Below are 57,392 nucleotides of genomic sequence, written 5' to 3' on the forward strand. Positions count from 1 at the left end.
CTTTTTAGTGAAAACATTTTTGTAAAATGATTTTTCTCGAAAGCTTCATGAGAAAAGGGGAAACCGCATTATTTGCTCGTTTTATTTGCAGAAAGATTGAATTATAATTAACAGGGAACGGACTTATATGTAAATACATATTTATGGCTGGAGCTGAAATAGGTTATATTTTGTATGCGCATCATGGTATGTAGACTCCAAAAATTCAGTTTTTATTTTCCATATTTGTACATTAGGTTTTGGCATATTTTACATATTTAACTTATTTTCACATATTATTTCCATATTTCAGAGCATTTCTCAACATATACTCCATATTCGCGCAATAACTACATGTCCCCGTGTGACCGAAAGAATTGGGTGAAGTTCTTGCGAATAACTGACAACGTCCGAAGCATAGGCGCCGACTCCATGGGGCTTGGGGGGACTCGAGCCCCCCCCCCGCCAATGTTAACGATGTGGGGGCAGAGCCCCCCAAATAATTTTGCTTAAGAGCATCTAATGTATTATTTTGCTTCTCTTGTAAAGTTTACTCTGAATTGTGCAACATGAACTTAACTTTAAATACAAATTTGAAATGTTCTAGACCATCAACTTTGGGGGGCTATGACCGGAGACAGCAAAACACATGACTTATTACTATATACTAAGTATATAATTATGAGTATTGTTAACTTTTTACTAAAAAGAGTTTCAAAAGAAGATGTGCATGAACTAGGAGAGTGGATGGGGCATTCGGGCTACAAATGGCTCTCACATGACATTCAGAACGAGTTCATTGATATATTAGGGAGATCTGTTTTGCGCTCCGTGGTAGCAGATATTAAAATTTGGGAATATTTTGCTATTATGGTTGACAAAACTTGTGACATATCCATCCGTGAACAATTGACATTTTGCACTCGAACTGTAAATGAAAATTTTAATATTTTGGAGGAATGCATGGACTTTTACGTGATTTCGAACACTGACTCCAAAACTTAGAAAAGAGAGGGAGTGAGTCATTCATTAATTTATTTCAGTGATCAGAGCCCCCCCCAATAATTTTGACAAGTCGGCGTCCGAAGTGACGTTAAAGTTTAGGGCCAATTGCGTTAATTGCAAGTTTTCTGTCATCCGAACAATAATGGTTTTCTCTTTCCTTCAATTTTACACCTTCCAACTGTTTGCTTTTGCTATTGTTGAAATTCCTGTATATTTACAATAGAGAATGAGGGCTCAAGTATCGGCTCCTGGTCGTTACAAACGTTATTTTGGCAACGTTGGAAGAGAGTCCCAAGTGGAGCAGCCCATTGCTAAACACACCCTCGTTACTAGTTGCAACCGACAACAGCGCCACGAGCAACGATTTTGTGGTACATGTACGGAATTCGCTTCTGGTTTCTCTTCAACAGTCATGCTAATATAGTTACAATGCTGAGACTGTATTTTATGTAGCGTATATTATTAAAACGGTAAATTTTTACAATTTTAAGTCCATATTTTGGTGAAAATAACTAAATATGTATTTACATATTTAGCACATAAAAAAGATTCGTTTACTTTCCAGAGTCGAGATAAGGTGGCCAACCTGAAGGTGGATCGAGACAAAGTCAGGGACGAAATCAGCAAACTGAGGGAAAAGGCAGGGCTCCTGACACACAAGCGCCTCCTCAGGGACTTCCAGGACAGCCTCGAGGAAGCCAATCTGCTGGAGAAGAAGCTGCGTCATTACAGGATGCTGTACGAGGACCAGAAGAAGACACTGAAATCTAAGAAAATTACCGCTAAAAGCCAGTGAAAGAAATTATCAGCGTTGAAACCACTTAAGAAAATATAAATATTTATATATATATATTTCGACGAACGAGATGAGACTTTTTATAACGTATGCAAATAATATGAAATTTATCATCGACATTTAAAATATGTTCTAATGTCTTTTTTTAATATCTTATTGTAAAGAATCTCAAGAAACTTTTTTCGTGCAAAGAAACTACATAATTTTGGTTTTATTTCAACATCTGGCGTATGCAGGGGGGATGAAGGGGCTACAGCCCCTCCCTAAATTTTGCGAAAATCAAAAATTTTCAAAATTAAACAGTAAAGATCCAAAGTGGTAAATGAAAACCCTCTTAAAATTACTTTCAATAACTTTTAAAACGAAGACTAAAAATAGTAACTACAAAATACTTTATTTTGTACCCCACCCCCCGCCTAGAGCACAGCTGTTTAATATCCACCTTTAGAATTTCAGCCCCTCCGAATAGGAATCCTGCATACGCCATGTTTGCAATATGAATTTTACTTCCTTAGTGGAAGTGGTAGTACATTTGACCTATAACAAGTGGTGGCTAATTTGGAATTTAGTTATATACAAAAGATGCTCATAAGTAATTGAAAATAAGATGCAATAACGATATGAAAGAAACAAACTATAAAATGTTAATAAGGGCTGAACTTACTAATTTGAATAAGGCAGTGGTCGAAGTGGAAATTGTTAGCTGTGGGATGCTTCTATGTATCAACAAGGGGACAATGGGTCTGCTGGGGGTTAACTTTCTTAGCTGGGGGATGCTACCCCCCCCCCCCTTCATCCACCTCGATCGCTGGAATAAGGGAATTTACAAGGTTCGATTCTCGGTGGAAGCACATTCTAGTGTTTCGGATCCCACTTTAAACTGTAGGTCGAATCCCGATTAGCCTACGCATAAAGTGAACTTACAGACTTTAACACCAATATACAGAGTGATCACAAAGTCCCATTACCCCCTATGTATTACATAGATGTTAGTGAGCACAGAAGGTTGCTGCCACACGTTACGAGACAGTTGACGAACTTAAGGATGCTGTTCGATGTGCATTTACTGCCATCACGCCAGCAATGTTGAGGAGAATTTCCCATTGTACATGGCGGACAATCATACCCTGTTATGAAAACGATGGTGTACACACAGACACACTGGACTAAATCATAACGAATAGTCACACTATCTCCGAGTTGTCCTCTGCCATGATCTCACATTAATACAATGCGACCATCTATGACGATGTGGACACGCGACAGGGGGTAATGGGACTTTGTGATCACTCTGTAGAGAAGGACAAGATAAAGACGCAGAGACGTAGCTGCTTATTAGAGATGAGTACTTGGATACACACTACATGAAGATAGCTAAACGTGTAGTAGGTACTGTATCTAAGGAGCTTTCAGCGGTAACTTTCATACAAGTTGTGGTGGTATCGGTGATGGTAATTAATTGCAGTGCATTTTGTTGGGAAGCGGTGGTGACGAAACAGGAGGGGCAGTGGTATATTGTCCCCTTTCTAACTAGCCAAAGAGGAAACAAGATACATTTTGTGTCATATATATATATATATATATATATATATATATATATGAATTGAAATGTATTTATTGAAGTGTTGTGAACAGATTTACATCTTTATACAACAACGTGTATTTAACAAACACGCACAAAACTATTTTACAGAGTAAGTTAGCTACAAAGAAGAGGCTTATAATAATATATATTCAATACATAAGTCATGAATTTTAAAGAAAAGTAGATTATAGTTCTTAAATTAGCCTACATTATTGTCGGATTTCATTCCTATACACCGGGACATTTACCTCCACTAGCGTTACCGATTTGTCCACCCAAGATTTAGATTTATAATTGTTACTTGCAATTACATTATGATGTTATATAAAATTTAAAAGTTTATGTTTTTGAGTCTTACCCTTGAAATTAATTCTCCTTCACTAACAAAACTCACACTGAAAATTTGGAAGAAAATTAATAATATCTAGGTTCCGCATTCATCAATACATCGCACAGAGTAATGGGCATCACATAAATCTCAGAAGAAGGACGACACACGACATGGATGAAGACTACGTACCTCTGTGTATGAGTCCAATCCTTGAACAACACTAACTACAGGGTCAGCCGATGTAGTCAATGTACAGAACTGGGCGGCATGTCACTGTCAGTTGGGTATTAGTGTACTATGATTCATTTGTTATCAAGGGAAGTATTAAGTACATTGAGTTTTAAATTTTTAATACGGGCATTAGCTAGTATGGCTATGCCAACAAGTAAAAAGAATGGTCAACCAATGTCAGCTGACGGGTAAGAAATTGCCCTCTCATGGTGATGTGTTGCATCGCCTCTTGTATCTTCATTTCATAGAAAATATATCCACTAGTGAAAGTAATACCTGTGGTAAGACTGCAGTTATCAGAGAAGTGTTACCTACCTGAGATAGAGATCGAATTCCAACAACTCAATACAATGATATCAGCAGATTAGACAAGCTTTTCAAGGTATGGTAGGGGCTGAAGAGAACATCTACAACACAACTGAAAAATGAACCTTAGTTCATTGCAACTCATGATCTATTTGACATTTCACATGCCCAAGAATTATACATGATACAACTTGAAGAAGATAAAGAAATCCTAAGAGCCCAAAGAAAGAAAGGTCATCGAGGTGTCATGGCAGGTGTTAACCGGCATGACACCATGTTAGCAGAAGAAACAAAACACGCAGGAAATGAATTAAAAAAGGGATCAAGATATCTAACTTCCCTCTGCAAGAGTATCTTCAAAGCGCAGTGAAGGTAATTCAAGCCAAGTTCCAGACACACCTGAGTCCAAAGACGACGATGTTTGGAATCTGCCCATCACACCATACCATCAGCTCACAAACAAAGAATGCTATGTCTCGTACTTAGTTCCGAATATACACACATAAGCTCTGGATCCAACTAAAACATCACATAGGCAGGCTACCTAAAATGAAAACAATTTTTATTTTCCCCCCATAAGTAAGGACCCCCCCCACACACACACACACACATATATATATATATATATATATATATATATATATATATATATATAGCATTGAGAATGAGTCAGATTTAAGAGGTGTTGCTTGAGTTTCTTAGTTTTTTTTTAAAGTCCACTCTATGCTGAGCGGAAATGGACCTACGATTTAATATGTGATTGATTGATCGCAAAGATGTGTATGAGTGATGTAAATTCATGAAGGGACACTCATAAGGAACACTCATGCCCACGCCGGTATTCGAACCTGGGACTCCTGGCGTCGTAGCGTGCTAATTACTCCGCCACAATTTGTCTCCACCGGGTATCGAACCTGGAACCCCTTGTTTACAAGGCGACGACATTATTATGATGTAGTGCGAATGCATGTTTACTACTTTCAACATCAAATATGAAGTTCAAATTTGTAACTGTTAAATTAATTTCAGTTATAACTGTTAGGTCAGGTTATATCAGTAGTTATTTTTGACGAATATGCTTACATTCAAGTATATGTTTCACAATTTCGTGACCCTTTCTAAAGACAATTTCTTCCCCACTAAATGTTCTTTGGAGACGAAAGCCAGAGCCTGAAACTCCCAACGCTTACCCTTATGCCCGGGTGCCTTGTCATATTATACCGCAAACAATAACTATACAAAATGCACGCAATTCACATTCACAGCAAAGTTTTCTTGCGGCTGTAATATGTTATTAGAGTAGTAATATTATTCAATTTAATTTATGCACACACACTGACTCTTAGAACAAAACGAGAAATACCCAGCCCTCGACAAGCATCTGAAACTTAAAAAATTAATATGATTCTGCAAGATTGCTTTGATAATTGGATATCGTTCATCTTTATCTTTTCTCACGTGTAAACACTGCTGTCAGTTTGAAGCGTCTCGATAAAAAATCTAGTGACAATTGTTAAAATTCGATATGCCTGAGATGTCACGTGACCAGTTTGGAATATTTGTGATATGGGAATATTATATGTACATAAAAGAGGCTGGGCACTCATTTCTGTAACTTATTTCTTGTTTTAAGTGCTCTATGAAGAAGAAGTTTTCGTTTTTCTCTAAAGTAACATGGACGACAAGAACTCTCAAGCCATTGCAGGTTGTGTCAGAAAAGGTTGGTCATTGGTGTCAAAAGAATTTTTATTGCACAAAAGCAAAGATGCAATTATGATCATAGATATAATTTAATACTTTGCGATTATCCACTATGTCGGAGAAGGTAAACGTGATAGCACAAAACTTTTGAACCATAACACATTAAATATTCGACCCACACTCTCGCCATCAAAATTTCTGGGTTCGACTTACGGCAAGAGTAGAATGAGTTACATTATTTTTCATTCATTTACTCATCTTCATCTTCGCAATTAACCCAAAAGGGAGTAGGGAAGCCTTACAACACAATACAATTACCCAAGAAAATAACATTATTTAAAACGTTGTAACCCCAACTGTTTTCAAGTTGTTTTTTTTGTATAGGAACGTGTAGTTTTGTGGGTATGCGTAATTTTGATACACTTGTTATACATTTTTACTTATTTAGGCCAGGCCCATAGCTAGAATTGATCTCCAGGGGGGGAGGGCTGACGGTTATCAGGGGAGCTTTGTAGATTTTGTAGTTTTGTAAATTACGTGTGTGTGTGTGTGTGTGTGGGGGGGGTCATCAAGTTAATGTAAAACATAAAATTTCGAAATACATGCAAATATTACAGTTTTTTTCTATATATTGAAGTGTTCTTGACTTCTACTGACATCATCCCTTACTTACTCCATGCTACTTTTGATGATACAGATATTTATATCATACAAGGAAAAATGCACAATATTCAATCATATTGCCTACAGCATTCCACCCTGCCCGAAGCAATAAAACTCCCCTTTGTTCCCAAAAATTGAGAGCTGTTGACCTTTGACGCAGATGTGGGAGGGGCAGCGAAGGTACAGATAAAGAAGTTCCCTTAAAAAATAACTTTTGAGTCTAGAGAATCTTCTACCTAGACTTCGGCTCATAAATAAGATGAATGAATAGCTGCTGTCTGCATTTTTACTTTTCACTGCAAACAAATTATATTAAAAATATTTTTAACTAATGACCTAATGTCAAGGGTCTGACGGCAGTTTCAGGAGAGACTGCCCCCTGCCTGGCTACGGGCCTCATTTAGGCAATATTGATATGAATTATTCAGTAAACAATGTAATATTAGATGAAGTCATGTTTAAAATTATCACGGGAAAGTAAAATTAATTAAAACTGTCTTAAAATGCTAAACCAACTGTTCTGCTACATCCAACCAAAAAACGACAACGTCTCTTATTCTTTCTTATTTTAACTGTCTCTCTTTTTCTTTCTGCCTTACTGCATTTCTCCGTTTCTCTCGTTATTCCTTTCTTTCTTCCCCTGTTTCCATATCTCTTCATATCACTTTCAACCACCACCGTATTTGAAGCCATGGCGCTAGTGTCGCTTTAACAGCGCAGGTGTAGCGCAGGGAAAACCTGTATTTCACCTATTTCCAGAGTTTTCTGATAAATTGATGGCGCTAGAGTGAGTCACAGCCGACACAGAAGCTTCCAGTTTTTAGAAAGTAGTTTTTAGAAGAAAGTTTTTGACAAACAATGCAAATAGTATCCGTGTACCCAAATGACAACGACAAGTTACAGAGCTTACAAGTTCATTTATTTCGCTATTCTGCCACTTTTGGCTAATCGCGAAGATGAAGATGAGTGATGACATGATGGAAATTGATAAAGGATACTGACTGAGCATCTCTGTGTATCCCAATCACATGCCTGGATTCTGACCCTTACCCCTGACGTCATAACGCGCTGTACCTACCACTCCATACCGAAGGTCGGCTATAAGCTCGTATACGAGAAATTATGATGCATATATTTTCTCTAATTTTCACTATTTTAGGATATCTATAATTTGATAAATATAATTGTATAACATAACACTTCTATGTATGTAGGTAAAAAAGTAGTTTTATTTCGCTGTAGAAAATAATAATAATAATAATTTGATATCCTGTATTAACTTTCCAAATTCTGTGTATATTCGTGTAACTCCATTTGCAACCACCACCTTCACCTGTCGCCATTCCCTCTGGTCAGCGTCTGCCTACAGTGGAGTCACCTTACTAACCTGAGTGCAATCACAGCGCAGAACGGTTAATTTGACAAAATCCTGTTTTCCGAATGGATGCTTTTGGGAGGAAGATTTTTAACGCTGTCAGTTCTTTCCCAAGCGGTGGGCGTAATTGGTTGTTTGACCACGAGTTCCTTCGCAGGTAAACGCGGCAACAGAGGGCCACTGCCATTAAGGCGGTTCCCGCGCTGGATATAAGAGCGGCAAGGCTATAGGCAGGGCCGTATTAAGGTGGATGCTATTGTTGCTGCAGCATTAGGCCCATTCCTGAAATAGGCCCAGATGAAAACAGACGAGAATTTTCCGAAAGCTGAACAGGTTTTTTTTTGCTATATAAACCTGAAAATAAATCTTAGAATGAAACTTGGATCCCCAATTTCGGACGCCTAGACACAGCGTTACTTATTATACAGTTACTTATTCTTTACGCTGTGACGTAACTATAACGTCGTTGTGTTTATTGTTCACCGAAGATTTCAAGCATCAGGCCCAATTTCGTCTTAATCCGGCCCTGACTATAGGTACGGCACTGTTCTGGGCTCTCTGACTCCTGGCTGGTTCCACTCGAATATGATACCGCTAGAGGCGCTGGTGTCGCTACAGCTCAGTGGCGAAGCGTGACATTTTTACGTAGTCATCGCAAGACTTGCCAAACGTCAGGGCCAATCTTTCAACCGTGGAGGGGGAGGCGGGGATTTCTACATTGATGATGATAACAGTGTTCGTACAGACGTGTGAAGTAGAGATGGCCAAATTAATTTTCTTCTACGTTGTATATGATCGTAAAATAAGGAAGACTAAACTTTCTTAAATTCTACCCGAAAAATGGAAAAATTGTTAAACGTCTCTATATAAAATCCAGGTAGTAAAATTTCCGAATCGAGATTTTAAATTTTCCGGAATCCTGATGTTCTTGACCATCCGTGGTGTGAAAGTAAGATATGTTAGGGAAAAGGTTCTGTCTAAGTGAGGATGTCTGTCACCTCGAGAAAAACATCTTGATCAGTATTGTCATTCGTAAGAATAGTAAGCACAAAACAACATTGAAGTACTTCGTGTTTTGTAAAGTAAGAACATTATTTTCAGAAAACGATATTTGAACCGCAGGATCAAAGGAAAGAAAAAAATTGAAAAGGAGAAATACTGTGAAGGAAATGCAATGGATCCAGAACTGCTTTCTCCCCCCCCCCCGCCCCCAGCTCTTTCTAGCACTAACCGTGGGGAAATTTATGCCTTTGCTCACTTGTGACGTCACTGAGAGCCTGCCGTGTTTGTAAACAAGGGGGCTGAAAAAAGGCGTCTTATGACCAGACCTTCAAGAGCGAGGGAAAAGCGGTCGAAGGACCTTGGATTCGCAAACCTGCTGCGATGAGTTGGCCCTTTCATATGCCGTATTCGCGTGCTACATGTTACTTCGGTCTGAAAGCTCCTTAAAGGAAGGGTGCTCAGACCGAAGCGACGCGCCACACGTGGAGTTCCCAACTAAGTGACAAGCGACGTGGTGCCTTCAGTCTATTAGCAAGCGTTTGCTGCTAATTATGCGAACAGCAGATCTAGGCGACACGATAAACCGCATGTTACAACAACAGATCTAGGCGACACGATAAGCCACACGTGTCGCTTTGTTGCTTGCGTGTCGCTCATACTGGGCCCTTTTCCTCAATAGCTTGAAACGTGTTGCCGTGATTTGTTGTTCGCGCATGCGCGATGCATTGATTGTCTTGCTTTATGGAGATTGCGCACCAAAGCGACAAGCGGCACGCGACACTTATCGTTTGAGGAACGAACGCTGGCCTGTGCTGCCTGTCATGCCGCTACGATGTGAAATGTTCCTCTTGATTGGCTCGTTTCCAAGCGACGCGTGTCGCTTCGGTATGAAAATGTCCTTGGACAGAATAACCCGTGTCTCTTTGGTGTGATATCCCCGTATCGCTTGTCGCGTGTCGCTTATATCTAAAATCTCCTTGAGGAAACGGTGCAGTCAGAGCTTGTGTCCCTACGGTTCGAAAGGCTGCATTAATTACCAACTGCTCGCTTCCAAGCGACACTTGTGGTTTGTCGCCTCGGTATGAAATATCTCTCAGGATACTATTTATATTCTAATAACATAGAAAAATTAACTCTAGTACGCAATCCAACACCTGAGTCCGAAATCACATTGCGATGTTTCTTCTTGTGTTACGCATGCTATAAATTTATTAATTTTGTTTTACTTTTCTTTCCAAATTAATGCCATTTCGTGACTGCAAATCACTCCACAAATATAACTGTTTCCATTAATTTACGTACCGCCTTTCAAGACAAACAAATCTACATAATATATTCCAAAAACTAATTAAGCCGCATTACTTTCATAAGAAAATCAGCAGCTGTGCTGAACGCACTGCCGTCTATGTTGTCATCCGTCTCGGGAACCTGTTCTTGGGTCGTTTTCCACACTACGTTATTGAAGGCGCTGTACTATAGGTATAGCGTTCTTACAAGCTCTTTAACTTTTCGAATTAAAAAGTTGCCTCATTCGTGGTCAGGACGATCAAGTGGATTTTACTTAGAACAGATTTCGTGATAGGCAACGAGATTGTTCATATGGTGAAACATGCTTTGCATAGCAACAGAGCTTCTTCGTATCTACCCTTTGATAGTCAAGGGTCGATGGAAGAGTGACATGTTCGTGACTAAAAAGAAAAGTGTCTCCGGTCTGAAGGAGGCTATTGTTAACATGGTGTATCAGATTATGAGGCCTCTGATGTGTTTATTTACGTCCAAGCTAGTGTTGAAGGAATCACGTGAGTAGGTCATTACTTAACGGAAAATTTTGTAACAGTTTCTAAGGCAAGCTTTACAAGTTGTTGTTACATTTTTCAAAGAATATTTACGAGGAGAAATGAAAGCAAATTGTAACAGACATGATAAAAGGAGATGAAGAAAGAGAAACTGAAGAGAGAGAGAGAGGAAAAGGAAGATATAAACAGATTTCTTCCCCCTTCTCTCGTTTTCTTTATCTGTCATTTTCTATTTCTTTAGTTATATTTTTGTCTTCTTTGTTGTTATATTCTCTAACTTTTTTCTTCGTTCTTTTTCTTTCTTTCTCCCCTCTTTCTTTCTGTTTAAACGTTTACATCATTTCGAGAAATATTATCTGCTGGGCCGTTGATAATGGTTTCTTATTTCTATCTTTCTCTCTTTTTCTGTTCCTCTTTCTATCTAGTTTTTGCTTTCTTTCTTCCTCTTTTTTGGTTTAATTGATCTCTCTTCTTCCTGCCTCTTATTCTCTATCTCTTCCTTTTTCTTCCTCCGTCTTTTTACTTTCCGTTTTTTCTATCGCATTGCTTTATCTTCAGTTTCTTTTTCTGTCTTTGTTTCTCTTACTTTTTCCTTGCTTCCTCTGGGTTTTCTGTTTTCCTTCTCTCTATCATATTGTTCTTTCGTTTCTCTATCTCTTTCTCATTTTTTCTATTCCAACCTTTCCTTCTCTCTTTCTTGCTTCCTCTGCTTTTCTTTTTCCCCCTTTCTTTCCATCCTATTATGTCTCTGTTCCTTCTTTTCTATCCTATTGTGTCATCTTCTCTCTCTGCATCTATTTATTTTCTTTTTCCTTGCTACCTCTGTTTTTGTCTCTTTATCACATTGTGCCTTCTTCATTTTCTCTATCTCTTTGCTTCTATTTCTGCCTTTGTTTTTTCTTCCCTTCTTTGCTCTGTTTTTGTTTTCCCTTCTCTCCATTCTCTCTTATCTTGTATATCTCTAAGCTTGCTGGTGCTCTATATATTTGATTCATTAAAAATCTGAACTTGCAAAGCAGTGGCGTGCCCAAATGGGAGTTAGTGGGGGTCTCTTTGGCCAAGTATTCCTTAAAAATAAAAAGTAGGAAAAGATGGCAAAATGAGGGCTGGTTAATGAAAAAAAAAAGTATACGTAACTCCAATGGCATGCCCAGGATTTTCGAAACCGAGAATGTTGGTTACATGTACTTTTTTTTTAATAGTTCATATTTTGCCAACTTTCCTGCATTTGACGTTCTTTTTGTTAGGAATACTGGGCCGCAAATTGTCCATTACCATGTGCATCCTCTTCAAGAATTGAAGCAAAACGTCAAGCACCAGCATAAGTAAAAATCCATTTAAAAACAGGTAGGGTGCAAGAGAAACATTAATGAAAATAGTCCTGGACATTTTGACTAGCAGTACTTGTGCATGAGCTTTTTAAGACCTTCCTCTTTTAATTTACGACGCAAATGATATGGTGGCATTACTTGACGGCACAAAGCACGACTCATAACAGTCCGAAAGTGATTAGAATACTGTCAGGCGCTTACTTTCTTGTAAGCTAAAAACCAGCAGTTAAAGAAGAAACCGATAGAGCGCGCAGCAGACGTAACAGCTGTTCGCACAAAGACCAGGACGTGGTGTGAGAAAGAAACAAAAAAAGTGATTCATTCAAAGTTCATCAGGTCTGCCTATCAACAGTCCTATCGTTTGTTGACTGCACGAAGGGCACGTTGTCCCCCCAGTGAACATCCCTCAATACTAATACGAAAAAGTCTACGAACATGCAACGTTTAAACAAGAGATGCAGTTAGTACACTTCAGTCTGAAGTAGTGGCTTGTTGGACCACTTTTGGTTCTTCATGGAAGAGAATACTAAAGCAACAGGTGAGAAAAACACAGAATATTGTTAATGTTTTAAATGCTTTTTTTCGGTTTGTGGATTATGATAAACGGTAGACAAAATAGCTATTTATGAGTGAAGAACAAAGACGGAGTTTACACATGTTTTTATTCAAAAATTTCCTGCATATTAGTTAACTTTAGGTTTAATGTTAAGTGAGCGTACAAATTTATGCAGAAAACCTCCAGTGGCAAAGCTAATGTGGGGTCAGGGAGTGCGGTCCCCCTAATTTTACATCGTTTTAAGAAAATATATGTTACCATACATCTATTCTGCGTTAACTTCTCGGAAAATTTTGTAATTAAACTTTAAAATGGTACCATAATGTTTCACAAGGATTTTTGTCGTAATTTTGAAGTTGTAGGTGTTGATCAATATTAATATTCTTATATGATTCAGACAATCCGTACTTTCGTTATTGTTATAGTATTATTAATGAAGAGCTATAATTTAACCAATTAAACGACTTTTTATCAAAAACATTAGTGAGTAGAGGTGACGAATCGTGACATTTGTAGGTCCAGTCCCGATAAGCCTTTCTGTGCATAAAGTGGACTTAAAACAACCATTCAAACAAATTTGTGTCATTTGTATTCCTACACATTTCTATATTTTTATTCAAATTAACTAACTCCAGGCTTATTGGACGAACCAGAAGAAAAAAGATATCCTTTTTACGCCCCGTCACAGATATTTTGTTCCTTATTTTATTTTTATTTATTTGTTTATTTAGGGATTACCGCCCTTTGCAGTTATTCCCATAGCTATTCTCTCTTCGCTTTCTTTCTTTTGTTTCTATTTTTGTGCAAATAGTAGCCAATTTAGTCAATTGTTTAAGCATTTCAAGTGTTTAACTGCTCATAATTGTTTTAGCAATAGATGGGGCCGTCAAACTAATAGCATATATGCATATTTTGCATTGAGGGACTCATTTTAAAGTTAAAACACATTTTAGTCGACGCCAGAATATTTTTTGATAGGGGAGGCGGGGGGCCACATATATAAAATCCCCTTGAAATAAATTAATTTATAACATTTATTAACTTTTCACTATGCACGCATATTGGTATGTGTGTGTGGGGGGCGGGTATGAGATTAAACACTCCTCACTTAAGATAAGAAAAATAGAAGTATCTATACATACGCTAACAATGTCATGATGCAGTACTTATACCCGGAACTGTGTCAAGCTTAACCTGTAAAATTCCTGAAAAATACTGATTAGATACAATCGTTAAAAACAAAATTTCACAAGAACCGTGATAACCAAATATTAATTTTCTAAACAAATTTTCATTTTTTTATATCATTTTTAAAATTATCTACAAATTATTATAATACTGCACTTCTGTTAGAAAAAGTTACTTGTTGATATGAAAAATTAATTACGTATGTATAATTTTCTGCACAATATCAGGGTGGCTACCCACTTGGAATTCCTTGAATTTCGGGAATTACACGTGAATTATTGGCTCCGGAAATCATGCGTGAATTCTTGGCCCTGGAAATTATTCATAAATTTTGGCAAAACATGAAAAAAGGTACAAGCGGATGTTTTCTCTATTGAAATTTTTTCTCCGTAGTCATGAAAAATAGCAACTTTTATTAATCCAAATCCCATTAAATTTATACATGTTTATAAATGCCCTGAGTCAAGTCTCTCTCAGTTTAGCTTTTGTTTTTGTAGGAAGAAAAAGGAAGCTACATGGAAAATAAAACAAAATTTTGTTAATCCGTTTACTTCGTTAGTGTCTTTTGCAGATCAATCTATCTGACAGACGAAACATTATTACAAAATAATATATCTTGAAGTTGGTTAGGTTAATTTTTTAGTACATTGGAATCATACAAACAAACCCCTTATATTTTTAATATTTTTGTGTATGGAAGGAGAGTCGGTAATAGGTAAGGTTGGAATGGAGAAAATATCTGCTTGTATCCTTGAGTTTTTGGAAAGTTCGCCTTGAAAACCAGGAATTATACTTGAATTTTATCATGGTCCTAGTGACAATCATGAATCTTTTTGCGTTTTCCACACTCAAACTCCACCTTTTGTCTGTGAGCATCATTTCATGTGCTGAAAATTATCTTTCAACAGAAACATAGTCAGTAGTCAGCTTAGCATTAAGAGTCTATAGTGCAGGGGTAAAAAGTAGAGGGAACTGTCCCCTTTCGCTGCCACTGTCAGACATTTTTTGTTTTGTTTAAAGCTTTGATAAACATCATATACTTGGAGGGAGGGAAATCGACAGAAAACATGTATCAAAACACGCCAGTCATTGAATTATTTCGCCACCAAACCTAGTAAATACCTCTGTGAGATATATAAATCCTGTAAAACCTAAAAAAATATAAAAACTTAATAGGGTCTAAGATGCAAAATAGGTTATTTTAGACACTATAAAACTTTGCCAGATGTTTCATTTTTTAATGAAACGCTGATATAACTTGTTATTTGTTATTTAGCTGCAATGGAAAAAATAGGTTAAAAACCTTAAATCCGAGGTCTAGTCATAACTATGATGATAAGAGACTGTTCCTCCTAGCTAGCTAAAAATTTGTGTAAATAAAGAGGAGTTATTATTTCAAACTAGGAAGTTTCGGTAGAAGGTAGAGTACAAAGTAAAGCATTTTCTAAGTCCATTTCATACAAGGCTAATCGGGAATGGGCCTACAGTTTACAGTGGGACCCGAACCACTATGTGCCTTTGCCGGGTGCGGGCTTTTTGTTTTAAAATAAAGTGTGATTTATTGTTGAAAAAAATTACCGTATTTTCCGGCGTGTAAGACGAACCTTGATCCTTTAAAAATACGTCAGAAAAACAGGTTGCGTCTTATTTGCCGATACTCAGGAAGAAGGAAGTTTGTGAATGGGTAAAAGCTTCATGGGATTCTGTGAAAACTAAGACAATGGTTAAATCATGAAGAGGTGTGGCATTAGTAATGCACTGGACGGTACAGAGGACAATTTGTTGTATCGAAGACTCAGATTCCGATTTGGAAGAGGTCTCAATCAACTCTTCACTTAGTTCTGGAGGAGAATGTCTGGGTTTTGACGAAGAAGATTAAAATGTATTCTTTCCTAGTTAGATTACGTAAGTTATTTGTTAAAAATAGACCTACATGTGACTTCATATTTGAAATACTGTAAATTAATTATAATATTCAGTGATAAACTTTTTCTTAAAAAATGTGTACAGCGTCTTATACGCCGGCAAATACGGTATTTAAAGTTACTACTGCATAACATGATAAGTATATTGTAAAACCATGTAACAATTTAAACTAAGAGATTACTGTTATTTTTTAGCCATCAAAACCGTAAATATATAACATATTTTTTATTGGAGGAGGGTGGAATGTAGGAGGAGAATCAGGATAAAAATACTGGGGGTGCCAAAAATCCACCTCGCCCGGGTGAATTTTGTCTTGAGCCACTCCGATTTCAAACCAAAAAAATGACATATGGCTTGAGGAACTGACATCACTGCTGCTTGAATTCACATTACAATTAAATAATAATAATAGCAGCTCTCGCTGGAATCGATTCCCCGTCCGTCCACATTGAGTTTAAGAGTGAAAGGACACACCCGCTAATGAGGACGTCACAGGAAGAAAGAAATAAAGAGGGAAAAATAGAGAACGCACGGAGACGAATAAAGTAACAACGAAATGGAAAGACAGAAACCGAGAGAAAGAGAGAGAAAGAAAAAAACAAGGACAAAGGGAAGAAAGAAGCGAGACAGGAAAGGAGAGAGAAAATAAAATTAAAATGAGAACAAAGACAGAACAACTACATGCAAAGGCAGAAGTCAAAATAAAGAAACGAAAATCAAGAGAAAGAGAGAGAGAAGACATTAAATAAAGACAAAGAGAAGTTAAGAATGAAAACGATAGAGCAACGAAATTGAAAAGGCAGAAATCGACAGACAGAGAGAGAGATTGGAATTAAAGAGTAAAAGGGTAGAAATGGTAGAAAGAAAAGATCGAAAGGAGAGACATAATGAAAGTGTAAATTCAACTTCAATGGAAAACTACAGCAAATAGTTATCTTCCGCAATCCTTATCGCTTCAGACATTGAATTCGTAGACGTTTCAAATAAATCTGTTGAACGTTGTACAAAGACACACTTTCCCAACATGGTGAAATTGACTTATCAATTTGTATTTGCTCTGTAGTGAGTAGTCTGTGAGATTTGTTCTCGAGAGAATCTTGTTGTGTACGTCGCGTCGCGGTCAGTCGCGTTGGACACTAATGAAGTGTTAATTAACTGTTAGTACGTGTTGTTACTCTTTGTAAAAACCAACTTCCGGAAATATCTGCGCTGAGGTTCAACAAAATCATTTCACTTTGTATTGTTTAAAATCTAATCTTTCCACGCGTCTTTTAATTATCATATGTATGGGGGTTATTCCTGAGTAAAGAAAAAAAATGATCGATCAGACAAATCGATTATTGATGGCGGGAAATGAACTTCCGGTTTGGCGAATTTTCCAATGTAAACAAGTGGAATACAGATCGTCACCGAGCTTGTTTTCTTATAAAAGATCGGAAACAAAATGGATCACTTGAAATTTTTGAGTGATGTAGAGAAACAAAGGTACCTAGAAAAGATTGGCAATTTCCAGGATCGTTTGGATGCAGGTATAAGGGACATTACTAATATTTTCCAAGGCAATGTTGATCTTCTACCATCAGTTTCGTTTTGGAAAATACTTCTCCATGTTGAAATGAAGCTTACATTAATTACAAACATTAAAATACTTCGTTCACAACAGTAAAGGAAATAATAGTAATTACTAATGTAAAATTATTGTTATACACTAATACCTAATTAAATACATTTTATTCGAATTTAATTATTATATTATTGATGTTGTTTGTTTATTATTATCATGCTATTCGATCCAGAGTGAATATCCAGCACAACTATTTTCCATTAATACTTTTACATTTCATAGTTACTGTACTGAAATAAACACATATTGTAGTTTGTTATTAACTTTTGCAAGTGTCGTTCAAGAAAGGCCTTTAGAAGTTTATATTGTGTGACCTTATCTAAAATTATAATTTTTCGAATTCTGAAAACTGTGGAATCATTTATTCTTTGAATTAAATGGTAGAATATAACAAATATCCTGGTTGCTGTATTTTTCACTTATTTTTTCGATCTAATGCATATTTTACATTGATTACTCTGTTCGAACGAATACTAACCAAGTTAACTTTATTTCTGTTATTAACATTAAAAATAACAAACTTCCTGCTTTTTTTGCAACTTAACGAACGATGCCAATTTGCAAGGGGGGGGGGGAAGGCGTCGACTGACCTACCGACGCCCGTGGAGAGAGCGCTTATCAACAACCGAAAGGCAAATGAATTATAATATGATTATAAATAGTTCCAACTTTTAAATTTAATCAACACATGTGAGTTAGACAATTGTAATTCTCGAAACATGTAAAATATTTTCATTTGATTTGATGAAGTGCCGACTGCAGAGACTACTCCCACGTGTTTGTGTCCAATCTTTTCGCCTTACTGTCTTAATCCACTGACCTTTCAATATCGGGTCTGTCTGAGAACGATGGATAGGTACCTGAGAACAATTGTTTGTTCCCTATCTCATGTTGAAACCAAATGCCACACAAATATTGTCGCCTTTTCCGAAGACACTGCCTTTACACCATTGAATTCAATCATGATTCAATGTTATTGTTTTCAAAACCGGAAGTGCAGTTCCCGCCAGCTCGAAGGAAGCACAGAAATGTAAACATCCAGTGAATAGCGCCCATATTGGTTGATAGATTGATTTGTTTTATTTTACTTCGCCTTTCTACCATTTTTAGCTAATTGCGAAGATGAGAATGAAAGGTGATAAGATTAAATAAATGAAGGGACAATAAGAGGCTCATAGGAACAGCACACACTACAAGTTCCATAAAGGATTATAGTGGCCATGGGTCCAGAAGCCAGAGTCTCGTTAGTCTTCAATATGCAGTCCAGGGTGCACTACGTGTAGGTGAGATTGACATTTGGGTGTCTTGAGAAAGGGTCAACCCTTACACACACACACACACATACACACACTTACAGTCCGGCCAAGGGAGACGAAACCCAAGGTACATAGAGATTGGGTAAAGCCACCCTAAGATTGTCGATCTTGCACGAACGCTTGACGTCACCGGAGAGGCAGCGAGCTCGCCTGAAGCAGACGGCCCCTAGCATTTATAAGGGAGACACAGAGCGAAAGTATATTATTACTTTTAGGAGGGGGAAATATTAATTGTCATCCTCCAAGATGGTATTGAGGCATCCTTTTAATTTATTTATTTATTTATTTAATTGTAGTTGTCTCCAACAGAGAAAGCTTCTCCAATTATGGGAGACTTGCATACAGTTTAAATAGACATACATAATTAATAATATATAAAACACACACACACACAAATAAAGAGATACTTCACACAAATAGATATTTACAAGACAAAACAATACAAAGCCATACTTACACTCTTAGTAAATGGTAACAATATACCTCACCCATGATATATATACATGTTTAGAAATCCCTAAATGTCTGCACTTACAAGACAATAATTTCTATAATTTCTTGCGCAAACCATAATGATTGAAATTTTGTCTTGCAAACATTCAGGGAATACAAAACAATACAAAGCCCTACATACACTCATAGTAAATGATAACAAAAAAATACCTCACCTATAACAAATATTTATATTCAGAAATCCCAAATATTTGCACTTATAAGACAATAATTTCTATAATTTCTTGTGTAAAACATAATGATTGCAACTTTGTTCTATAAATATTCAGGGAATACGAAAAGTCTAACTCATTATCTATCATTGATAACTTATTGTCCAAATCTAACATTTGCTGTAACGGAGAGTTTTGATACTTCTTAGTTTTAGCCATTTGACAATTCAGCAAGTTTCTATTTCGAAGATGACAACATGTAGTATTAAAAGATATTTTGCTTAAAATTTGAGCATTATCAATAAGGCCATTAATTATTTTATACAAAAATAGCTGTTGCATAAAAATTCTCCTTGACCTTAATGATGGCATGTCGATTTCTCGTTGAAGTGTATTGGTAGATAACATTTTAACATTACAATTCTTACCATGTTTTTTGGAATACAAATAACGTTGAAAGCGTTTTTGTATTTGTTCTATTTTTTCTATATATATTTTAGCTATTGGTGACCAGATTATAGATGCATATTCCAAGGTACTCCTAACTATTGCATTGTATAATAACGTGATTGCGTCCAAATCCTTTAAATATTTTGACATTCTAATTACAAAACCTAATTTTTTGTATGCAATATTTACCATTTGTATTATATGAGTTGAGTACGAGAGATCCTTGTCAATTATTATACCAAGATCCTTTATAGTATTGACTCTTTCCAATTTTTGGTTGTTTATGAAGTATTCACATTGCACGTTCGATTTATTTGCAGATAATACCATGTAATAACATTTTTTTATATTGAGATCAAGTTTATTTTGAATACTCCATTGATAAACACGCTTTAAATCTTCCTGCAATTGACAAGTATCTTGCAACTTTGTAATTTCTTTATATATTTTCATGTCATCTGCATACATTAGACAACTAGATTTATTAATACTTAATGGTAGGTCATTCACATACAGTACAAAAAAAAGAGGCCCTAAGTTTGATCCTTGCGGTACTCCAGAGTTTACATCATATTTAAAAGATTTTGTCAACCTAAAATCTACATATTGTCTTCTATCTTTCAAATATGATTCAATCAGTGATATCCAGTCATCTGATAATCCATACCATGTTAGTTTATGAAGCAGCACTTTATGATTGATTTTATCGAATGCTTTAGTAAAATCTAAATAAATAGTATGTACTGTGGATCTATTATGTAACATTAAATGAACTTCTTGTGTATAATTTAATAGATTCGTGATGGTCGATCTTTTTGCTGTAAAACCATGTTGACAATCTGTTATCCAACATTTGACATGATTATATATTCTAGTGTAAAGAATTTGCTCAAGTACCTTCACAGGGGAGCATAAAATTGAGATTGGTCTGTAATTTTCTATTTCGGATATTTTATTCGTTTTTGGTATAGGACACACCTTGGTTAGTTTCCAAATACTAGGAAATGTTTGCGTCTTCAATATTAAATTGTAAATTGTGCATAAAGGATATTCTAATATTTCCGAACACGCCTTAACGATATACGGCGGAATCCCATCTGGTCCACATGACTTCTTTGCTTTAAGATTCTTGACTGCATTATAATATTCGTCTTTATGAATTTTATTCAATGATAATGTTAGAACTGTATTAGCTTTTGTATTTACAACTACACTAGAATTATCTTCATTTTGTTCATTTTGTCTATATACAGTGCTAAAAAATTCGCAAATTCATCTGCGATACTTTTATTTGAATCTAATATATTCTTACCTGATTTCATTTTCTGATTATTAATTTTTTTAGTGTTCCTCTTACTTTTTGCAAATCGCCAAAAACCTTTCATGATTAGTAACATAATTGAAAACGCTCTACTTTTAAAATGGGGCAAAGTACATGTGAAAAAATGAATTTTGAAAATCCATATTCCTGAAATTTTCTGACCTATGCGCTACAAAGAAAGTTGCGTGTTCTCCTTTAGAATTTCATTTTACAAATATAATTTTAACAAAAACGTGGCATGCTAAAGAAGAATTGAAGAGTTTAAAAAAATAATTGATTAATACACTTACTTTATTTTACTTCGCTTATCTGTCACGTATGGCTAATCGCAAAGATGAGGATGCGTGATGATATGATGAAATTGATGAAAGGAAAGTAGACCCATGCCCGGGCGGGGATTCGAACCTGAGGGCCCTTGGCATCGTAAAGCGTTGTGCTAACCACTTCGCCACGGAGGTCAGCATTACAAGGAAATAAACAGAAAATGACAATCATATGGCATCTACGAGAGCCACTATTTATATTTTGAGTCTTGACAACACTGATTGAAGTTAGGCGCGATTTGACGTTTGCACGGAATCGTCTGGCATTATTGACCATAACGTACTTCAAATGTTTTGTCAATAGCTTCATTTGTGTTGTTTATGTTGCCTTGGAGATTGCGCGACAACAATAAAATGGAATTAGCTCGTGAACATTTTCGTGCGATGATTTTTTACGATTTTTGACGTGGATTATCAAGACAAGAGTGCATCGATCAACTTACTTCCACATTTGGTGATGAAGCCCCATCCTTTGCCACTGTGAAACGCTGGTATAACGAATTTAATCGTGGCCGCCATTCGCTCACCGACGAGATTCGCGAAGGTCGTCCAAAATCAGTTGTTGTTCAAGAAAACATTGATGCTGTGCAAAACCTAATACTGCAAGATCGTCATGTGACATACTGTGAGATTGAGGCAACCATAGGCATTAGTTCCACCAGCATATATAAAATATTACATGATCATTTAGCTGTGAGAAAGGTATGTTCTCGTTGGATCCCACACAATTTGACAAAAACTCAAAATGACGCTCGCGTCAATTGGTGCAAACAAATGCTCAATAAATACAATCGTTGTGCTTCAAAAGACGTATATAAGATTGTAACAGGTGACGAATCATGGATATATGCATATGAGCCGGAACGTAAACAGCAGTCGACTGTATGGGTGTTTCAAGATGAACCCAATCCAACAAACGTTGTTCGAGCTCGAAGCACATCGAAACAAATGGTCGCCTGTTTATTCGGGAAAACTGGTCATGTGGCAACTGTGCCTTTAGAGGAACGTAGAACGGTCAACTCTGAATGGTACACAACAATTTGTTTGCCAGAGGTTTTCGGTCAAATACGGAAAACAAACAAACGCCGTCGGATCATTCTTCATCAAGACAATGCCAGCTGTCACACATCTCGTCTAACAACCGACTTTACGAACAGTCAAAAAATCGAATTGATGGGTCATCCGCCGTACAGTCCTGATTTGGCACCCAATGACTTCTTCTTGTTCCCGAATGTCAAGAATAAATTGCGTGGACAACGATTTTCGTCGGCGGAAGACGCCGTTGATGCGTTCAAAAACCATATTATGGAGGTGTCTCAAGAAGATTGGAAAAACTGCTTTGATAAATGGTTCGAACGAATGCAAAAGTGTATTGACCATAAAGGAGAATACTTCGAAAAACAATAAAGCAGTTTTCAATGCCAAATTCCTGTTTTTTCATTGTTAGGCTCAAAATATAAATAGTGACCCTCGTATGTTTTAATATGCGAGAAACATTTGCGAGGAGGTTATTGAAGTAAGAAATAATTATTACAAGACGTTGTGATGAAATTTATTAATATATCTGAAATATCGAGAGTTGACCTTGCAGTCTCTAAATGTACTTTTAGGGTTACGCAAATCCTTTACTCAAAATTGCTGGTGTAAATTTATAAGCTATTAAAATTTAAAACTTATTCCTGTTCGAAAAAAGAAACTGCCAAGTCAAATTAATATTTCGTATAAATACATATATTTTTCTTTCATGAGGCCAAGAGAGTATTTGAAGGGGACGGTGGCTTGGGAAGGCTATAGCCCCGGATCTCGAACTGAAAAGGGGCTTCCAGTGGGAAAACATACCTATGAAATAGTCCAGAAGAAGGGGCGAAATAATTTTTTTAAATGGCTCAAGAATACAAAGATATAAATGGACATTTGACAAGCTTAGTCTAACTGAAATCGTACGTGTGTGTGTGTGTGTGGGGGGGGAAGCTACGTGAGGCAACACAGTGGAATATGACTCACAATACTAAAATTAAAGTAAATATGTGGGGACAATAGAAATGAAAATATGCTGTATCTAGTGACGGCGCAATAGAAAAGATGGAGGGGTAAATAATATTTTCCCGGGGCATCATGTTTATTATTCCGTTACATACGACACAAAAATGCATATTTTGGTTAAAAAAAGCATTCATTCTTTTATTTATTTTTAACGTTTTACTGGAGGCAGATAAGAGAGAGAGAGAGAGAGAGAGAGAGAGAGAGAGATAGAGAGAGAGAGAGAGAGAGAGAGAGAGAGAGAGAGAGAGAGAGAGAGAGAGAGAGAGAGAGAGAGAGAGAAATTGTCGAATAGGGGGGTGTTCGTGTCCCCCTTGTAGTGTGGTCACTGTCTATAGCTATGCTGGAGAAGAATGCACCAATTAATACGTTATTAAATAAAACAGATACTTTTAAAACTTGTATTCAAATAATTTGTGAACTATGATTTAAATTTAGAGAGCACATACCTGTTTAATTTAATTTGGATGAGTTAACTTCTCAAGCCCGCCTTTTTATATCAATCAAGCTGTGATATTTTAGATTTCTTCCGTTAGTTTTCTGATAATAGTTTTCACAGCTTTCCATAGCATTTAGGCACGATTTCAGTTGACAAGAACAAAATAATCTTATTTCAAAATATACAGCAAAAATAAATCCAAAGTGCTTAAGTCAAAACTCCCTTACATTGGGCTCGTTCCGAAAGTCGCACGAGTTTAACGCGTTAAACGAGTTATGGTAATGTAACTGGCTGTCCCATAAGTGCTTCCGTGCGTTTCGTGAGTTTCATTATGGTGTCCCAAAAGTCGCATTCCGTGCGTTTCGTGCAAGAACGAGATTCACCAAACGCACGGGCCAGGAGGCTGGTTTGTTCGGTGAGAATCGTGTGCTGCTGCTTTCAGACATTGCGCTTGCTAATGGATTCAAACTGCACTAGTTCGGAAAATATATTATAATTTTAACAGATAGCGATATGAAGCAACATGCACGAGATAAGCATGCCTTAACCGTTCTTAGAATGTGATTAAAATGAGTAAGAGTGTCCACAGTAGAGTTTATTTTTACCGTAAGGATATTCCTTCCGCTGGACGCCATGTGGAAAGTTTCTCTAAACAAAACGCTGCGTCTGCGCTTTCGCCTAGAGTGTCCCATAAGTCTGTAAAATAACTGGTTTCACCAGATTCACGAGCCCAGTTATTTTCGTTGAATGCGTTCGTTTCGTTAAGACTTTCGGAACGCACCCATTGGAAGAATGGAGAAAAAGAAATAGGGGTTTCTTCGTAACACGATTTCTTGAAAACCATTATACACATTTGAATCAACTTTGTGATAAATTGATTAGAAAGGATGAATCTTAACAGTAAAATTTGTAACTTTTCCCCTGCTACTATATTTTAGAAGATATTCGTTGTCAAATATCTCAATATCTGCATAAGGTACGAGCCTTTTCCGTGCCGAGCTTTTCGACGATGACGTAATGCATCCACGGACAACTACGCATACGATCTGCGCCGCCGAACGAACACCCCCTGGACAAAAACCTCTGCGATGGACTATTCCAAACGCGAGAGGGGAAGCAGGTAGAAGCATGCAGTAAACAATGCTGCGCTATTTCATTTGAATGCGTTCGCTTGTTTAGTTTATTTTCGCTTGATGTGTTGTGTTGTGTTCGTGTTTTTTGAATTGTGATGGCTCTTTCACCTGGTAACAAACCGTTTCGAAGTGGAACTAAAACAATTCTGTAGAACGTAATTGATTTTTGTGACCGAGAAGCAGAAAACGGTGAAGTTTTGGTTCCTGTTACTCACTCTCCGAAACGAGCAAGTCAGATTGCTGGTGTGTCATTGTCGGCAATAAAGAAGATTCGTCGTGAAGCAGGCAAGCAAGAGGTTCCCGAATTTAGTTCTCGCAAAAAACGACGAAAGAAGAATATTCTGGAGGCAACAGGAATAGATTAATTCGATTGCGACATAATTAGCCGTACGGAGCATGAATTCTATGTCCGAGAAAGAAAGGTTCCGTCCTTAAACAAATTGCTGCCAGTTTTAAAGGACAAAATCAACTTTACCTGGAAAAAGGAGACGCTAAGAAAAATTCTGCCCAAAATCGGTTTTAAATGGAAACGATGCCAAAATAAGAGGAAAGTCTTGATTGAGCGGGATGATATCGTTTTAAAGAGGATCCAATTTCTGAGAAACATAAAACGATTCCAAGAAGAAAGAAGACCTCTTGTCTACATCGATGAAACTTGGGTCGACAGTAACGTGGGCAGAAATCAAAAAGATACGTTCGCAATATTATTCCCACAGGTGACATAAATATGGGAAAAACTTTTTAAGGTGACAGAAGATGCTATAAGCAACATATCAGTTGAAAACTGGCGCAAATGCTGCGAACATGTAATGAAACTGGAAACCAGCTACCGCGAAAAGGGTGTAATTATAGAAGAAGTGTGTGAACCAATCCACATTTTATTGAATGACAGTGAAAGTGAAAGTGAAAGTGAGTGCAGTTCGACAGCTGATTCTAACATTGATGAGGACACTTTTTAGAAGTATGTCAAATTCCTTACAGATATTTTACTACATTTTCTTTAATTTGAAATATTTATAATGCTTAGATATTATTAGTGACCTATCTTGATTAATGATACATTAGGTTGTTCTATTATAACCTAATATTTGTCAAGGAGACCAGTTTAGTTGAATTATCTCAAATAAAGTTACTGGTTTACATACAATGTAAACTTCTATATACTTCCCAGATATATTCAGTTTGCTGGTGTAGTATACGGATAGCTTTTATTTCATTCTGAACCCTTCCACTTTAGGTGAACGCCTCTGTACTTATTTTGCCGACGATATTATTGCGCTTGAAACTTCATTGTTGTTTCCGAAGCAGACGATTTTCCCGCAGCCCGCTTCTTGCGCCGAACATACTTGCTGCCGTCACTCCTATTTTGCCATTGAACACGTCCAGTTGGCACATGCGCACTTTCGTCCATGGTCTCAGCTAACGTAGCCAGACAGTACACATAGATACATACATACCTCGTATATATATGCCGGCTCCGTGGACGAGCGTGTTAAGTTGTTTTTTTGTAAACAAGGTCATTTACATATCTCTAATAATTCGGAACAGACTATCCCGGAAAGCTGGGAACGTGCAGCAACTACAATCTTACATAATGTTGCATGACCGATAAGATAATTCCATGCTGATATGCAGTCAAACAATAAAGTATAATCGTAATTTTCCGGAAATTCCCGCATGCTACTTGTTGTTGTCTACCTGTCCTTGTGCCGAAGACCTGAATGTGTAATACTGTTTAGATAAGGACAGGGTGTCACGTGCCAGTTCCGACGACACAATGAAAAACACAAGGAAGAAATGTTTCCCGAGAGCGACGATAGATGGCAGCACGCCATATAAAGAAGAGCAGAGTTCATTATAGAAACTAGGAGCGGAGAAGAGCGATTATATATATTATAGTAAATGACAAATATATAAAAGAAGAGTATAAAAATTATAGAAGGAGTGAATAAAATGTTGTTAATAGCAAATTAAGATAAATAAGAATATGCTCGTATATGAAACAATTAGGAAAGTTAATAAGTGAGCAAATAAATTCAGAAATTGTATCTCTCCTTTTTGATCCTCTGACGAGGAGAACATCGTCAGCTTTTGTATTTGTCCGTCCCTCGGTGGCGCTGTGTCCAAATTAGACGCCCCGAAGCACTTATGGTTGCACTTCTTATTAGACGCACTGGGCCATAGGCAGCGCTTGCTGTTAGCGATCCTGGGCTATTCCCCTTTTGGTAGTTACATAGGAGGTGACGCTATTGTCAGTTTAGACGCCCCTAATCTTTCTATAAGTATAGCTTGTGAAGCGGGGAAAGCGAGCGCATATATGTAATGAATGAGATTACACTTTAAAAGGAAAGAAAATAAATTAGAAGAAAGAAAAGAAGAATAAGCGTTCTCCAAAATTAGAAAGAAGAAAAGAAGAAGAAACCTTTTCCTAAATAGAAAGAAGAAAAGAAAAAGTCTTTTCCAAAAATAGAAAGAAAAAAAGAAGAAGTCTTTTCCAAAAATAGAAGAAAGAAAAGAAGAATAAGCCTTCTCCAAAATTGGAAAGAAGAAAAGAAGAAGAAGCCTTTTCCTAAATAGAAAGAAGAAGAAGCCTTTTCCTAAATAGAAAGAAGAAGAAGTATTTTCCAAAGATAGAGAGAGAAGAAAAGAAGAAGTCTTTTCCAAAAATAGAGAGAAGAAAAGAAGAAGAAACAGATCAAAGATAGGAAGGAAGAAGAAGCCTTTTCCCAGCAATTACGAGAAGAAAGAAGAAGAAGATTTCCTTTCAATTATTCATATATGTATAAGAAGAATATAACCGACGTAAATTTGGAATCAGCATATATATATATTTCAATGTATATACAAGCTTCGCTATATATTTTCTCTGTAATGTGTATAGTTTCCAGAATATAGATCCGCATTTAACTATATCCTGCCGGACCCTGTGGCCGAGCGGTTAGCACATCGCGCTGCGACGCCAAGGGTCCCGGGTTCGAATCCTGCTCGGGCTTGGTTGTTTGTGAATGTCCATTCCTCAATTTCATCATTTCATCACTCATCCCCATCTTCGCAAATTAGCCAAGAGGCACAAAACGCGAAGTAAAATAAACTAAATCAATAAAACAATAACAATCAACAACAATATATCCTCTTGGCTATAAAAACGCTTTCTTATTTGGAATTCTCGAATAAAGAACCTTTCCCCTGAGATTAAGATATATCTGTAGCCGTGGTATAAGTTTATTTTAAGAAGTGCAGTAGAGGGACCTTGCAAGGGCCACCGTTAGGGGTGTGCGACCCGTGTCACCGCACAGGGCCTCGCGCATCTAAATCAGTAATTCATTCATTTCTTGTGCGTGCAAGCGAGATTGCATTCAAATAGATGGAAGACAAGGAAGAACATAATTCCTGTTTAACGAAAAATTTCACCATAACAAAGTTGAATTTCTCGTAACGAACAACAGTGTCCATTCTTGTCAAGCCATCAGTCAGAATTCGCCGACAAGGAACAGCGACGTACTTGTGAATCCAACGTTCCTCGATTTCCTGTCATACATTATTGCTCGACAAAGTACAGGTACCATAAAATGGTTATTTGTCTCCTCTTCAAGCCGAGGGACAACACATTTGAGGGTGTGCCGCCCCACGTTTGTAATTTATGATCTGGCTAATTTGAGAAAAGATGAAAAGAAGAGGCCGCATCAAAGTCCTGAAGGACCGCTTGAGCTCTTTTTCAGGCCATCGTGTTTACAACCGCAGCAAGGTTTCTCTGTCGGTAACATATGAAACTGTCTTCGAGTGTTAAGTACTTCAAGTAGTGCAAAGCAGGTAACGCTCTCGTTTTAGAAAGTAATGAGTATGGGTGCGGATTTATAGGCACTAAAAACTACTAAAACAAGTAGGCAAATAGGCACCACAGTGATAAGAAAACGCACTTTTCTGTTCTTTGGGCTGATTGTGACGACGATGGTAGATGAAATTAGAAAAAAGTTACTTTAGATAAAAGAAAATATATATATTTAAGCATACCTATTACTGTGAAGATAGCTCCCGCGTAGTATAGTGGTTAGCGCTCTAGCTTTAGAGCGAGCGGTCCCTATCAAAACCCCCAAAATTTCGGGTTGACGCAGCATCGTGAGGACAATTGAGGAGATGCTTGAAAAGATGATGTGCAGGCGATGGGACTCGATGCGCAGATCACGGGTCACTCAAAGAATATGTGTTGGCACACCCTGGCCCTCAGAGGGCTGGAGTTGTTTGTAGCAGCATTAATGTGAAGAACTTCTAAATTATGGATACGTTCAGTGCTTCTGCATCATTAATATCATCCCAGTACGATTAAATATCGAGTTCTCAAAAAATGCTCTCGCTTTTTTTTAGAACAATCTGCCATCTTCATAATATTTATTCTTCAGAATCCAAGCACACCGCAAAATTAGGTTTGCTCTTTTATTGTTTCCCCGCAAAACTTTGTGAATATAGTTTAACAACTTGTCATAATTTGTAATAGTGGAGTAGAGGAAGAGATTGATTGATTTTGATTGATTGTGTGTTATTTAAGTCCACTTTATGCACAGTAAGGCTAATCGGGATTGGACCTACAGTTTAAAGTGGGATCCGAACCACTATGTGCCTCCACCGGGTATGGAATAGAGGAAGAGACAAGGCCATCATGTAAACGATAAATTGGTAAATACATTGGTTGTAAATCATACATGACTTAGTCTACCTGTTTACATTACTTGTGACGCAAGTTTATTTGTGTGCTTAACATTCAGCTTCCTTTTTTTTTTAATGAAAATTCTCCATCCTACAAAGCTTTCAAAAGTTTGCAAGAAAACTTTATCTAGGGCATTCTTACTGAGTTGTCTGGTAAGAAAGTTAGTCATTGTGATTTTGAGACCTGAGCCCATCTTAGTGGTCAAGGTGGTTGAGCGGTGAACCCCACCGAAAATTCCAGGTTCAAATCCTGGCATGGACTTCAGTGTTTAATTTCATTTCATTGTGAGTATCCATAAATTTCATATAGTGGCATGGGTGTTTCTCTGTGAGTGTTCCTCCTTTAATTTAATCTAATCATCAGTCGTGCTCATCGTTACAATGTGCCTAAAGAGGCAGATTAGTGACGCAAAATAAGAAAATCTGCAATAAACATACGTTTGAGAACAGTCCTATTGCTGGCACAATCAATCATTTGCCTCTTGTGACTGCACAGCCTTCAGTTTGCAAGAATTCATTTCATGGTGTTTTCATTTGGACTTTTCGAGGTGAGCAATTCACAACAAAGGTTGGAGTTCATCTTCATTTAGTCCCTTATAGGGTGGTATTCAAAGCACTTCAGATTTTAAACAACGCTCGTAGCACTCTCGTGAAAAAATAAAGGGCAAATTTACAATTCCCTACATCAAATTTGTCTTTTCAATAAGATTTCGCTACTTCTTGTCGGAAGGAAACATGCAAAATAAATATCAGGTTTTCTAAATTATATTTTACGGAGCGACCACGAACTAGAGAACCATCGGCTAAAATCCTTCGCGCACCTTCCCCTCGATCCGTTCAGTTCGGTCCTAAGAAAGCATGGTCCACCCGACCCCTCCCCTCCTCCCGGAAGTACGGTGCACAGGAGTCGCGGGTCTGTGCAGGTTTCTTTGCTGGTGGTTCCACTATAATAGTTTCAACATATACTTGCGGACAGATTTATTTTTAGAAGAAACAAACTAATATAATAATAAAATGATACACAAACATATTTCACTTCAGGCTCGTAGCCATAACATAATGAAAAATATGGTAATAACATACATATGGAATATATGTCAAAAATATTTTAAAATGTGGAAATTATATGTAAATATTACTAAAATATGTGGTAAAACCAATATATGTAAAAATATGTAAAATTAAAATAACATTTTTTGAGCTTACAAACAACGATTCATAAGGAAGATGCAAATTAACATTGGTTTAACTTTACGCGTAATATGAAGATATGCATTTACACATAAATTCATTCTCTGAATATAATTATACCGTTGTTTTGGTATTGAGGACTAAAGTGGTAAACGTTGTAAGTGCCAAAAGCGAAAGTGTTGGGAAATCGCATCGTTGCGCACATCAGCCCGTAAGAACGTGCACACTAGTGACCTCTTTACACGCTCTTTGAATTACTTAGAGGGCTACCAGCCACATTTCACGTTTACCACATTATAAAGCATGGCACATTTCACAGTTTAACGTGGAAAACTGTGTTTGAATTATTCTGGCACTTACAGCGTTTATCAATTTCAGTCTTCAATTTACATTGTCGTTAAATAATCCCAGATATATTTGGTATTCTTGTAGGATGCTGCTGCAGCCAACGGTATCTACTGGCCATCATGGGCTTCCTTGGAGTGGCCAACGCGTTTACAATGCGCGTCTGCTTATCTGTCGCCATTGTTGATATGGTTGCAACAGACAACAATAGCACAGGCGATGCGTCTGAATCGGTTACAGATGCTGATGATCAGGTGAGTGTGATAGTATTTTCCCTGTATTCTAACTCTCTGACTTACCTAACTAGGTTGCTATACGTCCCGAATTTTCAGGGACAGTCCCGCCATTTCTCCCGGTTTCCGAAAATTTCCTTCGGGACGCGCTAATGTCTCGAAATCGGTGGGAAAGTAGAAATATTTGATACTGATACTTTCATGAACATTATTTCTAATTAAGTGCGTGGACGTAATTTTGAAAAAGTTCAATTTACAAATCAATTGAACCACTCACTCAATTATCATGTGTTGAGTTTCATGTAATCCTTGCCGACCCCGTGGCGGAGTGGTTAACACATCGCGCTACGACGCCAGGGCTCCCGGGTTCGAATCCTGGCATGGATATTTGTGTGTGTGCATTCATCAATTTCATCATATCATCATTCATCTCCATCTTCGCAAATTAGCCAACAGTGGCACAAAATGCGAAGTAAACTAAAGCAAGTCAATCAATCAATCAATGAATAATGTAATCCTTGAAAAGATCCACAGGAATGAGATACAGTATATAGCTATGCAGGAAAACAGGATGACGTAGCCGAAACACAACTATTTACGTTTAATTAACATAAGTTTGAGTTATTTATTAGTTGCAATCCTATACATTAACCTATTATGTAAGGTACAAAATAGTTTTCTGAAAATTCTTATCAATTCTTGAATTTTTCTGACTTTTGTTGCACAAACGTGTGTTCTAAAATTGGGCTAAAATCGATTCTGAAATATTATCAAAGGAATCCTACGGCAGTTTCAATGTTTTGCCCACAATAATTATGGTCTGCATACAGGGCCGGATTAAGACGAAATTGGGCCTGATGCTTGAAATCTTCGGTGAACAATAAACACGACGACGTTATAGTTACGTCACAGCATAAAGAATAAGTAACTGTATAATAAGTAACACTGTGTCTAGGCGTCCGAAATTGGGGATCCAAATTTCATTCAATGATTTATTTTCAGGTTGATATAGCAAAAAAAAAAAAAACTGTTCAGCTTTTGGAAAATTCTCGTCTGTTTTCATCTGAGTCTATTTCAGGAATAGGCCTAATGCTGCAGCATCAATAGCACCCACCTTAATCGGGCCCTGTCTGCATACGTAATACTTCATAGGGTCTTGCCCGCAACAAGACTTTCGGTGAGAAGCGTCCCGGATTTTCACAAGCAGCCCTAACCTAAACCTAAAGGTTTCGGAAACACAAGTCTTGCCTAAGTCCCTACCATGGACAAATCAATTCACTCCCGAGCCAATTAACTCCCTGCCCTTGTACCTGATTCCAATGATCCTTTTATAATTTGATTGAAATTCAGAAAGAGGTAACAGAATACATTAAAAAACTCTCTCATACACACATACAAAGCAGTTGCTATTGTGCATAGAACTCTGTCACCTTTACTAGAAAAAACAAAAACAGAAGAAGTACGTGCATCATATGATGAAATGTGTCAGCAAATTGAAATAGCCAGCGTAAGCTTCACGTTATTAGGTACGTAAAAGATAAGACTGGAGTAATTTTCTTCGAGTTTTAAAAACTAGTGCCACTTCCATGACCCATAAGCACATGATATGGTGCTTTTCTTTCTTACTTTGTCAGCTTTTCTAAGGCTTTGTTTTGTTAACTGTTTTATGGCGGAAGTGTTTAGTATATTGAACCATTACTTACACATTGAACACAACGCAAACAGCACGAACCAACCAAATTAAAGGTCCACTGAAAATGTGACTTCACGTAGGTATGGCAGTCATGTTCGTGAAACGTGTTCGTTATGCTATTTACATTACTCATGAACAGAATTCTTATTTATTTGAAGTAACCATAATTTTACAAAAAATTGCGACAATTCGTTTAAGTTATCTTCAGTGGCGACGGGGGGCAGTTGCCCCTTCCACTTTTTTGCCACTTTTGCTCCCGCACTATGCTAAACCTTATTATCAATGGAAAGTAAACTGTCCTTTTTGGAACCCAATCGTCGCCACTTGTCCTCTTTAGACAACTTACCTATATTTTCTATACATCTCGGTTCTATTCAAAGTGCACGTGGCACTTTATTTCTAAATTTACTTGTCAGTGATAAGTGGTATAAATAGAGCTTTATTGCCTTGATATACGTTAATTATTTTGCCTAATAGTACATGCTAGACTTGTAATTTTACATCCTGTAGACCAAATATCCTTACAAGTCTAACTTGATTGCAATTTCTGGATAAAACTATGTTATCTGGAATTGGACCTTATAAAGTGTGAATCGAATGACTGAACTATGACCCCAACAGAAACAGAACCTTAAAACTCTTGCATAACATTGTGTCTAATATAATTCCACATATGAATGTAATTACTTAAACGCAGTGGCGGCGATTGGGTTCCAAAACCGGGGAGGCAAGGTGCCAAAACTTGGGGGACAAAGACAGTAGATAAGGTTTAGTATAGTGCGGGATCAAAAGTAGCGGGGCAAATGTCCTCCCCTCGCCCCCCTAATCGCCGCCACTGCTTCAACGAATTTTTGAAAACTGTTGCAAAGGCACTCTTTGATTTCGATAATCGATAAAATACTCGAATATAGGTCAAAAACCATATTGACTCATCTGTATTATTTCACCTTGATTTTGCACTTCCTCTCTTCCCAGTGTTGGTAAATCATCTACTTTCTATCCCCCTAGGTGCGATTTACTTGGAGTGAGGAAGAGCAGGGGTTGATACTCAGTTCGTTTTACTGGGGCTACATCATAACACACATTCCTGGCGGACTGCTGGCTGAACGTTTTGGCGGCAAGTATCTGTTGGGAGGGGGGATTCTTTGGACAGCCATATTCACTCTTCTGTCACCCTTGGCAGCTATTAAAGGAGGATCCAGCTTGCTTTTGGCGATCAGGATATTAGAAGGCTTAGGAGAGGTAAGAACTTTTGAATTTTCCATATAATGGCAGTGATGTTCCATGCTTACATTATCTGTATATCTACCGCGTACACCCTTTATTCTCGCCGTGTCACGAACGTTGTAGGAAAGCGAGAAATCATATGGAACAGTGAGTTTCGTTATGATCTGTGTTGTGTTGTCAGTGGCGTGCATATTGAAAGTTACTAGCGTAAGAATGCTGTCAAAAATGTGCTTCAGTTTATAACCACACTGCTCGAAGCTGTCAGGCACATCTCGGGTTGTACAATAAAAATACAGTTTAAATAAGATATATGTAATAGTTCTCTTTCATACATGATCCAACTTACAAACTTACATTTCGGCAAACGCACAAGGAACACCTTGAAGCAACCTTGCATGTCACAGTTCTCGTACCGAACGACTTTCTTCCCTTGTCTTTGGTACAGAAAGAAAAACAGGCAACCTCTCAGGGTTTTAAAACGTGCATGCGCGATACACAACATCCTGTACTACAAGAAATGGTCATAAGTTAATGCAGAATTTGTTTTAGTGTTCCAGTTAATTCAAAATTGGTTTTATTGTCTTTCAGTTAATTCAACATTTTTCTTTAGTTTGCTCACTGTACAAACTGTCTGAGTTGCTGAATGTAATAAAACAATCTTGAAGGCATACCGTGTATCGTATCTTTCACAGTAACATCACGAAATCCCCACCATTCTTTTTCGGAAGCTCTGTACTTGAATGAAGACTACACACAGAAAACTAAATGTATCAAATCTATTTGACGTACCAGAAACTCATCGATTGATGCACTAAAGTGTGTTTTTTGGATTTCACCAAGAATGAGGTATACAGTTATGATGCATTTTTGTATATCATTTGTAAAGGTAACGACAAGGTGCTTAATATGATGCAAGTGAGTATTTATTTCTGTATTAAGCTGCATTTTGATGCACCTTCCTCCATCTTTATTGATGATATACTTAAAAATGTAGTCCGAGCTACAGATTTGGTGCAATTTCTTTGTCTCAGTTGCTGATGCATTTACTTGTCTGCCTCTCCATATTACTCATTATTGTATTGTAATTTCATCTGACACCATTCAGTAGGCAAAGATATTTATTAAGTTTGGTGATTGAATATTCCTATACAGACCAAAATGACACGCTAGGAATTTATACAAGATACTAAATTTCCATTATTCATAAAAACTGTCATAAACATGGTTCTTTCAGGGTGTTACATTTCCTGCAATGAATGCCATGCTTTCGAAATGGACCCCTCCTTTGGAGAGAAGCAAATTGGGAACTCTAGTATTTTCAGGTAATTAAGTATTGTTCATGACACTTAAACTCTTATTTGTACAGCCAACGGCAAATATAATAGTAGGCAAATTGGCCATCACTTATTTCATTCTTTTCTGTTCTACATCCTGTTATTTTAAAGAATGGAATTCTTTTCATACCAAGCAGATGTTGTCCTCTGCTTATTGACATTTTTATTCTTATTGTGGAAAACAGACTAGAAACTTGCGATGGACAATTTGCATACCATTTCTTTTGTCGTCGGGTGTACCTTAAATTCTAATATTATGTGTAATGAGAACATATTTATTCAATTTAATGTTACATGCTTCTAGATTTGCTTACTCCCTCCATAAGTATTGCCAAAGCTCCTACCTTACTGTCCATGCTTCAGAAACTGGGGTTAACGGAAATACATAATCATCTCTATCTTAATTGTTTCTTCACGAAACAATACAAGACTCTGCTAAGTCTCGTCTCGTCTCGAAAGGTTCAAAGGGCAATCCTTTCACAAGGATGTCCACGTCTCTTTCACATAATACAATCTGAATACAGCCTTCTTTCTGCGCCTGGTTCCACATTCAATATAATCCTTGGTAAGGTTGCGAATTGTCCACAAGTGTGTGGAGTGCCCCTGTACAGTCTCACATTTTATCAAGCTGTGGAGATTTTAGATATTGTATGCTTGTTCTTTAACCTATTTTTCACCGTTGCGATTAATCTAAATAAAGTAGAAAATCGGCCTCAGGTAGAGTCAGCGGCAATAAAAATGGGAGACCTAGAACTCGAAGTCCCCCCCCCCCTTGCAAGGCGATATGTGTATTGCCTAACTACGGCGTTGATAGAAGTTGCCATTGAAAATTTACTATTAAAATACACATATCGCCTTAGAGTTGGGCACCACACACAGCGCCTTGCAGGGAAGCGAGTATTTCAGGATCAAGGTGTATCATTTTTATTGCCGGTGACTGTACAACACAAAAAAATATTAATAATGTTACCGTACTAAATTTACCATTCAGAATCAGTATCTAGTGATTGATGTGACACACCCACACACACATACATACAAGGCGAGTGAGGTAAGGAGTGAAGGAGATAAAAACTTCAGAGAGAGAGAGAGAGAGAGAGAGAGAGAGAGAGAGAGAGAGAGAGAGAGAGAGAGAGAGAGAGAGAGAGAGAGAGAGAGGTGGGGGGCATACATATAAAACTCCCAGAGGGAGATAGATACTGCTCCCCATCATGCCTTCAATCTTGTTTCACAGCATGTTCAGTTTGAGTTTTTGTTTGAAGTCCACTCTATGGCAAAAAATGGATGATCTGAACTTGACCTGCAGTTGAAAGGGGAATACACACCACTCTCTACCGGGTATCGAACTTGGGACCCCTTGATTACAAGGCAACGACGTTACCACTACACCATCGGGAAGGCTTCCTGAGAATGTTAAGTCATTGTGTTGTAGCTACATATAAATATAGCTACTGTAGATCACAATTACTCGTAGTATACAATTATAAAATAATACACAACACGTAACAAAATTATAATTGTATACGAAATTAGTAGACGATAATAATATAGAGAGTAGAAAAGGTTACAAACGTACATTATTTAATGCCCTAATCTACGTACGTAATCTGCGTACGAGTGCAGAGAATCTTAGAAGAACGTAAGACACAAAAATTATTTAACGTAATTGTTAAGATGAATTATCGTCAATGTATTCCGTTTTGGACTGTGTTTAAGTAAGTGTAATGTTATGTATTTGCTTGTACGTGTGTATGTGTAAGGGCAAAAATATGTGTGTGTGAGTGTGAGTGTGTGTGCCCCTATCTATAGGTTAGATTACCATTCTTAACATGTATTCTTTCTTTCTTTTTTTCAATATTTCAATATTTCACACTCAAAAATTTTTGTGAACATGGTCAAGTTGAAGAAAAGGCTCCACAGCCTTAACTTCGCCATGTAAATGAAGACGAAATAAATAAATTAATAAATAAATGGTCTAAGGGGTCATGCTTTGGGCTCGGGCTACAGGACGCAGGCAGGTTCGAGTACAGATATACGAATACGTTCATGTGTGGTTCGAGTCTCCTAGGGGAAGTGTAACAACGTTTCTCCTGAGATTTCGGGCTGTGTATGAGACCGGTGGCCACCCACCATGGTGAAAACATTGGGGAGCTATGAATGATAAGCGTAACCCGGTCATGGAAACAAAAACCTACAAGAACGACCGAAGGTTCGTCGTGCTGACCACACGTTGGAAGATCTCCAACCACTGCTGAGTAATGTGGGACTGAGGTCGACAGTCGGTATGTAGGCCCTGACCCAAACGGGCTGTTGCGCCGCGAGGTATTTGCTATTTTATAAATATTCATGAATATATAAATTATTGCACTATTTCAGTGAAGAAATTAAGTAAAAAATCAATTGTGAGCAACAATAGACCTTCTACATTGTAAGAAAGAAAAACTTTTCATTGTAAATTCCTTTACTAAAATTTGGTTTGAATATGGTTTCTGAGTAGTCTTATCAATTGATTACAATTGTTTTCTTTGCAGGTGCTCAGGTAGGCACCATATTTGGCGACGCACTGAGTGGGGTATTAGTGGAATATGCCGGCGGTTGGCCCAGCATATTCTACACCTTCGGAACCATCGGGATTGTTTGGTTCATTCTCTGGGTTCTCCTCTGCTACAACGAACCTTCCGAGAACCCTTTTATATCTCAAGAGGAGAGAGAGTACCTGGAAGAAACTCTAGACCTGAAAAGCGACACCAAGGTGAGTACTTCATTTTCGATTATTCGCAGATACAAGGCACAGAACACAAGCATGGACGTTGGCAGGGGTGAGTCGAACCGCTTCATTGAAAGTTACAAAAAAGCAGAAAGTTTGTTATTTTGTGTTAGCATTATTAATAGAAATAAAGTACAATTAGTTAGCATTCCAACAGAATAACCAGAGAAAAAGAAAAATCGTAAGATCGAAAAACGTTGAGTGTAAAATGCAGGAACCATATTCCACCACTTACTTCAAAGAATAAATGGTTCTACAGTTTTCAAAATTCCAAAAAGAAAATATTTTTATGTCAGAAGTTACACAACTTAAACGTTATGACCAAATTTCCCCCATAACTTTTAAAGCTTTTTCTTAAACAAGGTGTGTAAAAGTAAATAAAAATATAATAACTATGCATTTCAGAACACTAACTGTATAAAGTGTAACAAAATGAATAATGAAAAACAGTTGCGTTGGATATTCACTCATCTGGTGGTCCTATTAGAACAACCTTCCCAAGGATAATAATAACAACAACAATAATAATTCAGTCACGTGACAAAGATGGCGCAAGCTTTCTGCTCTGTGTGACGACATGTGAGAATAAATGAATGAACTAACTAGTAGGATAGGGTTTTAGGACCAATAATTTATTTTAGTTCTCGTAAATAAAAAGATTAATACTGTATAAATGTAGAAAATAAGAAACAGTCAAGGTAGAAGAAATACCTAAAGTGAAAAAGTACAAATTCGTGTGTTTTGTGATCATTTAAATTCTTTGCATTTATTGGTACTGTCGCTGAAGTTTATATAATGTATAATAATTACTTGTATGGATTACTTTTCTTGCAGTCTCTTTCAACTCCATGGCTTAGCATTGTGACGTCACTTCCCGTGCTAGGCCTTCTGGCAGCTCAAGTTGGCCACGACTGGGGATTCTTCACGCTTCTAACAGATCTGCCTAAGTATATGAAGGACGTCATGCATTTCTCAATAGAAACGGTATGATTTCCCTTAGTATTTGCTGTTTGAATAGTTTTTTTTTTTTAAATACAGTGATACTTCAAGTTATTTGCATGCAGTAGCGGCGATTGGGTGCCAAAACTGGGGGGCAAGGACAGTTTACTTCTTCTTGGTAGACAAGCCTTAGCATTAAGGCGATCTCCTACCCCGGCGAAATGCTTGACCATTTTCCATGTAAGCTAATGGGGGTAACTTTGGTCACGATTATCTCAAGAACCAGTCAACAGAAAATGTTCATATTTTAACTGAACACTGAGAAAGGATATTTCCAGAGAACCACTGATTAATATTTCCATTCTCTGCATCAGCGTCCCGAAAGTTAAATAATTCATTTTTATCGCTATACTGGGTAGGGGGACAAATGTGTGTGTGCGGGGAAACTGGCCCCGCACCACCCACCATAATGGCCGCCACTGGTCCCATGCATTGATTTGCAAAATGAATATGATAGTGGGGAATCTGATCCTCATGGTCACAAGAGAACAATACTTTACCGGCTTTACAAGAGTTGTTAGAAAATAGGTAAGGTGCACTTAGAAAATTTTTCTATGGTTTATTGTACTGTATATTCATTGGAAGACTTAATATGAAGTCGAAGTACAGTGTTGCCACGCATACCGAACGCAATCCGTTCCATAGGTTACTATAGGAATTATTTAATCCGTTCCCGAGCCTGGTTCAAAAGCACGTAACATCGTAAAAATATTGCTGGGAATAAAAAAGAAAACACAACATCATTTTTTGTCTTCCTTTAATGGCGTCAAATTTGTTATCAATTTGATCCACGTGTTCTGCCTGTGGTAACAATGCACAGCATTGTTATTCAGTATTCACCCCTTCCATATGGCGCATTGGTAACGTTTTCGCCTTGAAATTAAGAGGTGGGTTCGATAGCCGGTGGAGGTACAAGTGGTTCGGATCCCACTTTAAACTGTAAGTCCAGTCCCGATTAGCCTTCCTGTGCATAAACTGGACTTAGAATCTCAATTCAAACTCAATTATTCATTCCTTATTCGTTCATTTCGGCTTTGACGCTTTGGTCTGTCTTTCTTTTATAACAATTGTCTTTTATATTAATTGTAGCCAAGTCCCTGCTTGTGCGTAATGGACAGTACCCTGCGCGCCTGATAATAAAGAACAGGGGGTTTATCTAGAATTTTCCATTTTGGGGGCTGCAAGTCCAAATTTAGGCAATTTTTAAGCCAAAATTAGCATAAATTGGGCCTTTGTGAAAAATGTTAAGGAGATATTGAGAAAAGTGGAGCGTGTTAGGGTGTGTGTATGAATCTTGTCTTCTGAGGGGTTAATCACGTGGAAGGATTCGCGTGCCGTTCGTAATGCGGAACCGGGTTCGTTATGGGGGACTTTCGTTGTCCGAGGCGTTCGTTATGCGGGGTACCACTGTATCATGTTCCTTTTCTATGTAATTAATCACATTGCTTATACGATTGCAGTGACGTGCGGTGACGTCGATAGTTGGGGTAGCAATCAGTGGCGTGCCCAAAGGGGGGGGGATGGGGTCAACCCCCCTGCTTTAGGGTTCAGTATTCCTAAAAAAGAACGTCAAAGGCGGGAAAAGATTGAAAATTGAGGAATGACTACTAAAAAAGGCACATGTAACCTATATTTCGAAAATCAAAATACATTTGATTTGACTACTAAGCCAGAAATCTTGGGTTCGAATCCTGGCCTGTCCACGGGTGTTCTTTTAGGTGTATCCCTTCATCAATTTTATCGTATCATCTTCACGATTAGCCAAAAGTGGCAAAAAGCGACGTAAAATAAAACAAATCAAACCATCAATAATATTTAATTTTTGTTACTTAGCGTCGCTTTTTGCCACATTTGATTAATCGCGATGATAATACGATAAAATTGATGAAGGGAAACACACAAAGAACACCCTTGCCCAGTTAGGAGTTCGAATCCAGAACCCGTACTGTCGTAGCACGCTGTGATAACACACACTCCCTCACGGACGTCTGCCGACAACAAAGACGAGAGAAAAGCGCTAACCATTCGGATACGTGGATATCGGTAAAGTTAACTACATTTTTTCTCAGTCGTATTTTTCAATTGAATTTTTGAAACACCATCTTTGTACATGATTAATGTTCTTTGAAAGAAAATCGATTGCTTGAATCAGTGGCGTACGCAAGGGGGGGTTACGGGGTTTAACCCCCCCCCCTTGAGCTTGTGAAATATTATGAAATATGCTGTAGAAAAAAAATTAAATGGCCAATTTTTCACAGTCAAAGATCTGGGACAATAATATTACTATTACTACTTCTACTACTACTACTACTACTACTACTACTACTACTACTACTACTACTACTACTACTAGAATAGAATAGAATAGAATGGTCTTTATTTAAGCAGGCGTGTTTCGGCCTCATGGGCCGTTCTTACAACCAACCCTTGTCAAAGATACAATAAATTAATAAAAAAAATAATAATAAAAAAACACATAATGATCATGATAACACAATAAAGATAATATAAAGATTATACAATGCTAAAATAATACATTGAATAGATTAGTATATATACTGTTGAGTAAAGATAAGTAATAAGTATTCTGTAGTTCAATGTGTGTGCGGGAGGGGGGGGGGTAGGTTAGGTATGCATTATATGATGTATAAGTGCAGGTGCAATTGTTAACATATGAAGGTTAATGAAGTTGTTGGGACAATAGTAAGTTCTTCAGATTTTTCTTAAAACTTTGATGGCAAATAATGTTAGTCAATGGTACAGGCAGTTTGTTCCATTCCCTGATCCCTGTAACAATGAAGGACTTGTTATATGTGGCGGTTTTATGTTTGGGGATTTTTAGATCCTGCGTACTACTACTACTACTAATAATAATAATTTGAATTATTATTTCCATGCAGCATGGAGAAAAGCACAGCATTCCAAATACACGCGTCTTTCAGAGTGATGCCTTGAAAATAAACACGAGTTTATGAGGTTAGGTTAGGGTAATTATGATTTAAAAGAAAAAAAAGTTGTTTTGTATCTCAGTTGCAACAATGTTCAATACACTGGCGTACGCAGGATTTTTTTTTTCGGGAGAGGCTGGAATAGTAAATGTGGATAGCACATGGCTTCGTTTTGGAGGGCAGGATGCATAATAAAATATTTCGTATTTTTGGAGCTTTCAGTCTATTAAAATTGTATTCAAAGACAAAAATGGTAATCGGGATTCACTTTAAAAGAGGTTTCGCATTTACACATTTTGATTTTTTAAAGTTCTATACGGATTTTTATTTGAAAATTCTGATTTTCTCAAAATTTCGGTAGGAGCTAGAACACCATCGCCCACCGCTCTGCGTACGCCAGTGTTCAACGAACATGTTTTTTTTTTGTGTGTGAACAATGAGAATTAACTAAATAAAGTTATTGGTACGTTGTAAGAGGCTAATGTATAGACAAAGGCTAGGCGGACAAGAATACAGTCACCAGTTCGCCTTCCCATTGTATTTTTTACCGCAGCACGTTTGAATGTCTCTCTTTAAAATGTGTCACCTTGTAGACTAGACAATTATTCAAACGACAATAAGCTTAACTATTGTAAAATGTTTTGTTGGTAAGAACAGGGAGACAATCCAGATGTGAATTATCGGGGACATTTATGCGGGGAAGATGCCGAAAAAATTCAAACCAATTTCGGAAATCGAATCCAGATCACCCGTGTGATTGTCACTTGTCAGACGCTCTACCAACCAGATCACCTTAGCTCCTTGGATGAGTTCCATACTTCGATCATTTCAATTTATTTTAATATATTTTCTTGTATTTATGGATCTTCTTCACCCTTGAAATGTCTCACCTTGTTGACCAGACAATTATTTCGTAACAAAGAAAAAAAATGCTTCCAGGATTCGATTTTTTCGTTCTAATGTTTTCATAAATACTATATTTATGGAGATCTCTACTACTTAATAGTAGTAGTAGTGGTATTAGGAGTATTAGTATTAATTTAGCTAATTAATTAATTATAAGTATTATTAATTAATTGTGATTATTATTATTTAATTAAAGTATAATAAAACAATGGTAATGTGAATTTGGAAAAAAGTTTTAGAAATAACACCCCCCTTGATGAAATCCTGCGTACGCTACTGGCTTGAATTCCCTAATTCCTCTATCTCACGATGTCGTTACTAAAGAATGCGAGTTTGAGCCCTGGCCTGTGCATGAGTTTCTCTTGTATCCACCCTCCCGTTTAATTGAATCTATGTTCATCGTCATGGCAGAAATTAGGTAAAATGATGGAAGGGCAACGTTATAAAAATACAAATAATTTCTTCCCTGTGCATCTGCAGGTCACTGCAAAATCAGGAGTCCAGAGTTCCCTGTTCACGATTGTCCCTCATGACTTCCATTTATTGCGATTAAATCTATACAGCTAGAAAAAGTGATGGGATGTGGAAAAGGGAAAGGGGGATTTACTGGTACTTGTAGTTTCTTCAATAATATTCATTTGGTTTGTTAAGTTCTGGTATACATTTTTCATTCCAAATTATTTCATTATTCACTGCAGAGTACAACACATAGGAACAAGAATTCGCGCTCGTCATGGGCTCGAATCCCGGCCTGGATATGGATGTTCTTAGTGAGGTCCATTCATCAATTTCATCATATCATCATTTATCCTCATTTCCGCGATAACCAAATGTGGCAGAAAAGCGAAGTAATATAAACCAAACCAACAACAAAAATAAGAACGCGCGGTTCTCTTGCCCAAATAAATACATCCGCATTTATAACGTTTAGCTAATCCGTATTTTTTTTATTGGAGGCCAAGAGATTAGTATATTTAAATAAAACACTACTAAGACGAGAGAGAGAGAGAGAGAGAGAGAGAGAGAGAGAGAGAGAGAGAGAGCATGAGCAAATATTTGTTATATCTTCCGTATTTGGAAAAAAATAAAAGACGGCATAACATTTCCAAGTATTTTTGTCTGCTCATATTACGTTCCCATTTCATAAACAATGAAACTATATTTTTACATCCCACATTATACATACATATTATAAAACGTGTATAAATTTGTGGTGTAAGTACAGAGAACATAAGTACTGCAGAAATTTCTCCCCTGAGTTCTTCAGAGGATTTACAAAGGAATCGAAGAGAAAACAATTTCCTATCTGTCCTATAGGAGATAGACTGGAGGACCTGAAAGCACGGGCTTTCAACTATGGCCGCGGGAGGGGGGAGGGGGGCAAGGGAGGTAGAGGCAGAAATCTTCCCTTTCCCTTCTGGTAGCCGATTCTATTTTTTTATACCTAGAACTGGTAAGGCGGAGGAAAGGGCAGCTAGTCCAGCCTTGCCATTTGATGTCCCCGAGGGACGAGAAGCGCGTGAAAAAAGAAGTGTTGCATGTGAACTGTGGCTTCATCTTCAACAAGACAATAAATATTGTGATTTGAAAATAATTAGAGATGTGAGATTGATTGATCTATCTCTGCTAGACTAGCTACTCCTCAATGCAAGTCACTGTACGATTGTCCGATCATGATTCTACTACAAGAGTACAGAAGAAAAGGAGCAAGTTTTACTAGCAATGACTTTACCCTCCCCCATCCCTTGACCCCTCCTAAATATTTCGTTGTACCGCCTAAACTTTCTCATATTGTCTAATTATGGTCCTTTTTACAATACCTTTAGACTCTCACACTCCTCATACTGAAGACATCGGCTAAATCTCGGTTTACTGACAGCTTGAATCTTTTACGATAAACAAACTGAAGAACTATTCTCTGTCTGCTGTAAGAACGAAGTTATTGTAAACAAATACACGTGGCTTCTGAGAAACCCTATTGGTTGTTCGAATGGCATCTGCGCAGGAATCTTGCGCGTCGGAATATAGTTAATGTGATAAACCCATAGCACTCAAAGTAACTGGTATGTTGAAGTTGTGGGACCTTATATTATAAGCTGTATATGATAAATATATACATGGGCAATATAACACCAGAACTAACATATAGGTAATGAACTATTTTTTTGAAGTCACGTTGTTGGTTTTCTTATATATTATATCTTGCAATGGACGGAGAATGTGAAATAAATTCCACGAACTCTCATACATCCATGGTACAAATATAATCGTATACTTCCAGAATTTCAATATTTGATTGTTTTATATAATTTGAAGTATTTACACTGCCTAATAACAGTGTGCATGTACTTTTTTTATACAGTTACGCAAATATAAAAACTACAAAAAATACACTCGCGTGCGTTCTAGTTATCATGTTGAATGTAGTCAAGTAATTGTGACAATCTACTGTAATTCTTTTTTTTAGAATGGCTACCTATCGGCTCTGCCATATGTTGTAATGTGGCTTGTCTCCATCGCTTCGAGCTGGCTCGCTGATTGGCTGAGATCACGAAGGATTCTCTCCACAACAACCGTCCGAAAAATGTTCACAACGACCGGTAAGAGGTTTTCATTATTTCGTGGAAAATTATAACCTGCATTGCCTAGGGTGGCTCATAAAGTCACTTAACACCCCTGGTACAAGGCCACTGCAGCGCGCAACATGGAAATGGTAATGACCAATCGTTATCAGGCCAAGGGGGATCCACATTGATGCCACCCGCGTGGTCGGCGGCCATCTTGATGTCCGCCATATTGAATTCAACTACAGAATTTTAAATGAGAAGGGGGTGATATGATATATCAAATCAGGATAGAATTTCACGAGAAATGCAATGGTGAAGGTTTTTTCGACGTATCTGTAACCAGTAAAAAGTTATGACTGAATTCTTGTACCAATTTGCTCCTTTTCGAGGTGTTACAAAAATGCCTTAAAATTTGTTTAGCGCATCGGTAATGCATCGAGATCAAAGTGATGTCTAGGGAAAGAAGTTCACACGCCATTGCACACGATTTTAATCGGATACATCCACGAAGAGCTGCGTATTATGAATGGTTGTCGCGAACAATTTACAATGTGACGCTTCCATTGAATTAAAAGTCCTACACAGTGACAAGGCTAATGTTTATGTTCATAAGGAAGTTCATAAACAGAATATGCAACCCTTGTCATCTGATAACTAACTTTGGACAGAAACTGTTTCACAACGTTCCCATAGTGTTCTGGTGTTCCTCCCTATTGAAAAAAAAACTCTGTAAAAAGTACCCTCTTCCATAAGCAAGGAAGAAAAAACCTGCTATTTTAACAAATCCAAGTAGCCCTAAGCATTTAAGGTTCCGGTGATGGAAAATTGACTAACCAATCGTGTTCCACACAGCACGCCACACCATTAACTTCCAGCACTAACCATTCAGCTTTGATCTGTCGAAAATGAGTTATCAGATAAAACGCATCGAATATTCTGTTTATGAACTTCCTTATGAACATAAACATTAGCCTTGTCACTGTGTAGGACTTTTAATTCAATGGAAGCGTCACATTGTAAATTGTTCGCGACAACCATTCATAATGCACAGCTCTTCATGTATGTATCCGATTAAAATCTTGATGCATTACCGATGCGCTAAACAAATTTTAAGGCATTTTTGTAACACCTCGAAAAGGAGCAAATTGGTACAAGAATTCAGTCATAACTTTTTACTGGTTAAAGATACACCAAAAAAACATTCACCATTCCATTTCTCGTGAAATTCTAGCCTGATTTGATATATCATATCACCCCCTTCTCATTTAAAATTCTGAAGTTGAATTCAAGATGACGGACATCAAGATGGCCGCCGACCGTGCGGGTGGCGTCAGTGTGGTTCCCCCTTGGCCTGGCAACGATTGGTCATCACCATTTCCATGTTGCACGTTGCAGTGGCCTTATACCGAGGGTGTTAAGTGACTTTTTGAGCCACCCTGTATATTTAATAAGAATCAGACTCCATCTGAAATTAATGAAGTCATGTTATAAGAATAAGAAAAAAAAGGAGTTAACAAGAAAGTTATTCACGCTGTTTCAATGCTAGAATTTTGATCTTAATTGGACAATATCCATTGTCTAGTTTGTTCTTTTTCCTGTTCTAATATTAAACGTTTTATATTGCTTTATTGGGTGGCAGATATAAGAGAAATGTTTTGTGTCCAACAATTTAGAACTTTCATTTTATTAATCCGTTACTACACCATTTTCAAAGTTTCACACTTGAGAACTCTGAAGAATTAACCCAAGAAAATTCATAACATTTACAAATTACAGATCACACACACAAGAATGTAATACAATAAAAGCACGAAATAATACACAATTATCTCTTTAAGAAACAAGTACTGTTTGTAACAATAATTTTCCTTCCAAAAAGAGTAATTAAAGAATAATTAAATCAAGAAGACTTAGGTGGGCAGGCCATGTGGCACGAATGGGAGAGGAAGGAATATTTTACAACAGTATTCTTGTTGGGAAACCTGATGGTAAGAAACCTGTAGGAAGGCCAAGACGAAGATGGAGGGATAACGCCCCACGTATGTTCAAAGCTCAAGCAAGCAGTTAATTGTTAACCCATTTGTAACATCATTACAGATACCGCGCTACTTCAAACAACTAATGTTATCTTGGGCTGCAATTGTTAACATCTTTGTAAAATATTTTAGTCATGAAAGCTAGAGTTTCTGTGATAATATCAACACAGTTTTTAATTTCAGCGTCGGTTGGTCCTGCAATTGGTCTCCTAGCGTTGGCTTACGTATCGGACGACCAGATTGCTGCAGTGGCCATCTTGACTGTAGGAGTGGGCATCATGGGAACTTTCTACCCTGGGATGAAGGTCAACTCTCTCGATCTAAGCCCCAACTTCTCAGGGACTCTCATGGCAATCACCAACGGCCTTGGCAGCATCTGCGGAATTGTCGCTCCTTACCTCGTTGGAGTTTTGACTCCAAATGTAAGTTATTGTGCATAGTGTCGAAAAGTTCCTTATTGTAGGAAAATTCAGTTCCTGTAGAAATTACACGATTATATAAATCTCAGTTAAATGAAAACAGGTCACCACACAAAAGGCCTGCAAAAGTTGGCAACGCTGCTGGGTACATATGATACGGGGCATCTGTTGGGAAGGAGGGAAGCACAGTGACAACTCGCACCTACAAACTTGTTGTTTGTTTATTGCGCAGGAAGTGCGGTTAACGATGCGTATATTCATCTATAACCAGAATGGAGATACATGGCCTGTACATGGGTGTACTTTCTGAGTGTATACCTTCATCAATGGAGTAAGTTTGGTTCTTTTTTCTCATTGCTGAGGGTGCTCTAACACGTGAAATTCATCGTCGTACGTCTGCTATGTACGGTGAACACTTTATGTCACGTTCATGTGTAACGTGTGTTGGAGTGACATAACAGCTTCCGAGACGGACGCTTGTCTTCCTTCTCCATGATGATGCCCGCTCCCAAACATCCAATCTGATGAGGGATACGCTTCAGAGATGTGGCTGGGAAACACTTCAACATCCTCCCTAAAGCCCAGATCTTTCCTCATGTGATTTTCACATATTTGGAGGCAATCATGGACATTGTTTCACTCGGGCGAGAACGTATGCAGCTAGGTCAAGTTGTGAATCCGTCAGCAGTCGACAAGCTCTTACAAGAATGGAATTGAACGTCTTGTCCCAAGTGGGATAAATGTGTTAACAGTTATGGAGATTACATTTGAGGTAACACATGTCCAATGGAACTTTTTGTTAGTTGACCCGTTTTCATTTGACTGCCCTTTATATTTCATTATTTATTATTTTGGTGTCTTTGCAAGTGAAACGAGATGTTTGATTGCAGAAATTGAAGGAGGTCACAAAATCTGATTTAATTATGATGCTTGACTTCTCGAACACCCTGTAGTGGGCAAATTGTCCATCGCTAGTTTAATCCTCTTTATTTCTAATATTTTTGCCGACCTCCGTGTTGGAGTGGTTACGACGCCAGAGGTCCCAGGTTCGAATCCCGTGCTGTAGTTACATGGGTGTCGTTCTGAGTGTATACGTTCATAAATTTCATCGTATCATAACTCATTATCCCGGTTTGTATATAATGGATTGTATATGCTATAATGAAATTGCGACCAGTGTTGCATCGGAATTGAAATGATACAATAGTTCAGAAACTTCTATTAGTCTCCCGTAGTTCTTGATTTTAACGTTCATCGTCTTCTGCTTATTAATCTTAAGTTACGAAATTTAGAAATTAATTGTTTATTAATTGTAATAATGCATACATTGTGATTGCTTATGACACTGTACTTCAGACTAGGGATGGCCAGATCCGGATCCTAGAATTTTTCGGATCAGGATCCGGAATTTTCGGTGCTTTTACCCCACTTCAATTTGTCCTCATTTTGACATTTGAGGGGGATTTGCCCCATGAAACCGTTTTTTAGTCGAAATAAAAAAAAAACACGTATTTCTTCCTTTGGACCCCTTTATGCACCTGCCAAGTTTCATGGAAATCGGAAAGGGACACAGGGGTCAGATTATAATTTTTGTATAATATTTCTATCTTGTTAAATGTGTTAAAGGTTTCATCCTGGAATGGAATGTCTCACATTTATGTGTGTTTTCATTTCCAATACATTCGAATGAATACATATTCGTTTCAATGGCATTTACAAAATCACCTATGACATTTTATGTTAAACAAGTAAGATTATTTTTGTGCATGAGTGTGTTAGCCGATGCGTAGCAAAGTATTTTAGCAACAACACTTGAAAAAAAATCTTGTAAGACTAACTAATGAAAAATTTCTTTGTAATCGAAGATCATAATACCTTTTAAGGTGTGGTAATATTATAATGGAATTGAGATACGAGGAACTTTTGGATCCGGATCTGGAATTTTCGGATCCGGATTCAGATCGTGAACTTTTGAATCCGGATCTGGAATTTTCGGATCCGGATCCGGATCCGTTTGGCCATCCCTACTTCAGACTAGGGACCAAGGTCTCTGAAATGTTTCAGACCTTTGAAAAAATTTGGCATATATAATGTATGCCCCAGCCCCGCATTCACCTAGGGCAGGTCCTATTAACTATTGATGATGTCATTTCAGCGCACAGCGGAAGAATGGCGCATCGTATTCTTCATCGCCATCGGAATATTTCTTATCACCAATCTCATATTCGTCCTGATCGGCTCAGGGGAGGTGCAACCTTGGAACGACCCAACAGCGGACGAAGCGGACATGAAATCATTCGCAAAGGGTGAGTAAGCATCCATTCTCTGTCAAGGATACATTCAGGAGGAAGGGGGTCCAGGGGACTTGAATCATCCCGTCTAAACGTTTATTTCTTCCCCGCGAATTTAAGGATTAGATTGGATTTGGATGCATGGATGCAGTGTGCACGACTATTATAACTGAACGCAACGTCAACTGGCGTCTGACCTTGAAGGCTATTTCTGTCCCCCAATCATTTTCGGCGGCGTGTGGTCCGATGGGTGTCAACAAACTCAGTTGCGAAGTAAAAAGTGAAGGGATCACATCGCTCTCCCGTAGCAACGTTGCCAAGCGTACTTCTGTTCTTGCCAGTTGTCTTTATATGACTGTGGGTCCGCCTTCACTCTGACCTGTGGGTGGTCCTTCCGGAAACATCATCGTGCAGAACCACGTGTGCAGTTGAACCCGCTGATTTCTGATGCTAACTCTTTCTCCAACACACATTTGTTTCGTCCCGCGCGCGAACAACGTTCGGTACCTTGTGACTCGAAAATGCCCGATCTCAGTCGAAGGAAATTCAACTGATCGTTGATTCGCTGTTTCCCAGCCGCCAGTTGGAGTTGCGTTCAGTTATAGTCCTCAAAACCTCGCATTCTTCAGTTAATCCTAGTTTGCCCGTGCCGTACAAGAAACTTACTTATCTGAGGGGGAGTACCATTGTTAATAAAAAAATATAACCAATTATTACATGAGTGTAACACAAATATTTTACAATTCACTAAAACTCATAAAAAACTAATTTTTCATCAATACTTTATTGTTTATGTAGGTGCAGTTTTTTATTAATTATAATAACTACAAACAGTACGATCATTACCAACCAATTGTACACTTTCACTGGCATGGGTGTCTCGAATATATTATACATTATTATATTTCTATAGTTACAGCATAATCATCCATCTTCTGTAATGATAATAATTTGGTAAGTCTACGAGCACATGTCCCGAAATATATATGTATAAATACTTGCCTGGTCTCTGTGCTAGGTGTGTCTAATATCTTTCAACCTGAATACTGAATGCGAATTCGTATTGCAATTCTAGAGTGTGATGCATAAGTATTACCAAGCAAATTGTCCATCACCATGTTTATTCTCTTTGTTTTAAGCAATGCTTCAAGAATTGAAACGAAAGGCCAAAGAAGCTGCCAAGCAATACTTGTGCATTGAACTGTAGGCAAATTGTCCACCACTATTTTCGTTCGTTCTTCTTCTCTTTCTGTGTTTAAGGAAATGGTGTTGTACAGTGGGATCCATGAGTATTACCGTGAAAATTGTCCATGACTATTTTCATTAATTTTTCTCTTCCATTCTATGTGTTTTAAGCAATGGATTTATATGTATGCTGGTGCAAAACTTGTCAACAGCTTGTTTTGAGTTTTCTTTTAATTCTTGAAGCTCTTAATGGGTCAAATAAAGTGCACGAACATGGCGATGGACAATTTGCACTGTAATACTCATGGATCCCACTGTACTTGTGCTTACGTATGTGTGCGTTTTGTTTCAATTCTTGAACTCTATGTTGCAGATAACAGGAAAGAACATAATGGTGGACAATTTGTCTATTATTATATTTGTCGTCTGCACATAAGAAGGTAAACTATGTAGAAGTAATTCTCCATGCTTGCATTTCCCCTTTCTTCTAAAGTTCAAAGTTTAAGTCCACTTTGTGCTTAAATAGACTAATCGGGACTGGAATCACAGTGATTCTGAATTCATTTTACTCTTAGCTTCAGTACTGATTCGTGTGTATGATCAGTGGCGGCGATTGGGTTCAAAAACCGTGGGGGAAAGGTGCCAAAACTGAGGGGGGGGGGGGCAAAGACAGTATATTTCCCTTTGTAGATAAGGTTTAGCATAGTGCGGGGGCAACTGCCCCCTTCGCACCCCTAATCGCCGCCACTGTGTATTAGCGTACATTAGACAGCCTATATGTTTCCTCAAAGAAATATAATATTTTCTATTAGTCTTCTCGCTTGTGTTTATGATAACATATCTTTTTAAAGTTAGTTAGCTTTAACCTGTTAGCCGTGTGTGAGAATATGCAAAGAATAACATTGTGGAATAAGTTACTCACACAAGCAAGAGAGAAGTAAGTATCTGTTACATGTCACATACAGCCTGCACGTATACGAGTTATTTACTGTTTCTCATAAATTTTAATATTCTTCCCTCCAAAGATAATTCTGTGGGTGCAGAAAATGCATCCCATTGTTCTGTGAGAGCAAGGCCATGTCCAAATGGGCATCCATATTGCAACTTTCACTTTGTAGATGTGACGTTTATTGAATAGACGATCTTAAACTCTATCCTACTTGGATATTTTATCGATAAATCTGTATTTAGATGATATTATGCATGAAGAAATCACATTGCCACATTTTCAATTTGCTCCAGAACGTGAAGTACGAACGGACACCTAGCGGGAAAGTGGAAACTATACTACACAGGACCGGGAGTCTTTCGTGCTAGCAGATTCAGGTACAGTGGGATCAATCACCATGTTCGTGCACTGAAAATAGTCATGGACAATTTTCGCGGTAATATTCATGGATCCCACTGTACAACCTACTCGTGAAATGAGCATGCGCAGTTGTGATGGTCCTGTCAGTTCTCAGTTTTCAACTAGATTTTTATGTCTTTCAGATAAAGAATCTCATCGCAGAAACAGCTACGACACCTTCACAATCACAGAGACCAGCATACCATGAGAAATGGCGAGATGAACTCAAGCAAAGCGCCATATTCCGTCCACAAAGCATACTTCTGTGTACGGTGTACATACACGTTTGTTACATCATGACTGAAAACTGTACACAGTTGCAGCAAATAAACTATTTAATTTTCAATTCAAGTTTATGTCCTGTAATATTTACTGCCTTTTGAAATCTATCGAAATAAGAAGAGAAGTTCGGCAAAGTTTGTCTCAAGAGCAATTTCTTACTCAGTAAGGCCAATCGGAATTGGATATGTGATCCCGGGAATCGAAGCTGGGACCACTTGATTACAATAGAGGTTTCCACTCTCGAGGAGGATAGACTGATTCTAATAGACCTGATCATATATCACTTTTGTCTACGATCGAGAATGTGGGGCTCTCGTCTTCGAGGATGTACTGGCGTAGTCACAGAATGGCATGTGGGGCACCAACCTAATGTTAGTGTAAAACTTGTTACACAATTTCTTGGCATCGCATATGGGGAGAGGGTTACCTAAATGATTTTTAACTTATTTATCTATTTTTCGTGGCTTCTTGCATTGTTCGAACATTTATCTTAAGGAAAGTCATTCCTTGTAAAAGATCAGAAACTGTCTCCAGTACTTTCCCAGATAGACAGGGATACATAGCTAAGGTCTAGTGGTAACACTGTTAAGCCTTGTTTCCATGTTAATAAAACATTAAAATGCTGACCAAGGCAAAATTTATTGTATAAAAAATATACACTAAAAATGTAACGTTTGTGCCTTAACTAACTAACTCCCTAGCCTTCCTAAACCCGAAGGTTCATGGCTGCAGCAACACAGGCCTTCCATCTTTCCCTATCTTGAGCAAGTTCTATATACTCTTTTCCATCCCTACCAATTTCCCTTAGGTTCATCTCAACGTTGTCCCTCCATCTTCGTCTTGGCTTTCCTACAGGTCTCTTACCATCAGGTTTCCCAACAAGAATCCTGTAAACTCTTCATTCCTCTCCCATTCGTGCCACATGGCCTGCCCACCTAAGTCTTCTTGATTTAATTATTCTAATAATATCTGGACATGAATACAAATTATGTAGTTCTAAATTATGTAGCCTTCTCCACTCCCCTGTCTCCTCATCCCTTTTAGGTTCAAAGATTTTCCTAAGGATCTTATTTTCAAATACTCTCAATTTATGTTCCTCTTTCAATGTAAGGGACCAAGTTTCACATCCATATAATACTACAGGCAAAATTACGGTTTTGTATATTTTAACTTTTAGTTTCTTAGATATTAAACGAGAAGACAAAAGTTTATGAAGAGAGAAGTAACATGCATTTCCTGAATTAAGCCTACTTTTTATTTCCTCTTTAATATAATTTTCATTTGTTAATATTACTCCTAAGTATTTGAATTTGGAAACTGGTTCAAATGAGTTGTTATCAATAATTAGATTTTGATTATTACCTAACACTTGGTTTCGGCCTGTAAGCATATATTTAGTTTTCTCTTTGTTAACTTCCAAACCTATCTCTTTAGCAGTTTTGAAAAATATTTTAGCATTATTCTTAATTGTATTCACATCATCCCCCAGTAAGTCTACATCATCTGCATATGCTAACAACTGAGTCACACCATTTAATTTTAGTCCTTCTTTAGTTTCTTTTACCTTCCTAACAGCATATTCTAAGGCAAAATTAAAGAGCAATGGAGATAATGCATCTCCTTGTTTTAACCCATCATGAATTGTAAATTTGTCAGACATATTAATATCCACACGAATTTTACTTTCTGTTTCACTGGTGCATATTTTTATCATACTAACAAGCTTCTTAGGTATTCCAAACTCTACTAATATATTACATAATTTATCTCTTTTGACCGAATCATATGCTTTTTTGAAATCAATGAATAGCTGATGGACATTTTGATTATATTCCCACTTTTTTTCAAGTGTCTGTCTGATTTGAAAAATTTGATCTGTAGTTGATCTGTTACGTTTAAATCCACATTGATAATCACCTATAATTTCTTTAGCATATGGGGTTAATCTTGTTAAAAGAATGTTAGATAATATTGTATATTTTGTTGAGAGTAGAGAAATTCCACGGTAATTATTGCAGTTCATTTTATCACCTTTTTTAAACACAGGAACAATTATGGATTCTTTCCACTGTTGAGGGATTTCTTCTTTATTCCATATTAAACAAATTAATTTATGAATTTGACATATTAATGAATTTCCACCATATTTAATTAACTCAGCTGGTATTAAATCAATGCCAGGTGCTTTGTTATTCTTTAGCCTTTTAATAGCATCTTTAACTTCAGTCAAGTTAGGTTCTGGAACTAAAGGTTCTGCTGTGTGTACTTCATTTACTTCTGATTTATCTCCTACATGGACATTTAAAAGGTCATTAGAGTAGTTCTTCCATCTATTTAGAATAGCGCTTGGGTCAGCTAGAAAATCACCGTCTTTATCTTTTATCAAGTTTACTTTAGGTTGCCACCCTTTTCTAAACTCATTTACACCTTTATATAATTCTCTGATATTTTTATTTTTGCTGTTTGTTTCAATTTCGTTAATTTTGCTTTTCAAGAAATCTCTTTCTTTACTTCTAAACGTGCGGTTAACTTCTCGCTTTATTCTATTATAATTGTTTAGATTTGTATCATCGAAGTTATTTAACCACCTAAGTCTAGCCTGATTTCTTATTTCTATTAGATTATGACATTCATTATCAAACCATGGCTTACTTTTTCTCGGTTTATGGTATCCTATACTTTCTTTAGCTGCTGATTATATTGCATTACGTATGTTCTCCCAATTCTTATTTACGTCTGTTTCATTTATATTTTCATCATAATTTAAATCCTGCAAAACATCAAATCTATGTGATAGTTTAATTTGGTAATCTTTCTTAATTCTTTCATCAGTAAACTTTCCTGTATCAAATTTTAGAACTTTTAGATTTTGTTGCTTATGATTTATCACTGAGAATCTTTCTCTTAATTTAGCAATTACTAAATAATGGTCACTGGCACAGTCAGCACCTCTATGTGTACGAACGTCAATTATACTAGTATGCCTTCTCTTATCAATGAGAATATGATCTATCTAATTATGAGTTTTACCATCTGGAGAAGACCAGGTATATTTATGGATATCTTTATGTTTAAAAGTGGTACTTTTCACAATTAAATTCTTTGAGGTTGCAAAAGTAATCAATCTTATACCATTATCATTACTTAATTCATGAAGACTTTCTTTACCAATTGTGGGTTTAAATGTCTCTTCTTTGCCAATCTGTGCATTACAATCACCTAACAGAATTTTCATATCATACAGAGAAAATTTATCAAAGACCTGTTCTAACTCTGTATAAAAATCATCTTTAGTATTATCATCTTTATCTTCCGTTGGTGCATGTATGTTTATTAAAATAATTTTACACCACCTATCCTGTAAAACTGCATATGATATCCTATCATTAATAAATTCTACTTTTTTAAGAGCAGAGATAATGCTATTATTTATGAAAAAGCCTGTTCCAAAATTATGGTTTTCAGTACCACCATAGAAAAAAGTATAATTTTTAGTTTTATAATTCCCTTCTCCTGGCCACCTAACTTCCTGGACAGCTACTACATCTAATTTATACTTAACTATCTCATTAACTGTACACTGAAATGCCCCAGGCCGGTAAAGGCTCAGAACATTCCAGGTGCCTAATTTAATATCCTTATTCCTAATGTATCTTATCCTTAGTCCAGGGACCTCCCAAAGTAATCCCCATCCGGAGATCCGAACGGGGGACTATTTTATCTCCGGAATATTTTACTTGGGAACATCCATGGCCTTATATTGCTGTTTTTTGACATTTTTTTTTTACAGTGCAGAGTTGTCAGCTCTACGCCTAACCCCCAATATGAATGGAGGAAC

At 37.4% G+C, this 57,392-nt stretch overlaps 2 protein-coding genes across 3 annotated transcripts in view; both read left to right on the forward strand.

Moving 5' to 3' along the window:
• The window catches only part of LOC145990273 (cilia- and flagella-associated protein 184-like), a 16,603-nt gene extending 14,631 nt beyond the window's left edge, over window positions 1-1,972 (forward strand). Inside the window, exon 4 of the mRNA XM_083125957.1 lies at window positions 1,550-1,972. Coding sequence (XP_082982083.1) covers window positions 1,550-1,780 — 231 coding nt within the window. The 3' untranslated portion in view covers window positions 1,781-1,972. The remainder of the gene's footprint in view (window positions 1-1,549) is intronic.
• Window positions 1,973-10,630: 8,658 nt separating this feature from the next.
• On the forward strand, window positions 10,631-53,623 carry LOC145990274 (putative inorganic phosphate cotransporter). 2 transcript variants are annotated; one of them, XM_083125958.1, is made up of 10 exons: window positions 10,631-10,773; window positions 31,407-31,573; window positions 34,254-34,487; window positions 35,707-35,794; window positions 38,338-38,558; window positions 39,408-39,557; window positions 45,894-46,026; window positions 48,213-48,451; window positions 50,604-50,754; window positions 53,416-53,623. In XM_083125958.1, exons 1-10 carry the CDS (start codon window positions 10,653-10,655, stop codon window positions 53,478-53,480), a joined length of 1,569 nt encoding a protein of 522 aa, XP_082982084.1. In that variant the 5' UTR covers window positions 10,631-10,652; the 3' UTR covers window positions 53,481-53,623. The 2 variants fall into 2 exon arrangements, with proteins under 2 accessions (XP_082982084.1, XP_082982085.1); XM_083125959.1 differs by lacking the exon at window positions 10,631-10,773 and adding an exon at window positions 12,334-12,639.
• Window positions 53,624-57,392: the final 3,769 nt, after the last annotated feature.

This window comes from Lepisma saccharinum, chromosome 7, assembly GCF_977018435.1.
Source record: "Lepisma saccharinum chromosome 7, izLepSacc3.1, whole genome shotgun sequence".
Classification (NCBI taxonomy): domain Eukaryota; kingdom Metazoa; phylum Arthropoda; class Insecta; order Zygentoma; family Lepismatidae; genus Lepisma; species Lepisma saccharinum.

Excerpts from the sequence above, each read along its gene's own strand:
- LOC145990274 (XM_083125958.1), top strand. The coding sequence starts at position 10,653 with ATGTTCGTGACTAAAAAGAAAAGTGTCTCCGGTCTGAAGGAGGCTATT. Across the intron at positions 39,558-45,893 it reads TGCATTTCTCAATAGAAACG|AATGGCTACCTATCGGCTCT; the intron begins GTATGATTTCCC and ends TCTTTTTTTTAG. Across the intron at positions 46,027-48,212 it reads AAAAATGTTCACAACGACCG|CGTCGGTTGGTCCTGCAATT; the intron begins GTAAGAGGTTTT and ends TTTTAATTTCAG.